Below are 72,089 nucleotides of genomic sequence, written 5' to 3'. Positions count from 1 at the left end.
CTAAAGTGGGAGAGACAGACACCCGCTAGCCACCTTATGCAACTAGTGCATGTCAGTCGGTGGAACCAGTCTCACGTAAGAGTATGTGTAAGGTCAGTCCGGGTCGCTTCATCCCACGATGCCGCCGAATCAAGATAAGACTAGTAACGGCAAGTAAATTGACAATATCGATGCCCACAACTGCTTTGTGTTCTACTCGTTCATAGAAACTACGCATAGACCTAGCTCATGATGCCACTTTTGGGGATCATAGCAGAAATTTAAAATTTTCTACGCATCACCAAGATCAATCTATGGAGTAATCTAGCAACGAGGGGAAGGAGAGTGCATCTACATACCCTTGTAGATCGCTAAGCAGAAGCGTTCATGTGAACGGGGTTGATGGAGTCGTACTCGTCATGATCCAAATCACCGATGATCCTAGTGCCGAACGGACGGCACCTCCGCGTTCAACACACGTACAGCCCGGTGACGTCTCCTACACCTTGATCCAGCAAGGGGAGAAGGAGAGGTTGGGGAAGACTCCGTCCAGCAGTAGCACAACGGCGTGGTGGTGGTGGAGGAGCGCGGGACTCCAGAAGGGCTTCGCCAAGCACTACGAGAGACGAGGAGGGAGAGCGGTAGGGCTGCGCCAACAGGGGAGGAACTTCATGTGTTGGGCTGCCCCTTTGCCTCCACTATATATGGGGGAGAGGGAGGGCTGCGCCCCCACCTAGGGTTTCCTCCCTAGGGGTGGCGGCAGCCCTAGATCCCATCTAGGGTGGCGGCCACAAGGGGGAGAGGGGGAGGCGCACCTGAGGTGGGCCTTAGGGCCCATCTGCCCTAGGGTTTGCCCCCCTTCCCCTCTTGGAGGCGCCTTGGGCCTTGGTGGGAGGCGCCCCAGCCCACCTAGGGGCTGGTCCCTTCTCACTATTGGCCCATGTAGGCCTCCGGGGCTGGTGGCCCCACCTGGTGGACCCCCGGACCCCTCCGGTGGTCCCGGTACACTACCGGTGATGCCCGGAACACTTCCGGTGGCCAAAACCATACTTCCTATATATTAATCTTTACCTCCGGACCATTCCGGAACTCCTCGTGACGTCTGGGATCTCATCCGGGACTCCGAACAACATTCGGTAACCGCGTACATACTTTCCCTATAACCCTAGCGTCATCGAACCTTAAGTGTGTAGACCCTACGGGTTCGGGAGTCATGCAGACATGGCCGAGACAACTCTCCGGTCAATAACCAACAGCGGGATCTGGATACCCATGTTGGCTCCCACATTCTCCACGATGATCTCATTGGATGAACCACGATGTCAAGGATTTAATCAATCCCGTATGCAATTCCCTTTGTCTAGCGGTACGATACTTGCCCGAGATTCGATCGTCAGTATCCCGATACCTTGTTCAATCTTGTTACCGGCAAGTCTCTTTACTCGTTCCGTAACACATCATCCCGTGATCAACTCCTTGATCACATTGTGCACATTATGATGATGTCCTGCCGAGTGGGACCAGAGATACCTCTCCGTTTACACGGAGTGACAAATCCCAGTCTCGATTCGTGCCAACCCAACAGACACTTTCGGAGATACCTGTAGTGTGCCTTTATAGCCACCCAGTTACGTTGTGACGTTTGGCACACCCAAAGCACTCCTACGGTATCCGGGAGTTGCACAATCTCATGGTCTAAGGAAATGATACTTGACATTAGAAAAGCTTTAGCATACGAACTACACGATCTTGTGCTAGGCTTAGGATTGGGTCTTGTCCATCACATCATTCTCCTAATGATGTGATCCCGTTATCAATGACATCCAATGCCCATGGTCAGGAAACCGTAACCATCTATTGATCAACAAGCTAGTCAACTAGAGGCTTACTAGGGACATGGTGTTGTCTATGTATCCACACATGTATCTGAGTTTCCTATCAATACTATTCTAGCATGGATAATAAACGATTATCATGAACAAGGAAATATAATAATAACCAATTTATTATTGCCTCGAGGGCATATTTCCAACACGCCGGAGCTCCTCTGCTCCGCTAGAAACATCGCCGCTCGCCAGCGCCATCACCATCTTCCCTATGCGTGCGTGGAGAAGATGGCCATGGCCCTGGTTTGAGTCAAGGAGAGCTGAGCCCCACTTATTGTAGTAATAGAGGGCCAGCCGAGTTGGTCTGCGCCTGTGCGCACCACAGGCGAGACCCTGGTTCGAATCCCCCAGGGCGCATAACCCGCCCCCATTTTTTCTTGTATTCGCCTCTGACACTATGACATGAGGCCCCCACCTGTCATACTCACTTACCTAGAGGCCCAACATATCAACCTCTCCTTCCCCTTTTCCCTTTTCTTTTATTTTCAATCTCAGGGAATATGCCATTACTAGCAGATGGAATCTTTCCATTTCGGTCCATGTCCAAATCTAGACATTCCTAATCGCGCATGTTTACTTTTTTGTCATTTTCCATTTCTCGCAGTATTTTACCTATAGCATTCATGAGCATTTTCATACAGCAGCATATGCATATTATATATGTTTTTAGGCTAGAAAAATCCAATGAATCCATTGGTGGCATCCATTTCATCATCTGAGCAAGTTTGCACACATGTCATTTTACATCTTGTTGCGGTTTTTTCAGTTATGTGTATATTTATGCCATTATGCTATGGAGTAGATTTGCACATCAACATGCTCTTTGGCATGCCTACTTCATGCTAGATTTTATTGCATGCCATGAAGTGCACTGTGATTAGTGCCACAAGCTTGTAAACATGGTAACCTGAATCTGTTCCTGCCATGCCATGACATTCTAGCAAGACTGGGTCAGTTTATATCACTTGCCATGTTTGCATTGATGCTATCATCACTTATGTGGATCTTTGGAACAAGTTCAGTACGGGAGTTTTGTTAAGTGCATTTAGCACTAGCATGCCATGCTCAAGTTTGACATGATAGGCTCATATAATATGTAGTTTACTAGCTCTAACCTTTGCAGCCCGATGTTGTTTTCTGCCATGTCCAGTATTTTCTCTAAGTCTGTAAAACTGTTGTCATTTGCATTTTTGCCTTGCTGTTTTAGTGATGTTCTAGCAGTTCATGTTTTTTAGTGCTCTACCTGTACTTCACTGCCATGCCTTTAGTTATCATGTTGGAGTGTTGTAGAATATTTTTATGTTACATCTCAAGTGCCATGTTGTTGTTAATCTCAGCTTTGCATTGTTATTGTTTTGCTCACCGTTTGAGTTGTGTGCATCTGTTCCTCGTGATCTTTATATCGATTTCAACCCGAATCTCCCAATCTATCCAGCGGCATGCTTGGTTTTCCAAGTTAGTTCCATGTTCATGTTTCCCCTTCCGGAGTACCCATATGCATTGCACATCATATCTTGCATTCCATGCCATATCTTGCATCATGTTGCTTGCGCATTGCACCGTGATTGATTGTTGTTCCGTTGCTTGTGTTCTTGCTTTGGGTAGAGCCGGGAGACGAGTTTGTGTTCGAGGACCCTGTCGAGTATGGGCATGAGGAGCAAGGATTTGATACCTCTGAAAACATTGCAGGCAAGATGATCATTCCCCCGATATCATTTCTATCTTTGCTTGCTAGTTGTTCGTTCTATCGTTTATGTCGCGCTACCTACCACTTGTTATATAGCCTCCCAAATTGCCATGACAAGCCTCTAACCCACCTTCCTAGCAAACCGTTGTTTGGCTATGTTACTGCTTTTGCCCAACCCTTCTTATAGCATTGTTAGTTGCACGTGCAGTGCAGGTTGTTCCATGTTGGAACATGGTTATGTTGGGATATCACAATATCTCTTATATTTAGTTAATGCACCTACATACTTGGTAAAGGGTGGAAGGCTTGGCCTTTTGCTCAGTGTTTTGTTCCACTCTTGTCGCCTTAGATTCCGTCATACCGGGGTTATGTTCCTTGAATTCTGCGTTCCTAACACGATCGGGGTTTATGGGCCCCCCTTGTTGTTGGGGAACGTAGTAATTTCAAAATTTCCTACGCACACGCAAGATCATGGTGATGCATAGCAACGAGAGGGGAGAGTGTGATCTACGTACCCTTGTAGACCGATAGCGGAAGCGTTGTGACAACGCGTTTGATGTAGTCGTACGTCTTAACGATCCGACCGATCCAAGCACCGTTACTCTGGCACCTCCGAGTTCTTGGCACACGTTCAGCTCGATGACGATCCCCGGACTCCGATCCAGCAAAGTGTCGGGGAAGAGTTCCGTCAGCACGACGGCGTGGTGACGATCTTGATGTACTACTGCAGCAGGGCTTCGCCTAAACTCCGCTACAATATTATCGAGGAATATGGTGGAAGGGGGCACCGCACACGGCTAAGGATATGATCACGTGGATCAACTTGTGTGTAGAGGTGCCCCCCTGCCCCCGTATATAAAGGAGCAAGGGAGGAGGAGGCCGGCCCTAGGAGGGGGCGCGCCAAGTGTGGAGTCCTACTAGGACTCCCTAGTCCTAGTAGGATTCCACCTCCCATATGGAATAGGAAAAAAGGAAGGGAAAAGGAGAAGGAAGGAAGGGGGCGCCCCCCTTTCCTAGTCCAATTCGGACCAGACAAGGGGAGGGGTGCGGCCATCCTTGAGGCCCTTTTTCTTCTTTCCCGTATGGCCCAATAAGGCCCAATACGTATTCCCGTAACTCTCCAGTACTCTGAAAAATACCCGAATCACTCGGAACCTTTCCGATGTCTGAATATAGTCGTCCAATATATCGATCTTTACGTCTCGACCATTTCGAGACTCCTCGTCATGTCCCTGATCTCATCCAGGACTCCGAACTCCTTCGGTAAATCAAAACTCATAAACTCATAATATAACTATCATTGAAACCTTAAGCGTGCGGACCCTACGGGTTCGAGAACAATGTAGACATGACCGAGACACGTCTCCAGTCAATAACCAATAGCGGAACCTGGATGCTCATATTGGCTCCCACATATTCTACAAAGATTTTTATCGGTCAGACCGCATAACAACATACGTTGTTCCCTTTGTCATCGGTATGTTACTTGCCCGAGATTCGATCGTCGGTATCTTAATACCTAGTTCAATCTCGTTACCGGCAAGTCTCTCTACTCGTTCCGTTATACATCATCTCACAACTAACTCATTAGTTGCAATGCTTGCAAGGCTTATGTGATGTGCATTACCGAGAGGGCCCAGAGATACCTCTCCGACAATCGGAGTGACAAATCCTAATCTCGAAATACGCCAACCCAACATGTACCTTTGGAGACACCTGTAGAGCTCCTTTATAATCACCCAGTTACGTTGTGACGTTTGGTAGCACACAAAGTGTTCCTCCGGCAAACGGGAGTTGCATAATCTCATAGTCATAGGAACATGTATAAGTCATGAAGAAAGCAATAGCAACATACTAAACGATCGGGTGCTAAGCTAGTGGAATGGGTCATGTCAATCACATCATTCTCCTAATGATGTGATCCCGTTAATCAAATAACAACTCTTTTGTTTATGTTAGGAAACATAACCATCTTCGATTAACGAGCTAGTCAAGTAGAGGCATACTAGTGACACTCTGTTTCTCTATGTATTCACACATGTATTATGTTTCCGGTTAATACAATTCTAGCATGAATAATAAACATTTATCATGATATAAGGAAATAAATAATAACTTTATTATTGCCTCTAGGGCATATTTCCTTCACTTGTCTCTTCGCCTAAAGTAAAGCTTTCCCGAGGAGATCCAACATTGGTTTTACCATTTGCCTAATAACAACTAAAATTTTCATAGGGAGTAATTACACCCGAGGATTCTTAATCAACCCCTGGGACAGTGCTCCTCATGAGTGTTGGTACACCTACCTAGTAGTCGGCGGTGCCGCCTCGGGGCAACTCGAGGTCTTTTGGCTATCGTCCACTTAGCATAGACGGATGAGTCCGTAGATAGATAGCGCGCGGCTCTGGACATGGGTCTGACTCACCGGGAGATCTCCTTGGGATAGTTTTCCTTTCTTCAAAGAGCTTGTGCACCGGGATTCCGAGAATACTCGGGGTGTCCCGCGATGGAGGATTGTCTCCGCGGATCATGAGCTTGTCATGGGCTAAGTTGGGACACCCCTGCAGGGTTTAAACTTTCGAGAGCCATGCCCGCGGTTATGTCACATATGGGAGTTTTTAATATCTGGTTGTACTGAACTTGAAACAAACTCTTTAAAATACACCAACCGCGTGTGTAACCGTGATAGTCTCTTTTCGACGAGGTTCAGGAAGAGAACATGGTGGGGTTATGATTGAACGTAAGTAGTTCATGATCACTTCTTGATCATTACTAGATTGCGACCGTCCGCGTAGCTTCTCACCTTGTTCTTGTATGCGTAAGCTAGCCACCATATAATGCTTAGTGCTTGTTGCAACTCCACCACATATCCATACCTTACCTTCAAGCTTTGATAGTGTTGCTACCGAGGATGTTGAGATTGCTGAGTCCCTGTGGCTCACAGAATACTACAAACACAGTTGCAGGTACCGATGATTCTGATGTAGGTGATGCCACTGAGGTCAAGTGGGAGTTCGACGAAGATCGTGGCCGTTACTATGTTTCCTTCCCGGACGATCAGTAGTGGTGCCTAGTAGGGTCGATCGGGACATAGCTTGGGTGGTTGTATTTTATTCGTTTGATCTTGTTTGTACCCGAACTATGTGTTCATCTTGAATTATTGTATTATCTTGATGCTATTTGTGTGACATTGTGGCGATTGTAAGCCAAATCTCGTATTCTATCTATTCAGTACATGAGATGTGCAAAGATACAACCACTCTTGCGACCATACCAATATGCGCTTATGCCCCAAGTCGTGCCTCGACACTTGTGGAGTATAGTCGCATATTGGGTGTTACAAGTTGATAATCAGAGCCATCCCGACTTAGGAGCCCCTACTTGATCGAACCGCTGACATTGTTGAGTCTAGAGCAAAACTATTTTGCGTATTAGGATTATATATATCGGAGAGTAGGATTCTTTTTACTCCTTATCCCCTTTGTCGCTCTGGTGAGGACTCCTAAAGTAGATGTTTGACTTCCCTCTCCTCATTTTCACTAAAAAAATAGGATCACGCGGGTATCTTGAGATCGTTCTGATATTATTGTGACGAGAACATTGTTCTTGGTGCCTCCTAACATTTAGGGGTTGTGGCAGTGTCCCGGGGAGTTGAGCTCCGAGGTGTTGTCGTCATAGTTTTATCGTTACAGTTCCGGTATACCTGAGCTCACCGACATCGAAAATCTCTTCTATGCATGTTAGGGGTGAGATAACCTCGACGCCACCCAGTACTGGGGAGGGAGTTCAGGAGTATTGCCACAGCTAGTATAGCGGATTCTTTTCGAAGGTCTAAGGTACAAGTATTCCAGAGGTTTCTTGGTTATGTGTTGATGGATGGATACATTGGAGCGTAGGGCTTGTTAGTTGTCTGATATATTGTGCCTCCCTGTATCCCCAACACCAGATTGCATAACCAGAAAGTTTTGGGAGTTAATAGGTGGGAATTCAAGTAGCCCTTAGTTATCCTTCCGACAGATAATTGGTATGATATTGGGGGATCTTTACCATTTATTTGTTCCAGTCGTACCTTGTTGGTTTATTCATCAACCTTCTATCTAAGTGGCTTCTCATCATAATGTTCGTATCATATTAACATTGGAATGAATTTGTTCAACCACTCTGTTCGGATGCTTATTGTGAAGACTTCTTTGCTCATGTCTATCCGTTGATTCAACTTGTTTATCATTTCTATGGTGGTTCTAATGGATGTCACCTTCTTCAGGATGGCTCCCCCAACGTGTCTGCATTCGGAACGTATTGATGGAGAGCAGTTGAACCCTCTGCCACCTCCTCCACCTCCGGAGGCATGGCAAGCTATGACGTCGGCCACCAACGCCAATACCCAGATGCTTCTGCAGCTCTTGCAAGAGCGCAACCAAGGCCAAGGCAACCAAGGAAACCAGGGCCAAGGGCAATTCAACAATCAGCCTCAGTTTGCCACACTCAATCAGTTTCTCGGAAATCAGTCAAAGACGTTCGGCGCTTGTGTTGAGTCCATGGACGCTGATGATTGGCTCATGGACATCAACAATGTCAGGCCTGAGGACTACGTCAAGTTCGCTTCTTTTCAGCTCAAGAACCAAGCAGCAGATTGGTATCAGCAATAAAAAGACTCTAGAGGGGGTCGAGTGATTACCTGGACTGACTTCTGCCGGGATTTCCGAGCTCATCTTATTCCAACAAGTGTTGTTGAGAGGATGCGTGAGAAATTTTGCAATCTGAAGGAAGGAAGCATGTTTGTGTATCAATACAACATCCAGTTTCAGAATCTTGCTCGCTGTGTAAGGGAAGACGTTCCTGATGAAAAGAGCATGATCTACTACTTCAGGGGTGGCCTCAGAGAGGACCTTCAGCTAGCTCTTGTTCTTATTGATCCTACTCAGTTCGATCAGTTCTATAACATGGCTCTCAGGCAAGAAGCTGCCCAGCTCAAGTGTGAGGCTTCAAAGAAGAGGCTCAGGGATGCAGTCCACTCGTCTTCTTCCTCTCAAGTGGCCTCAAAGCAACAGATGTTCTGGCTCCCTCCACCTCCTCCGTTTCGTCAGCCCTACCAGCAGAAGCAGTCAGGTGGTTGTGGATCTTCCCACCCACCCAACCCAAGCCATCAGAACAAGTCTCAGCCTCAGGCTCCGAGGACGGGTGGTCCTCCTCCTCCACCTTTCCGTCCACTTTCAGAGGTCACTTGTCACAAGTGTGGTATGAAGGGTTCATATTCCAACAAGTGCTTCAACCAAAGGCGCCTTCCGACTGCATCTCCGATCAGGTCAGCAAGCAATGCAGTTGTCAAGCACAATCAAAAGTATGCAAAGGTGAACATGTTGAATGCAGCTCAAGAGGAGGCATCTACTGATGTGATCATGGGTAACCTCTCAGTTAACTCTTTTCCGGCAAAAGTATTGTTTGATTCAGGTGCATCGCATTCTTTCATATCAAGACCTTTTTATGAGATGCATGACTTGATGCCTGAGTTATTAGCCAAGCCTTTATCCATTGTCTCTTCGGGAAAGATCATGAATTCTCGCTTGATAGTTCCTAATGTCAGCATCAAGATGGGCAATTATGCATTTCCGGTTTCCCCAATTGTTCTTGGCAAATCCTACATTGATCTCATTCTTGGCATGGATTGGCTTTTGAAGCACAAGACTTTTCTTGATTGTGCTACCAAGGAGATTAAATTGATACACCCTTCTGAAGATGTGATCATCTTTGCCACTCGTGATGACACCATTCGGTTGTTCTCTCTCAATGAGAAAGGCGAGATCAATGCTATTTCTCAGATTCCAGTTGTCTGTGAGTATCAAGATGTCTTTCCTGAAGAGCTTCCGGGTATGCCTCCTCATCGGCCAGTCGAGTTCGTTATTTACCTTGAGCCTGGTACAGAACCCGTTTGCAAGCGCCCCTACAAGCATGGGCCAGACGAGCTAAAAGAATTAAAGAAACAGCTCTATGAACAAGAACATCTAGGTTTGATCAAACCAAGTTCATCTCCTTGGGGATGTGGTGTTCTCTTTGTCCAGAAGAAGGACGACATGGAATGACTTTGCGTCGATTACCGCCCATTCAATAAGAAGACGATCAAGAATAAATACCCACTTCCCAATATCAACGAGTTATTAGAGCAAATCAGAGGTGCAAAGGTGTTTTCCAAGCTTGACCTCTGTATGGGGTATCACCAGATTCACATTCGTGAAGAAGATATCCCAAAGATAGCTTTCAGAACGAGCTTTGGTTCTTATGAATATACTATCATGTCTTTCGGGCTTGCAAATGCCCCTCCAACTTTCTCTCACATGATGAACTTCATCTTCAACCCCTACACCAATGAATTCATCCTGGTGTATCTTGATGATATCCTGGTGTTCTCCAAGAATAAAAAAGATCATGCTAAACATTTGCAATTGGTGCTCGACAAGCTCAGAGAGTATCAATTCTACGCAAAGTTCTCCAAATGTGAGTTTTGGCTTGATGAAGTTCTTTATCTTGGCCACATCATATCTACCAAGGGCATTGTTGTCAATCCGTAAAAGGTTTCTACAATTGTCAACCGGGAGCCTCCTCAGAACATCAAGCAGCTCCGCGATTTCCTTGGGCTTGCAAGTTATTGCAGAAGATTTGTTGAGAACTTCTCAAAGATTGCTAAGCCTCTCTCCAACCTCCTCCATAAGCATGTCAAATATTCCTGGACTCCTGAGTGTGACGTTGCCTTCAATACCCTCAAAGAGAAACTCATCACAGCTCCAGTCCTTACTCCTCCTGATGAGTCCAAGCCCTACCAAGTATTTTGTGATGCTTCGTTGCAAGGTCTCGGTGCTGTGCTGATGCAAGAGAAGAAAGTTGTCGCCTATAATTCTCGTCAGTTGAAGCCCCACTCACGATCTTGAGTTGGCGGCAATTGTACATGCATTAATCACATGGAGACATCTCTTGTTGGGTAGGCAAGTGGACATTTTCATCGATCACAAGAGCCTCAAATATATCTTCACTCAGCCCAACCTTAACCTCCGGCAAACTCGTTGGGTCAAAATGATCCAAGAGTACAATCCAAGTATTGAATGTGATTGCAGATGCGTTGAGCAAAAAGGCAATTGCAGCAGCCTAATTCTCAAGCCTTTTCAACCCGATCTTTGTGAAGCATTCCGCAAGCTCAACCTCCAAGTTGTTCCTGAAGGTTTTCTTGCGAACCTTCAAGTCACTCCAACTTTGGAAGACCAAATCTGTGAGGCAAAACTCCTTGACTCCATGGCGAAGAAGGTTAAACATGGTGTTGCCAAGGGCTTACCCAAATACAAGTGCTATCACATTGATGACAGAGACACTTTGTTCTTGGAGGACTGGATTATGGTTCCAAAAGGTGATCTCGGGAAGTTCATAATGAATGAAGCGCACAATTCTCTCCTCTCCATCCATCCAGGCAGTTCTAAGATGTATCACGACCTCAAGCAGTCGTTCTGGTGGACACGAATGAAGCGAGAGATTGCTCAATCATGAATGAATGTGATGTCTGTCGAAGGATGCAGGCAGAACATCAATGATCAGCTGGTCTCCTCCAACCTCTTGCTATCCAGAATAGAAGTTTGATCATAGAGAGATGGACTTTGTCACTGGCTTTCCCAAGTCCAAGCGAGGGAATGATGATATCTTCGTTGTCATTGACAAGCTTACAATAGTGGCTCATTTCCTTCCAGTCAAGGAATCTATCACGACAGCTAAGTTGGTAGAGCTATGCACCTCCAGAATTGTCTCGTTGCACGGGATTCCTCAATTGATCTCCTCGGACCACGGAAGCATTTTCACTTCCAAGTTCTGGGACTCCTTCCAGAAGGCTATGGGCACCAACATTCATTTTAGCACGGCTTTTCATCCTCAAACAAGTGGCAAAGTCGAGAGAGTCAATCAAATCCTCGAAGACATGCTCGGAGCTTGTGTCATCTCTTTCGGTATGAAGTGGGAAGATTGCCTCCCATATGCCGAGTTCTCCTACCACAACAGCTACCAAGCAAGTCTGGGTAAGGCCCCATTCGAAATTCTTTATGGCAGAAAGTGTCGTACTCCTCTCTATTGGCCCTAGACTGGTGAACGCCAACTCCTTGGAAATGACTTGATCACAGAAGCTGAAGAAATGTGCAAAGTCATCCGTGAAAATCTTAAAGCCGCACAATCACACCAGAAGAGGTACTATGATAGCAAGCATCGTGACTTGGCTTTCGAGATTGGAGACCATGTCTATCTCTGTGTCTCTCCCATGAAAGGCACTCGACGCTTCAGTATCAAAGGGAAGCTTGCCCAGAGATATGTGGGTCCTTTCAAAATTGTTGAGAAAAGAGGTGACCTTGCTTATCAACATGAGCTCCCGTCCAACTTCTCAAATGTGCATGACGTGTTTCAAGTGTCACAACTTCGCAAGTGCTTCAAGACGCCCGAGCACACTATCAACTTTGAAGAAATTGACCTCCAAGAAGACTTGTCTTATCATGAGAATCCCGTTGCCATTCTTGAAGAGACCAAGCGCAAAACAGCAACAAGTCGATAAAGTTCCTCAAAGTTAAGTGGTCTCACCATTCCGACCGAGAAGCTACTTGGGAGTGTGAGGATCACCTCCGTTCCGAATATGCGGAGTTCTTTCAGTCCTAGATCTCGGGACAAGATCCTTTTTTGGTGGAGGAGAGTTGTAACGCTCCAGATGTAAACCTTCCCTTTTGGGTAATATATCCACTTGATCTTATTCCAATTCCATTTGGGCTCCATCTTTTGGCCTCTTTTTTTTATGTGTTGTTTATTTATTGCACTTGCATTGCTTAACTTGTCATCTTGCATTTGCTCATTCATGTTGTTATCATGTGGTGCATCATGTTCCTTGCCATGTTGTTGTGCATTGTCATAGTCATGCATGTTGTATTGTTGCATGCCCATGTGTGTCTCTTGCACCATCACTTCTCCTTCCTTCCCTTTCCCCCATTTTTGCAAGTGCCATCTTTTCCCTGCTCCATTAATATTCAAAACTTCCTCAAAAATCAGTCATCATGTCCTAAACCTCTCTGCCAAATCTCATGCATTTTGGAGTTGTGTTGGTTAGGTTAAAAAATGATCCAAGTTTGAATTATATTCAAACTTGTCTTATTTTTCTACCTCTAAAAATGCCCAACTCAATTTTATCAAATAGTGGGTAATTCCAGGAGCTTGAGGATATTTTTTATTCTCAAACTCCTCTTCCTCTCTCCTGAGCTTTTCTCTTTGTTTTCTGGTTGAAGAAAATTAAGAAGGGAAAAGAGTGGCAGCAGCAGACCACAACCACCTGGGCCTCCCAGCAGCAGCCACCCAGGCGCAGCCCAGCAGCCCCTCCCCGCAGCAGCACATGAGCGCCCATGTTCATCTCGTTCCTCCTGTACGGAGGGACATCCACACACGCCACGTCGACCTCCATAGTGATTTGACGGACGGAGAGCCCCCTAGGCCCCTATATAACATGCCCAGGTGCCCTAGTCCTCCTCCTCCCTCTATTCCGCCCCTCTCCTTCGCTTTCCACCGCTAGGTGAGACCTCTCCACACCATAGCCGTCGCCATGGCCGAGAGGAACCCGAGCTCTTCTCCGGCGTGATCTAGCCCTCAGCCACTATCTTCTTCCTCGGCAGCGACAATAGCATCACCGTCGTCTTCCTCGACATCGCCCGTGTCCACACGGATCCCGGAGCTCCTTCCACGATGTCCCTCGTCGTGTTCGTACGCCACTTCCCGGACAACGCCGTTTGCGCCTTTCCTCGTCGTCTCTATCACTTCCCCAACCAAATCGGCGACGCCTATAGCTCACATTGATGATCTACGCCCCCGCCTTCTCTCTTGTCTCTCCGCATCTGTACAGATGTCACAGCCACCATGGCAGCGAGCGAAAGATCGAGCCTTGCCCTCTGCATGCACGCGCATGTCCATCTACTTACCCACAGGCCATGCGCACGCTTGCCTTGCACCGCCGCGCACACGCACGCTCTCCGCGTGCCCGGCTTTGCCTCGCGCCGCCTTGCTTGCTTCCCTGCTCGCCACAGACGCCATGGCCCTGAGCAGAGCTATGCTCGTGCTCGAATGCCCTGTCCTCTGTTGCACATGTGCGACCACGCACGTTCTCCCCTTTAAATCTTGCGCGCCCACCGGAGCTCCTTTGCTCCGCTAGACGCGCTCCGCTCGCCAGCGCCGTCACCATCTTCCATGTGCGTGCATGGAGAAGATGGCCATGGCCCTGGTTTGAGTCAAGTAGAGCCGAGCCCCACTTCTTGCAATAACAGAGGTCCGGCCGAGTTGGTCTGCGCCCGTGCGCACCACCGGCGAGACCCTGGTTCGACTCCCCCCAGGGGGCATAAACCCCCTCTCTTTTTTCGCATCTAACCCTATCACATGAGGCCCCCACCTATCATACTCACTTACCTGGAGGCCCAACATGTCAACCTCTCCTTCCCCTTTTCCTTTTTCTTTTATTTTCAATCTCAGGGAATATGCCGTTTCTGGCAGATGAAATCTTTCCATTTCGGGCCATGTCCAAATTTGGACATTCCTAATCGGGCATGTTTCCTTTTTTGTCATTTTCCATTTCTCATAGTATTTTACTTATAGCATTCATGAGCATTTTCATACAGCAACGTATGCATATTATATATGTTTTTGGGCTAGAAAAATCCAATGCATCCATTAGTGGCATCCATTTCATCATCTGAGCAAGTTTTCACACATGTCATTTTACATCATGATGTGGTTTTGTCATTTATGTGTATATTTATGCCATTATGCTATGGAGTAGTTTTGCACATAAACATGCTCTTCATCATGCCTACTTCATGCTAGATTTTATTGCATGCCATGAAGTGCATTGTGATGAGTGCCACAAGCTTGGAAACATGCTATCATGAATTTTCCCTACCATGCCATGAAATTCTACTAAGAGTGGGTTAGTTTATATCACTTGCCATGTTTGCATTGATGCTATCATCATTTCTGTGGATCTTTGGAACAAGTTCTGTAAGGGATTTTTGTTAAGTGCATTTAGCACTAGCATGCCATGCTCAAGTTTGCCATGATGGGCTCCTGTAATATGTAGTTTACTAGCTCTAAACTTTGCAACCTGGTGTTGTTTTCTGCCATGTCCAGTATTTTCTCCAAGTCTGTAAAACTGTTGTCATTTGCATTTTTTCGATGTTGTTTTAGTGATGTTCTATGGTTTCTAACAGTAGCTCAGTGTTCATGTTTTTTAGTGTTGTACCTATACTTCACTGCCATGCCTTTAGTTATCATGTTGGAGTGTTGTAGCATATTTTTATGTTGCATCTCAAGTGCCAGGTTGCTGTTAATCTCAGCTTTGCATTGTTATTGTTTTGCTCATCGTTTGAGTTGTGTGCATCCGTTCCTCGTGATCTTTATATCAATTTCAACCGGAATCTCCCAATCTATCCAGTGGCATGCTTGCTTTGCCAAGTTAGTGCCATGTTCATCTTTCCCCTTCCGGAGTACCCATATGCATTGCACATCATATCTTTCATTCCATGCCATGTCTTGCATCATGTTGCTTGCGCATTGCACCGTGATTGATTGTTGTTCCATTGCTTGTGTTCTTTCTTTGGCTAGATCCGGGAGACAAGTTCGTGTTCGAGGACCCTGTCAAGTACGGGCACGAGGGGCAAGGATTCGATACCTCTGAAAACATTGCAGGCAAGATGATCATTCCCCCGATATCACTTCTATCTTTGCTTGCTAGTTGTTCGTTCTATCACTATGTCGCGCTACCTACCACTTGTTATATAGCCTTCCAAATTGCCATGTCAAGCCTCTAACCCACCTTCCTAGCAAACCGTTGTTTGCCTATGTTACCGCTTTTGCTCAGCCCCTCTTATAGCATTGTTAGCTGCACGTGCAGTGCAGGTTGTTCCATGTTGGAACATGGTTATGTTGGATATCATAATATCCCTTATATTTAATTAGTGCACCTATATACTTGGTAAAGGGCGGAAGGCTTGGCCTTTTGCTCAGCATTTTGTTCCACTCTTACCGCCTTAGTTTTCGTCATACCGGTGTTATGTTCCTTGAATTGTGCGTTCCTAACACGATCGGGGTTTATGGGCCCCCCTTGTTTCTTTGCCTAAAGTAAAGCTTTCCGAGGAGATCCAACATTGGTTTTACCATTTGCCTAATAACAACTAAAATTTACAGAGGGAGTAATTAACCCGAGGATTCTTAATCAACCCCCGGGCCAATGCTCCTCATGAGTGTTGGTTGATACGTCCATTTTGCATCATGCTTTTATATCGATATTTATTGCATTATGGGATGTTATTACACACTATGTCACAATACTTATGCCTATTCTCTCTTATTTTACAGGGTTTACATAAAGAGGGAGAATGCCGGCAGCTGGGATTCTGGGCTAGAAAAGGAGCAAATATTAGAGACCTATTCTGCACAGCTCCAAAAGTCCCGAAACTTCACGGAGGACGTTTTCAGAATATATAAAAAATACTGAGCGCAAGAAGTTCACCAGTGGGCCACACCCTGCCCACGAGGATGGGGGGCGCGCCCTACCACCCTGGGCGCGCCCCTACCTCGTAGGCCCCCTGGTGGTCCTCCGATGGCCATCTTCTACTATATGGAGTCTTTCGATGAGAAAAAATCATAAGCCATCTCCTCGGACGAAACTCCGCCGCCACAAGGCGGAACCTTAGTGGATCCAATCTAGGGCTCCGGCAGAGCTGTTCTACCGGGGAAACTTCCCTCTGGGCGGGGGAAATCATCGCCATCGTCATCACCAACGCTCCTCTCATCGGGAGAGGGCAATCTTCATCAACGTCTTCACCAGCACCATCTCCTCTCAAAACCCTAGTTCATCTCTTGCATACAATTCTTGTCTCCATGTCCGGGATTGGTACTAGTAAGTTGCTAGTAGTGTTAATTACTCCTTGTACTTGATGCTAGTTGGTTTAATTGGTGGAAGATCATATGTTCAGATCCTATATGCATATTAATACCCCTCTAATTATGAACATGATTATGCTTTGTGAGTAGTTATGTTTGTTCCTGAGGACATGGGAGAAGTCTTGCTATTAGTAGTCATGTGAATTTGGTATTCGTTCCATATTTTGATGAAATGTATGTTGTCTCTCCTCTAGTGGTGTTATGTGAACGTCGACTACATGACACTTCACCATTATTTGGGCCTAGAGGAAGGCATTGGGAACTAATAAGTAGATGATGGGTTGCTAGAGTGACAGAAGCTTAAACCCTAGTTTATGCGTTGCTTCGTAGGGGCTGATTTGGATCCATATGTTTCATGCTATGGTTAGGTTTACCTTAATACTTTTTTTGTAGTTGCGGACGCTTGCAATAGAGGTTAATAATAAGTGGGATGCTTGTCCAAGTAAGGACAGTACCCAAGCACCGGTCCACCCACATACCAAATTATCAAAGTACCGAACGTGAATCATATGAATGTGATGAAAACTAGCTTGACGATATTCCCATGTGTCCTCGGGAGCACTTTTCTCTATATAAGAGTTTGTCCAGGCTTATCCTTTGCTACAAAAAGGATTGGGCCACCTTGCTGCACTTTATTTACTTTTGTTACTTGTTGCTCGTTACAAATTATCCTATCACAAAACTATCCATTACGTATAATTTCAGTGCTTGCAGAGAATACCTTGCTGAAAACCGCTTATCATTTCCTTCTGCTCCTCATTGGGTTCGACACTCTTACTTATCGAAAGGACTACGATAGATCCCCTATACTTGTGGGTCATCAAGACTCTTTTGTGGCGCCATTGCCGGGGAGTGAAGCGCCTTTGGTATGTGGAATTTGGTAAGGAAAAATTTATATAGTGTGCTGAAATTTACTGTCACTTGTTACTATGGAAAGTAATCCTCTGAGGGGCTTGTTCGGGGTATCTTCACCCCGACCAGTAGAGCAAAGAGTTTCTCCTCAACCTACTGAAAATGAAAATGTCTGCTTTGAAATTCCTTCGGGTATGATAGAAAAACTGCTAGCTAATCCTTTTGCAGGAGATGGAACAAAGCATCCTGATGAGCACCTAATATATGTGGATGAAGTTTGTGGATTATTTAAGCTTGTAGGTGTACCCGGAGATGTTGTTAAGAAGAAGGTCTTCCCTTTATCTTTGAAGGAATATGCATTGACATGGTATAGGCTATGTGATGATATGGTGTCATGGAACTACAAACGATTGAAATTGGAATTTCATCAGAAGTTTTATCATATGCATCTTCTTCATCATGATCGCAATTATATATATAACTTTTGGCCTTGTGAAGGAGAAAGCATCGCTCAAGCTTGGGGGAGGCTTAAATCAATGTTTATATTCATGCCCCAATCATGAGCTCTCAAGAGAGATGATTATTCAAAATTTATATGCTCGGCTTTCTGATAACAATCACACCATGCTCGAGACTTCTTGTGTTGGCTCTTTTATGATGAAGACTATTGAATTCAAATAGGATTTATTGGAAAGAATTAAACGCAACTCTGAAGATTGGGACCTCGACGAAGGTAAGGAGTCAGGTATGACACCTAAGTTTGATTGTGTTAAATCTTTTATGGATACCGATGTTTTCCGTAAATTTAGCACTAAATATGGACTTGACTCTAAGATAGTAGCTTCTTTCTGTGAATCTTTTGCTACCTATGTTGATCTCCCCAAGGAGAAGTGGTTTAAATATCATCCTCCCATAGAAGTAAAAGTAGATGCACCTATTAAAGTTGAAGAAAAGACTATCACTTATAATGATCCTATTGTTCCTACTTCTTATGTTGAGAAACCACCTTTCCCTGTTAGGATAAAGGATCATGTTAAAGCTTCAACTGTGGTTCGTAAAAGCAATATTAGAACATATACACCTCCTGAGCAAGTTAAAGTTGAACCTAATATTGCTATTGTTAAAGATCTCTTGTCTGATAATATTGATGGGCATGTTATTCATTTCCTTGATGAGACTACTAGAATTGCTAAACCTTGTGCAAAAGATAAAAATAGACCTGTGGTAGGCATGCCTGTTATTTCTGTTAAAATAGGAGATCATTGTTATCATGGCTTATGTGATATGGGTGCTAGTGCTAGTGCAATACCTTACGCGTTATATAAATAAATTATGCATGATATTGCACCTGCTGAGATAGAAGATATTGATGTCACAATTAAACTTGTCGATAGAGATACTATTTCACCAATGGGAATTGTTGGAGATGTTGAAGTCTTGTGTGGGAAAACTAAATATCCTGCTGATTTTCTTGTTCTTGGTTCCCCACAAGATAGCTTTTGTCCCATTATATTTGGTAGACCCTTCTTAAACACTGTTAATGCTAAGATAGATTGCAAAAAGGATGTTGTTACTATCAGTTTAGATGATATGTCTCATGAATTTAATTTCTCTAAATTTAGTAGACAACACCGTGAAGAAGAATTACCTAGTAAGGATGAAATTATTGGTCTTGCTTCTATTTCCGTACCTCCTAGTGATCCTTTAGAACAATATTTGCTAGACCATGAAAATGATATGTTTATGAATGAAAGAAGGGAAATAGATGAAGTATTCTTTAAACAAGAACCTATTCTAAAACACAATTTGCCTGTTGAAATCCTAGGGGATCCTCCTCCACCCAAGGGTGATCCCGTGTTTGAGCTTAAACCGTTGCCTGATACTCTTAAATATGCTTATCTTGGTGAGAAAAACATATATCCTATTACTATTGGTGCTAACCTTTCAGAGCATGAGGAAGAGAGATTATTGAAAACTCTGAAGAAGCACCGTGCTGCTATTGGGTATACTCTTGATGATCTTAAGGGCATTAGTCCCACTCTATGTCAACATAAAATAAATTTGGAAGAAGATGCTAAACCAGTTTGTGATCATCAACGACGGCTGAATCCTAAAATGAAAGAAGTGGTAAGAAAGGAAATACTAAATCTCCTTGAGGCAGGTATAATCTATCTCATTACTGATAGTTAGTGGGAAAGTCCTGTCCATTGTGTCCCTAAGAAGGGAGGTATTACTGTCGTTCCTAAAGATGAATTGATTCCTCAAAGAATTATTACAGGTTATAGGATGGCAATTGATTTCCGCAAATTAAATAAGGCCACTAAAAAGGATCATTACCCCTTACCTTTTATCGATCAAATGCTAGAAAGATTATCCAAACATACACATTTTTGCTTTCTAGATGGTTATTCTGGTTTCTCTCAAATACATGTGTCAGCCAAGGATCAATCAAAGACTACTTTTACTTGCCCTTTTGGTACTTTTGCTTATAGACGTATGCCTTTTGGTTTATGTAATGCACCTGCTACCTTTCAAAGATGCATGATGGCTATATTCTCTGACTTTTGTGAAAAGATTTGTGAGGTTTTCATGGACGATTTCTCCGTCTATGGATCTTCTTTTGATGATTGCTTGAGCAACCTTGATCGAGTTTTGCAGAGATGTGAAGAAACTAATCTTGTCTTGAATTGGGAAAAGTGCCACTTTATGGTTAATGAAGGTATTGTCTTGGGGCATAAAGTTTCTGAAAGAGGTATTGAAGTTGATAAAGCCAAGGTTGTTGCTATTGAAAAGATGCCATGCCCCAAGGACATCAAAGGTATAATAAGTTTCCTTGGTCACGCTGGATTTTATAGGAGGTTCAATAAGGACTTCTCAAAAATTTCTCGGCCTCTAACTAATTTATTACTAAAAGATATACCATTTGTATTTGATGATGATTGTGTAGAAGCATTTGAAATACTTAAGAAAGCATTGATCTCTGCACCTATTGTTCAGCCACCTGATTGGAATTTACCCTTTGAAATTATGTGTGATGCTAGTGATTATGCTATAGGTGTTGTTCTAGGGCAAAGAGTTGATAAGAAATTAAACGCTATTCAATATGCTAGTAAAACCGTAGACAATGCTCAAATAAATTATGCTACTACTGAAAAAGAATTCTTAGAAGTTGTATTTTGCTTGTGATAAGTTCAGACCTTATATTGTTGATTCTAAAGTAACTATTCACACTGATCATGCTGCTATTAAATATCTGATGGAAAAGAAAGATGCTAAACCTAGACTTATTAGATGGGTTCTCTTGCTACAAGAATTTGACTTACATATTGTTGATAGAAAGGGAGCTGAGAACCCCGTTGCAGACAACTTGTCTAGGTTAGAAAATGTGCTTGATGACCCACTACCTATTGATGATAGCTTTCCTGATGAGCAATTAAATGTCATAAATGCTTCTCATACTGCTCCATGGTATGCTGATTATGCTAATTACATTGTTGCCAAATTCATACCACCTAGTTTCACATACCAGCAAAAGAAAAAGTTCTTCTATGATTTGAGGCATTACTTTTGGGATGACCCACATCTTTATAAAGAAGGAGTAGATGGTGTTATTAGACGTTGTGTACCTGAGCATGAACAGGAACAGATCCTACGTAAGTGTCACTTCGAAGCTTATGGAGGACACCATGCTAGAGATAGAACTGCACATAAAGTATTGCAATCTGGTTTTTATTGGCCTACTCTCTTCAAGGATGCCCGTAAGTTTGTCTTATCTTGTGATGAATGTCAAAGAATTGGTAATATTAGTAGACGTCAAGAAATGCCTATGAACTATTCACTCGTTATTGAACCATTTGATGTTTGGGGCTTTGACTATATGGGACCTTTTCCTTCCTCTAATGGTTATACACATATTTTAGTTGATGTTGATTACGTTACTAAGTGGGTAGAAGCTATTCCAACTAGTAGTGTTGATCATAACACTTCTATTAAAATGCTTGAAGAAGTTATTTTTCTGAGATTTGGAGTCCCTAGATATCTAATGACTGATGGTGGTTCACATTTTATTCATGGTGCTTTCCGTAAAATGCTTGCTAAGTATGATGTTAGTCATAGAACTGCATCCCCTTATCACCCTCAGTCTAGTGGTCAAGTAGAATTGAGTAATAGAGAGCTCAAATTAATTTTGCAAAAGACTGTCAATAGGTCTAGAAAGAATTGGTCCAAGAAACTTGATGATGCATTATGGTCCTATAGAACTGGATATAAAAATCCTATGGGTATGTCTCCGTATAAAATGGTTTATGGAAAACATGTCACTTACCTCTCGAACTGGAACACAAGGCATATTGGGATATTAAAGAGCTCAATTATGATTTTAAACTTGCGGGTGAGAAGAGGTTATTTGATATTATCTCACTCGATGAATGGAGAACCCAAGCCTACAAAAATGCCAAGTTGTTTAAATAAAAAGTTAAAAGATGGCATGATAAAAGGATAGAAACCCGTGAGTTTAATGTAGGTGATTATGTATTGCTATACAACTCTCGTTTAAGATTTTTTGCAGGAAAACTTCTCTCTAAATGGGAAAGTCCTTACGTTATCGAGGAGGTCTATCATTCCAGCGCCATAAAAATCAACAACTTTGAAGGCACAAATCCGAAGGTGGTGAACGGTCAAAGAATCAAACATTATATCTCAGGTAACCCCATAAATGTTGAAACCAATGTTATTGAAACCGTAACCCCGGAGGAATACATAAGGGACACTTTCCGGAACGTCTCAGACTCCGAAAAGGAATAGGTATGTGGCACGATAAGTAAACCGACTCCAAAACAGTTTTTAAGGCAATATTTCTCCGTTTTGGAATATTTAGAAAAATAGAAAAATAAGAAGCAGCCGGGAAGGACACGAGGCCTCCACGAGGGTGGAGGGCGCTCCTTACCCTCCTGGGTGCCCCCTACCTCGTGGGCACCTCGTGCGCTTTCCGGACTCCGTTTTCTTGCACAATACGTATTTTGGTCGGTAAAAATTCATTACATAATCTCCCGGGGGTTTTGACTCCCGTATCACGCAAATATCTCTTGTCTTTGTTCCGAGCTGTTTTCTGTCAGGGTTGTCAAGGCCAGGCATTATGTCGTCTCCCTCCTCCCCCAACCATGAGGGCAACGATGGTTGGCTAATGAAGATAGAGCTGAAGAGAGAAGAACCCATGGAGATCAACAAGGATGAATGGATCAAGAAGGCCATGGAGGACCAAGTTCCAGCAACAAAAGACATCCTTCAACTTGATCACAATCTTCTTACCCCAACTGAGATCGAAGCTTTCAAGATGATTGAGTTAGCTCATATACAAAATAAGTATCTTACTGAAAGGATCGAGAAGAGGTGTCTAGAGGGGGGGTGATTAGACACTAATTGCCAAAAGTTGCAGTTTTTAATATTCTTAAGTTTAAGTGGAGTTTAAGAACAAGTTTAACAAACACAATACATATCAGGCAAGCATGCAATGAGTATATGAGCAGCGGAAAGTAAAGCATGCAACTTGCAAGAATGTAAGGAGAAGGGTTTGGAGTATTCAAACACAATTGGAGACACGGAGGTTTTTGTCGTGGTTCCGATAGGTGGTTCTATCGTACATCCACGTTGATGGAGACTTCAACCCACGGAGGGTAACGGTTGCGCGAGTCCACAGAGGGCTCCACCCATGAAGGGTCCACGAAGGAGCAACCTTGTCTATTCCATCACGGCCGTCGCCCACGAAGGACTTGCCTCACTAGCGGTAGATCTTCACGAAGTAGGCGATCTCCTTGCCCTTACAAACTCCTTGGTTCAACTCCACAATCTTGTTGGAGGCTCCCAAGTGACACCTAGCCAATCTAGGAGACACCACTCTCCAAGAAGTAACAAATGGTGTGTTGATGATGAACTCCTTGCTCTTGTGCTTCAAATGATAGTCTCCCCAACACTCAACTCTCTCTCACATGATTTGGATTTGGTGGAAAGAAGATTTGAGTGGAAATAAACTTGGGAAGGCTAGAGATCAAGATTCATATGGTTGGAATGGAATATCTTGACCTCAACACAAGTGTAGGTGGTTCTCTCTCAGAAAATGTGTATTGGAAGTATAGGTATGTTCTGATGGCTCTCTCCATGAATGAAGGGAGGGTGGAGGGGAATATATAGCCTCCACACAAAATCTAACCTTTACACTCAATTTACCAATCTCGGTGAGACCGAAGGGAAAAACTCGGTCGGGCCGATTTAGTAAACCTAGTGACCGTTAGGGTTTTCGGTGGGACCGACTAGTTCAACTCGGTGGAACCGATGTGCTAGGGTTAGGGTAAAACCAAAACTCGGTTTGACCGATTACTCAAACTCGGTGGGACCGATTTGGGTAATAAGCGAAACAGAGAATTGGCCAAGCCAACTCGGTGGGGCCGATTGCATATCTCGGTGGGACCGAAAATATTGCAACAGGTAACTGAGAGTTTGCAAGCCCATCTCGGTGAGACCGAGATCCCATCGGTGAGACCGAACTGATTAGGGTTTCTGGCAGTGGCTATGTTAACTGAACTCGGTGGCTCCGGATAGAAAGAATCGGTGGGGCCGAGTTTGACTTTTGGTTTAGGTCATATGTGGATATGGGAAGGTAGTTGAGGGTTTTGGAGCATATCACTAAGCACTTTGAGCAAGCAAGCCATTAAGCAACACCTCATCCCCTCTTGATAGTATTGGATTTTCCTATAGACTCAATGTGATCTTGGATCACTAAAATATAAAATGTAGAGTCTTGATCTTGAAGCTTGAGCCAATCCTTTGTCCTTAGCATCTTGAAGGGGTTCCACATCCTCTAGTCCATGTCACTCCATTGTTGAACTTATCTGAAACATACTAGGTAAAAGTGTTAGTCCAACAAGAGATATGTTGACATTAATTACCAAAACCACCCAGGGAGCACTTGTGCTTTCAATCTCCCCCTTTTTGGTAATTGATGACAACATACATCAAAGCTTTAGATAAAGATATAGAGAATATCAAGTAAAGCTTTGGAAAGACATGTAACATGCATAGGCTCCCCCTACATGTATGCAATCATGTGAATATTGAATATAGGAGCATGTGAATGCGTAAACATGACAGAGTAAGTAATGTGTTACATGTATCTTGGCTATATGCATCAGAGCAAATGATGTGAATGTGAGAAATGTACCTTCATGCTCATGAGTCCTTCTTGCAAACAGTATGTACATCAGCAAGAACTTCTCATTCACATGACTGTGATGCGTATACTTACTTTGTGGTCTTGAGTTGGCTTAGGATGGGATGAACCTACGCAAACAAGGTTAAATAACACAGATACACCTACTGACCAGAGCAAACAAGAGAAATCACAAGAGAACCAAGACTGGGATGACATGTAGAGTGAGTACTAAGTACCACATTGGATATAGACATGCCCCCAAAGGTAAAGATATGCAATAAAATCAGAGATTTCCTTCCCTTAGATGTCTTGCTCCCCCTGAATCTGCATGGGATATTGGGAGAAGATAGGGAACAGAAAATCAGAGCAACAAAAAAGAAACAACAGAGCTTGAGCTAAAGCAAGCAACCAAACATGTCTTTCCCCTCTTAAAGACATGTGACATCTCTCCTCTTGAACACCAAGCATCTGGGGTCTTTGATGATATTACTTTCTCCTAGTTGAGAAACTCTCTCCCCCTGAGTACTCTCTCTTTCTCCCCCTATAGGAAGGATTAAGCTTTGATGTGATCTCTCTCTCCCCCTTTGACATCAATTTCCAAGAAGGGCTCTTCTGGACATGTGATACAAATGGGTTGGTCCTTGAGTCACAGAGCAAAGCAACATGTCTAATATGATGCTGGCAGAGGACAAGAATCATTGAGTGGAGCTGGAGCAAACAGAAATCAGGAATAAGTGGCAAGTTGGTTTTCCTGTGATAAAATCGGTGACTACGAGTTGTGTGCTGCAGTTGCACCGAAGGATTTCGGTTGGGCCGAAGAGAACAAACCGGTGTGACCGAGTTCATCAGAGTGAAACCACTTGTCACCTCAGCTCACTAGACAAGTAAGATCTCACAAGGATATGCAAGGAATTAACTGAAAGATTTGCAATGAATTGGATGCAGGAAATGCAGAACAAAAAGGAAAGAAAAGAAACTAAAAGTTCTAGATGAAGTTTTTTTTTGAAATGGGAAACAAATATGCAAATGCAAAAGCACAGAGAAACACTAGAGAACTTCATCTAGAAATGGTCGGTGACAAAGTCACCTATGTTAGAGTATATTGACTTAGGAGTCAAGTGAGAGCACTTGATCATAGGTCATACTCATCGTTTAAGCTCAAAATGGGGTTACCATTTTTCGTTTAAGCATCATTATGTATTCACATCTTGTCGAGTTGCTTTGGCTCATGACTTGGAGTAAAGCTTCTCTAAGATGGAATAACATACCTTGGGTGGTGGTGTTGATCTTGCTCATGTGGTTGAACTTGTGCGGGTTGCTCAAGGTTGATGTAGTTCATCAAGGGTTGGGAGCACCACTTGGAGTTTGAGTTCATCTACCTACATGGGTTAGCTTTGCAAGGAAGAGCACTTGTGTATCCAAAATGACAATCATGAGACTCAACATGGAATTTGCCAAAGGATATGTTTGAATGGTTTCGTGCTTCCTTGTCTTCAACCACCATTGTGTAGAGACTTGGTGATGTAGAGATTGCGCAAGATGTGAGTGAATTGCAATCTCATAGATTTAGATTCAACCAAGTACCTACACGGGTTAGATAACATGCAAGGTACAAATATATCCAAGACATATGAATAGCATCATAAGAGAAATATCGAGGATTAGTCATAGGCTCATGCCCCGCATGTATCAAATGGAGTTCCTACTCCAAGTTTGAAGCATCAATGATGTTCAATTCACCTCTCAATCTGAAAAACACTTTCTCATCAAGTGGTTTAGTGAATATATCCGCCAATTGCTTATCGATGCGAACATGCTTAAGGTTAATGTCCCCTTTTTCAACATGATCTCGAATGAAATGATGACGAACTTCAATATGCTTAGTTCGAGAATGTTGCACGGGATTGTGAGCAATCTTAATAGCACTTTCATTGTCACATAGCAATGGAACATGTTTCACATATATCCCATAATCTTTAAGAGTTTGGTCATCCAAAGTAATTGAGCGCAACATGAACCAGCGGCAATGTATTCCGCTTCGGCGGTGGATAAGGATACTGAGTTTTTTTTCTTGGAAGACCAAGACACAAGAGATCTACCAAGGAATTTACAAGTACCAGAAGTGGACTTTCTATCAACCTTGTCTCCGGCATAGTCCGAATCGGAGTAGCCAACAAGATCAAAAGAGGACCTCTTAGGATACCAAATGCCAAAATTTGGTGTATGGATTAGGTATCTCACTATCCTTTTCACAGCCTTAAGATGACATTCTTTAGGAGCAGCTTGATATCGTGGACACATGCACACACTTAGCATAATATCGGGACGAGAGGCACATAGATATAACAATGAACCAATCATAGAGCGATAAACCTTTTGATCAACCGGTTCACCATCTTTTGTCAAATCAAGATGTCCACTAGTAGGCATGGGTGTAGTCATACCTTTGCATTCTTGCATATTGAACTTCTTGAATAAGTCATTGGTGTACTTCATTTTAGAGACAAAGGTACCTTCCTTAGTTTGCTTGATTTGCAAACCGAGAAAGAATTTGAGTTCACTCATCATAGACATCTCAAACTTCTCCGACATTAGCTTTCCAAACTTCTCACTAAAATGAGGGTTAGTTGAACCAAATACGATATCATCAACGTAAATTTGGCACACAAATAGTTCTCCATTAACCCTTTTAGTAAAAATAGTAGAATCAATTTTACCAATTTCAAAGCCTTTTTCAATAAGGAACTTGGTCAAGCATTTATACCATGCTCTAGGAGCTTGTTTAAGACCATAAAGGGCTTTGTGAAGTTTGTAAACATGATTAGGTTTCTTAGGATTGACGAAGCCAGGAGGTTGCTTAACATAAACTTCCTCTTTGATTTTTCCATTTAGAAAAGAACTCTTAATGTCCATTTGGTACAAGGTGATATTATGGTGATTAGCATAAGCAAGTAAGATGCGAATGGACTCAAGTCTAGCAACGGGAGCATATGTCTCACCATAGTCCATACCTTCAACTTGTGTGTAGCCTTGGGCGACGAGACGTGCTTTGTTGAGAACCACTTGTCCATCTTCATCTTGCTTGTTGTGAAACACCCATTTGGTACCAATGATGTTGTGGTTGTTGTCGGGTTTCTCGACTAATGTCCACACTTGATTTCTCTCAAAGTTGTGTAGCTCTTCATGCATAGCATTTATCCAATCCGGATCCTCCAATGCTTCTTCAACCTTCATAGGTTCAATGCTAGAGATGAATGAGTAATGTTCACAAAAGTTAGCTAAACGAGTTTTAGAGCGAGTGATTCTCCCGGTTTGGATATCATTGTAGATTTGCTCGATGGGATGATCTTTTGAAATTCTTGCTCGAACTCGTGAAAGCTTTTGCTTGGGTCGGGGTGGAACATCCTCTTCATCTTGTTCTTCTTCTCGGCCTTCTTCATTGTTGACGTTGTCTTTCTCTTGTCGTGGTGGAGAAGGAGGTTGTTGATGTTCATCTTGGTGCACTTCCTCGTTTTCTTCATCTTGGCGTGTCCCACTTGTGGATGCTTCCATATCAACTCTTGGTTCACCTTGTCGTGAGGTAGAAGCTTGCACTTGGACGGACGAGGTACTCTCCTTCACTTCCGTTGGACGAATCTTGCCAATGGACAAGTCTTGAATTGCTTCCGAAGGGTCTTTATCTCCTACATCAATTGGCAATTGCTCTACTTGCGAGCCGTTAGATTCATCAAACTTCACATCTACCGTCTCTTCAACCTTTCGGGTGAAATTGTTGTAGACACAGTAAGTGTGAGAGTTTGAGCCATAGCCAAGTAGGAAACCTTCATGAGATTTAGGAGCAAATTTAGAATGACGATGCTTATCAAGAATGTAGCACTTTGAGCCGAATACTCGAAAGTATCCAACTTGTGGTTTGTTACCGGTGAGGAGCTCGTATGCCGTCTTGCTGAGTAGCTTGTGAAGATACATGCGATTTATTGCATGACAAGCTGTCTCAACCGCTTCCACCCAAAAGTGCTTTGGTGTTTTGTACTCATCAAGCATCGTTCTTGCCATCTCGATAAGAGTCCGGTTCTTCCTTTCAACAACTCCATTTTGTTGAGGTGTGTACGTAGCCGAGAACTCGTGTGAAATTCCTTCTTCGTCAAGAAAGGTGTGCACATTTGTGTTCTTGAACTCCGTTCCATTGTCGCTCTGAACCTTCTTGATCTTCACGTCAAACTGATTTTGGGCCTTCCTAGCGAAGTTTTTGAAGATCTTTTGGACCTTCGATTTGTCATCAAGAAAGAACACCCACTTAAATCTTGAAAAATCATCAACTATGACTAGACCAAATGAGTTACCACCGAGACTCTTGTAGGCATTTGGACCAAAGAGATCCATGTGAAGTAGCTCGAGTGGTCTTCTTGTGGTCATGATGTTCTTCGCGCGGTGACTTCCTCCAACTTGTTTCCTTGCTTGACAAGCACTACAAAGTCTATCCTTGTCAAATATGACATCTTTTATTCCAAGGATATGATCACCTTTAATAAGTTTATCAAGATTTCGCATACCAACATGACCTAGTCTTCTATGCCACAATGAGCCTTTAGAAGATTTGGCAATTAAGAAAGTTTTAGGTTGAGCCTTTTTAGTGAAATCAACAATGTAAAGATCTCCTCTACGTATACCGGTAAAGACCATTTTATGATTATCTCTACGAAACACTTGGCAGTCTACTTCAGTAAATAGGACATTGAAACCGAAATCAGCAAGTCTAGATATTGAAAGTAAGTTGTAGCCAAGAGATTCAACGAGCATGACATTTTGTATGGAGCTATCATGTGAGATGGCCACCTTACCAAGGCCAACCACCTTACCCTTTGAATTATCACCAAAAGTGACATACTTTCGAGGGTCGTCATTTTCAGCAAGCTCACGGAACATGTCTTTATCTCCGGTCATATGATCAGTACATCCACTATCAAGGACCCAATACATTCCTCTAGCCATGTAGCCCGAAGATTTGCCATAAGACCAAAGTGTCTCATCGCATCATCGAGATCATAGTCACCATCATCATCATCATCATCATCATCATCATCCGAGTATTCATGTTCAACATCATTTTGTGATTGATCAATTCCTAGAGAGGGCAATTCATTAGATAAATGATCATTTCTATAGTTATCTTTATGAATTCTAATAGCTCTGGAAATGATATTGCTAATGATTCCAACATCTCCTTTGGCACTCGTAAGATCAGTAAGCTCAAATAAGCAGTCACCAAATTTTGGGATCATTGGAACTCATCTTAATCAAAGCAATAGACTTATGGAGGATTTCATCTAGATCTTTCAAGGAGTAATTAGGAAAGAGTTCCTCAAGGAATTTCCATATGGTGTAGGCACACTTAAGAGTCGGCAAACATCCAATCAAGTTTCTAGGCAAGCCTCTAGTGATAAGATTAACAGTTCTAAGATTGCGAATCATGTCAATATTTTCATCTAGGGTAGGGTGCAAAGGATCAACATGAGGTGCACAAGGGCTAGTAATGTACTTGTTCAAATGATATTCATTGAAAATCTCAAGCATTTCATTTTCCACTCATGAAAATACTCTCCATCAAGAATAGGCACTCTATGTCTAAGACTCCCCAAAGTAGACACATCCATCTTCCTCCAATGGTGTTTAAACCTAGGCAATGGAAACCAATGCTCTGATACCAATTGAAAGGATCGAGAAGAGGTGTCTAGAGGGGGGTGATTAGACACTAATTGCCAAAAGTTGCAGTTTTTAATATTCTTAAGTTTAAGTGGAGTTTAAGAACAAGTTTAACAAACACAATACATATCAAGCAAGCATGCAATGAGTATATGAGCAACGGAAAGTAAAGCATGCAACTTGCAAGAATGTAAGGAGAAGGGTTTGGAGTATTCAAACGCAATTGGAGACACGGAGGTTTTTGTCGTGGTTCCGATAGGTGGTGCTATCGTACATCCACGTTGATGGAGACTTCAACCCACGAAGGGTAACGGTTCCGCGAGTCCACGGAGGGCTCCACCCACGAAGGGTCCACGAAGAAGCAACCTTGTCTATTCCATCACGGTCGTCGCCCACAAAGGACTTGCCTCACTAGCGGTAGATCTTCAAGAAGTAGGCGATCTCCTTGCCCTTACAAACTCCTTGGTTCAACTCCACAATCTTGTTGGAGGCTCCCAAGTGACACCTAGCCAATCTAGGAGACGCCACTCTCCAAGAAGTAACAAATGGTGTGTTGATGATGAACTCCTTGCTCTTGTGCTTCAAATGATAGTCTCCCCAACACTCAACTCTCTCTCACAGGATTTGGATTTGGTGGAAAGAAGATTTGAGTGGAAAGCAACTTGGGAAGGCTAGAGATCAAGATTCATATGGTTGGAATGGAATATCTTGACCTCAACACAAGTGTAGGTGGTTCTCTCTCAGAAAATGTGTATTGGAAGTGTAGGTATGTTCTGATGGCTCTCTCCACGAATGAAGAGAGGGTGGAGGGGTATATATAGCCTCCACACAAATCTAACCGTTACACTCAATTTACCAATCTCGGTGAGACCGAAGGGAAAAACTCGGTCGGACCGATTTAGTAAACCTAGTGACCGTTAGGGTTTTCGGTGGGACCGACTAGTTCAACTCAGTGGAACCGATGTGCTAAACCAAAACTCGGTTTGACCAATTACTCAAACTCGATGGGACCGATTTGGGTAATAAGCGAAACAGAGAGTTGGCCGAGCAAACTCGGTGGGGCCGATTGCATATCTCGGTGGGACCGAAAATATTGCAACAGGTAACAGAGAGTTTGCAAGCCCATCTCGGTGAGACCGAGATCCCATCGGTGAGACTGAACTGATTAGGGTTTCTGGCAGTGGCTATGTTAACTGAACTCGGTGGCTCGGATAGAAAGAATCGATGGGGCCGAGTTTGACTTTTGGTTTAGGTCATATGTGGATGTGGGAAGGTAGTTGAGGGTTTTGGAGCATATCACTAAGCACTTTGAGCAAGCAAGCCATTAAGCAACACCTCATCCCCTCTTGATAGTATTGGCTTTTCCTATAGACTCAATGTGATCTTGGATCACTAAAATATAAAATGTAGAGTCTTGATCTTGAAGCTTGAGCCAATCCTTTGTCCTTAGCATCTTGAAGGGGTTCCACATCCTCTAGTCCATGCCACTCCATTGTTGAACTTATCTGAAACATACTAGGTAAAAGTGTTAGTCCAACAAGAGATATGTTGACATTAATTACCAAAACCACCCAGGGAGCACTTGTGCTTTCACTTACACGTGAAAATATTTTGTTGAAGGAGCATACCATCGTACTCAAAGGCATTATCCGCAAGTTAGAAGACCTCCTACGCTCGATGTGCGACTATCCATCATCAACAACTCCACCTTCTTCACCAACAAAGAAGAATTAAGCATCTGGTATGGGCACTCCCCTTGGCAACTGCCAAGCTTGGGGGAGTGCCCTGGTATCGTATCACCATCACCTTTATCTTTACCGTTTTTCTTAGTTTGGTCCTTTTGGTAATATCTTGATCTAGTAGAATAAAGTTTATGGAATGATCTAGTTTTGAGTTTTGCTTTATGATCCCTCTATGTAATCGAGTCCATGAGCTATATATAATAAAGATTAGTGTTGAGTCAAGGGCTTGATTATTTTGCCATGATCCTAAGTGAATAAAAGAAAAGGGAAATAAATAAAAAAGGAAACAAAGAGATCACATGGATCATATGGAGAGTAATGAGCTCACATAGAAAAAGTATGATGAATAAAAGTTGTTGAGAGTTGACAAACATAGTTTTGGTCATCGCTGCAATTAATAGGAAGTAATAAAGAAAGGGAGGTCTTCACATATAAATATACTATCTTGGACATCTTTTATGATTGTGAGCACTCATTAATATATGACATGCTAAAGAGTTGACGTTGGACAAGGAAGACAACGTAATGGGTTATGTTTTCTTACATATGAGATAAATTATATTGTCATGGATCATCCAACATGGTTGAGCTTGCCTTTCCCCCTCATGCTAGCCAAATTCATCGCACCAAGTAGAGATACTACTTGTGCTTCCAAATACCCTTAAACCAGTTTTGCCATGAGAGTCCACCATACCTACCTATGGATTGAGTAAGATCCTCCAAGTAAGTTGTCATCGGTGCAAGCAATAAAAATTGCTCTCTAAATATGTATGACTTATTAGTGTGGGAGAAAATAAAATTTATACGATCGTGTGATATGGAAGAAAAAAGCGACAGACTGCATAATAAAGGTCCATATCACAAGTGGCAATATAAAGTGACGTTCTTTCGCATTAAGATTTTGTGCATCCAACCATAAAAGCGCATGAGAACCTCTGCTTCCCTCTGCGAAGGGCCTATCTTTTACTTTTACCTCCTACCTTGCATAAGAGTCATGGTGATCTTCACCCTTCCTTTTTACATTTTATCCTTTGGCAAGCACCGTATGTTGGAAAGATCCTGGTATATATGGCTAACTGGATGTGAGTTTTCATGAACTATTATTGTTGACATTACCCTTGAGGTAAAACGTTGGGAGGCAAAACCATAAGCCCCTATCTTTCTCTGTGTCCGATTAAAACTCCATACCCATAAGTATTGCGTGAGTGCCAACAATTGTGAAAGACTATATGATAGTTGAGTATGTGGACTTGCTGAAAAGCTCTCATATATTGACTCTTTCCTATGTTATGATAAATTGCAATTGCTCCAATGACTGAGATTATAGTTTGTTAGTTTTCAATGAAGTTTATGATTCATGCTCGAAATTGTGATTGAACTATTACTCTAGCATAAGAAATCATATGACAAGAATTATGTAAGTTGTTGTTCTAAGAATGATCATGATGCCTTCATGTCCGTATTTTACTTTTATCGACACCTCTATCTCTAAACATGTGGACATATTTTTCGATTTCGGCTTTCGCTTGAGGACAAGCGAGGTCTAAGCTTGGGGGAGTTGATACGCCCATTTTGCATCATGCTTTTATATCAATATTTATTGCATTATGGGCTGTTATTACACATTATGTCACAATACTTATGCCTATTCTCTCTTATTTTACAGGGTTTACATAAAGAGGGAGAATGCCGGCAACTGGGATTCCGGGCTGGAAAAGGAGCAAATATTAGAGACCTATTCTGCACAGCTCCAAAAGTCCTGAAACTTCACGGAAGACGTTTTCAGAATATATAAAAAATACTGAGCGCAAGAAGTTCACTAGGGGGCCACACCCTGCCCACGAGGGTGGGGGCGTGCCCCCTACCTCGCGGGCCCCCTGGTGGCCCTCCGATGGCCATCTTCTCCTATATGGAGTCTTTCGATGAGAAAAAATCATAAGCCATCTCCTCAGATGAAACTCCGCCGCCACGAGGCGGAACCTTGGCGGATCCAATATAGGGCTCCGGCAGAGCTGTTCTGCCGGGGAAACTACCCTCCGGGAGGGGGAAATCATCGCCATCGTCATCACCAACGCTCCTCTCATCGGGAGAGGGCAATCTTCATCAACATCTTCACCAGCACCCTCTCCTCTCAAAACCCTAGTTCATCTCTTGTATCCAATTCTTGTCTCCAAGTCCGGTACTAGTAGGTTGCTAGTAGTGTTAATTACTCCTTGTAGTTGATGCTACTTGGTTTAATTGGTGGAAGATCATATGTTCAGATCCTATATGCATATTAATACCCCTTTGATTATGAACATGATTATGCTTTGTGAGTAGTTACGTTTGTTCCTGAGGACATGAGAGAAGTCTTGCTATTAGTAGTCATGTGAATTTGGTATTCGTTCGATATTTTGATGAGATGTATGTTGTGTCTCCTCTAGTGGCGTTATGTGAACTTCGACTACATGACACTTCTGTTGGGGAACATAGTAATTTCAAAAAAATTCCTACGCACACGCAAGATCATGGTGATGCATAGCAACGAGAGGGGAGAGTGTGATCTACGTACCCTTGTAGATCGACAACGGAAGCGTTAGCACAACGTGGTTGATGTAGTCATACATCTTCACGGCCCGACCGATCAAGCACCGAAACTACGGCACCTCCGAGTTCTAGCACACGTTCAGCTCGATGACGATCCCCGGACTCCGATCCAGCAAATTGTCGGGGAAGAGTTCCGTCAGCACGACGGCGTGGTGACAATCTTGATGTACTACCGTCGCAGGGCTTCGCCTAAGCACCGCTACAATATTATCGAGGACTATGGTGGAAGGGGGCACCGCACACGGATAAGAATATGATCACGTGGATCAACTTGTCTCTCAAGGGGTGCCCCTTGCCTCTGTATATAAAGGATCAAAGGGGGGGTGCGGCCAGCCAGGAGAGGGCGCGCCAGGAGGAGTCCTACTCCCTCCGGGAGTAGGATTCCCCCCCTTTCCTAGTTGGAATAGGATTCGGGAGGGGGAAAGAGGGGAGAGAGAAGGAAGGGGGGCGCCGGCCCCCTCTCCTTGTCCTATTCGGACTAGGGGGGAGGGGCGCGCGGCCCAGCCCTGGCCACCTCTCCTCTCTTCCACTAAAGCCCACTAAGGCCCATATATCTCCCGGGGGGTTCCGGTAACCTCCCGCTACTCCGGTAAAATCCCGATTTCACCCGGAACACTTCCGATATCCAAATATAGGCTTCCAATATATCAATCCTTATGTCTCGACCATTTCGAGACTCCTCGTCATGTCCGTGATCACATCCGGGACACCGAACAAACTTCGATACATCAAAATGCATAAACTCATAATATAACTGTCATCGAAACCTTAAGCGTGCGGACCCTACGGGTTCGAGAACAATGTAGACCTGACCGAGACACGTCTCCGGTCAATAACCAATAGCGGAACCTGGATGCTCATATTGGCTCCTACATATTCTACGAAGATCTTTTATCGGTCAGACCGCATAACAACATACGTTGTTCCCTTTGTCATCGGTATGTTACTTGCCCGAGATTCGATCGTCGGTATCTCAATACCTAGTTCAATCTCGTTACCGGAAAGTCTCTTTACTCGTTTCGTAATACATCATCTCACAACTAACTCATTAGTTGCAATGCTTGCAAGGCTTATGTGATGTGCATTACCGAGAGGGCCCAGAGATACCTCTCCGACAATCGGAGTGACAAATCCTAATCTCGAAATACGCCAACCCAACATGTACCTTTGGAGACACCTGTAGAGCTCCTTTATAATCACCCAGTTACGTTGTGACGTTTGGTAGCACACAAAGTGTTCCTCCGGCAAACGGGAGTTGCATAATCTCATAGTCATAGGAACATGTATAAGTCTTGAAGAAAGCAATAGCAACATACTAAACGATCGGGTGCTAAGCTAATGGAATGGGTCATGTCAATCACATCATTCTCCTAATGATGTGATCCGTTAATCAAATAACAACTCTTTTGTTTATGGTTAGGAAACATAACCATCTTCGATTAACGAGCTAGTCAAGTAGAGGCATACTAGTGACACTCTGTTTGTCTATGTATTTACACATGTATTATGTTTCCGGTTAATACAATTCTAGCATGAATAATAAACATTTATCATGATATAAGGAAATAAATAATAACTTTATTATTTCCTCTAGGGCATATTTCCTTCAACTTCACCATTATTTGGGCCTAGAGGAAGGCATTGGAATTTGGAAAGTAATAAGTAGATGATGGGTTGCTAGAGTGATAGAAGCTTAAACCCTAGTTTATGCGTTGCTTCGTAAGGGGCTGATTTGGATCCATATGTTTCATGCTATGGTTAGGTTTACCTTAATACTTTTGTTGTAGTTGTGGATGCTTGCAATAGAGGTTAATCATAAGTGGGATGCTTGTCCAAGTAAGGACAGTACCCAAGCACCGGTCCACCCACATACCAAATTATCAAAGTACCGAACGCGAATCATATGAACGTGATGAAAACTAGCTTGACGATATTCCCATGTGTCCTCAGGAGCGCTTTTCTCTATATAAGAGTTTGTCCAGGCTTGTCCTTTGCTACAAAAAGGATTGGGCCACCTTGCTGCACTTTATTTACTTTTTTTACTTGTTGCTCGTTACAAATTATCCTATCACAAAACTATCCGTTACCTATAATTTCAGTGCTTGCAGAGAATACCTTGCTGAAAACCGCTTATCATTTCCTTCTGCTCCTCGTTGGGTTCGACACTCTTACTTATCGAAAGGACTACGACAGATCCCCTATACTTTTGGGTCATCATTGGTCCACCTACCTAGCAGTCGGCAGTGCCGCCTCGGGGAAACTCGAGGTATTTTGGCTATTGTCCACTTAGCATAGACGGATGAGTCCGTAGATAAAGAGCGCACGGCTCTGGACACGTGTCTGACTCACCGGGATATCTCCTTGGGATAGTTTTCCTTTCTTCGAAGAGCTTGTGCACCGGGATTCCGAGAATACTTGGGGTGTCCCGCGATGGAGGATTGTCTCCGCGAATCGTGAGCTTGTCATGGGCTAAGTTGGGACACCCCTGCAAGGTTTAAACTTTCGAGAGCCGTGCCCGCGGTTATGTGGCATATGGGAGTTTTTAATATCCGGTTGTAGTGAACTTGAAACAAACTCTTTAAAATACACCAACCGCGTGTGTAATCGTGATGGTCTCTTTTCGACGAGGTTCGAGAAGAGAACACGGTGGGGTTATGATTGAATGTAAGTTGTTCAGGATCACTTCTTGATCATTACTAGATTACGACCGTTCGCGTAGCTTCTCACCTTGTTCTCGTATGCATAAGCTAGCCACCATACAATGCTTAGTGATAATTGCAACTCCACCACATATCCATACCTTACCTTTAAGCTTTCATAGTCTTGCTACAGAGGGTGTTGTGATTGCTGAGTCCCCGTGGCTCACATAATACTACAAACATAGTTGCAGGTACCGATGAGTCTTATGCAGGTGATGCCACTGAGCTCAAGTGGGAGTTCGACGAAGACCGTGCTCGTTACTATGTTTCCTCCCCGGACGATCAAGTGGTGCCTAGTAGGGTCGATCGGTACATAGCTTGTGTGGTTGTCTTTTATTCATTTGATTTCGTCCATAGCCGGACTATGTGTTCATCTTGAATGATTGTATTATCTTGATGCTATTTGTGTGACATTGTGGCGATTGTAAGCCAAAGCTCTTATTCTATCTATTCAGTACATGAGATGTGCAAAGATACAGCCACTCTTGCGACCATACCAATATGCACTTATGCCCCAAGTCGTGCCTCAACATGTGTGGAGTATAGTCGTATATTGGGTGTTACACCGCCGGCGAATGAGAATTTTATACGTGGAAAATCCTCATTGGTCTAGGCTGTTAACAGGTTATCGGATCCAAACCAGAACCCGATAGCTTAACGGTGATCCGTTTCAGTGGATGCCACGTGTCGTTTACCGTTGACGAAAGCGCTTCCATGACACGCCATTTATCGTCATGGAAGTGAGCACTTCCGTGATGATAATTATGGTATTATCATGGAACACTTCTACGACAGCACATGTATGACTATCTTAATTCTATCATAAAATTGTCATGGATGTACATGCATGACAGAAAACGTGACCTACTGTGACAAGCACATATCAACACGAAATTGTTTTTTTCTAGTGTAGGTTTTGATAAATAGATCTAATAAAAATACAAAATAAAAAAAAAACTACATCACGGTATTTTGGATTTAATATATGATAGGAAATAGACCCGGGGGCCATAGTTTTCACTAGAGGCTTCTCTTGAGAAAATAGCATATGGTGGGTAAAAAAATTATTGTTGGCAATTGATAGAAAAACGAATAATTAAGACGATATCCAAGGCAATGATCATGTATATAGGCATAACGTTCAAGATTAGTAGACCAATTCCTGTCTACATTTAGATACATTATAACTGAGCACTTTTCTAGCCCTCTCACACCATCAGCATTTATATCTATTGGATCATATTTTTTAGCCTTTTCTGGTCGTCCGATTCGCTCTAAATCCCACCTAAATCGCACGTGCAAGCTAAATCGTGCGTACAGGCTGCGCTATCTTTATCGGGCCACTACTCCGGTGGCTATTTTAGGGAGAAAATTGAATATTTACCACTTCAAACATGGGGCTTCGCAAGAATGCCACTCTTAAGATGGGTTTCTCAAAAATGCCATCCAGATCGCGGACCTCTTGATTACCATGCCATCTCCTCCTTTTTCAGTTTTTTGCTTTAATTTTTTCCATTTATCTGCACCTGAAAGGACCAGACTACCCCTAGATGCGTACACGTACCTGATTGCATCGTAAGGCAGTCAAGTTGTTGTGTGGCCTTATGCATCACCGCCCAGCCTAGAAAACGGCCGATAACAAGTCGCGCAGGCGCATATAGCCTACATGGCGCCGCCAACACCACCTGGAAGTAGATGCCATTGATCCGTGCTGCGTATTCCCTGGACGCCACAGACCACGGTGCCGCAACACTGAACCCAATCCTTGTTTGCTTGACCTTTAATTTACAAAACTATACCTTATATATTTGCAACTGCAGTTAGCTATATATATTAGAGCATCTCCAACAGATTTGCCGCGCGTCCATTGTCTGGTTTGGTGCGGCGCGTAGCGCTGGCTTCATCAGCCACGCTAAAATGCAGTGCGCGCGCGCCGCTCTAGTAGCGCGCAAAAATGCAGCGCGCGCGATTTGTCGGTGCATTGCATATGGAATTTTAAACACAAAATGAAGTTGATGAAACATTCAAAATGCAATGAACATGACATAAAATTTCACACAAACAAGTTGATGAAGAAAAGTTCATGCCCACAAGTTCAAAATCATACCCACAAGTTCATCCAACCAAGTTCAAAAGGCAAATCAAGTTCAATACACAAATGAAAGACACATCATTCCTCGTTCTTGTCTTCGTCCTCGTCTTGATCTTCAGAAGACGATTCTTCCGCCTCCGAAGATGAATCTTCCTCCCTCTCCTCATCGCGCACCGCATCACGTGAAGCTCCGACGATGTTGGCAAGATCTTCAACGGCATCTTCATGGGAATGTGTGCGAGGAGGCACATTGAAAGACATTCCGCCCATGACGGCCGGAGGTGCACCCATGCCTCCCATGGTGGCCATAGCGTCGGGGGGTGCTTCAAAGCTAGCCATGCCTCCCATTGCACCGCCCATGGTACCTCCGAAGCCACCCATGCCACCCAGGGCGCAGATGCCACCGCCACCCATGGCGCCGAGGCCATCGCCACCCATTGCGCGAATCATGGCTCTTTTTTGGATCAAGACTTCTTCACGGGCAAGATTGACATACTCCTTTTGCACCTCATTGAGGATAGATGTGTCCAAGAAGAACAAGTGCTTCTCCAATTCCAACAATCTTGTTCACTCCTCATTGCTCACCTTCCTCTCCTCCAAAACCACCTTCCTCTCCTCGGCCGCCAACCTCCTCTCCTCGGCCGCGGCATCTTGGTTCCTTGCCATTTTCCTCACCTCATTGGCTTCTTTTCTTGCCTTCACAATAGCTTCCATAGCATTTTTGAGCTCATCATCTCCTTTCCTCTTCTTCTTTTCGGTTTTATCTTTCTTGCACCCATCCGGTCGCTTTGGCTTCGAGTATGAAACCGAGTTGGGTGTGGGGCTTCTCTTGCCATCATCACTTGATGCATCATCCTCATCATCATCCAACTTAATTGTTTGCTTCCGTTTGTTGCTCAAATGCAAATCATCCAAATCTTCACGCTTCTTCCATTTCTCATCATCCTTCAACACTTCATAGCAATGAGGCAAAGTAAATATCCTTCCTTTCTTGATCTTCCCCTTCTTGGTTTTCCTCTCCTCTTCTTTGAACAAGTTTTGCGTAATGTTATACTACATGAAAACAAAGTAAGTTAGCACCAACAACAAGTATGAGGAACATGTATGATGAACATGTATGAAATGGCACTTACTCTATCGTCCTCATTTGTGCCACTTGGGTTCAACTTGTCAACCGCCTTTTGACAGGCCGCCCACCTTTGACAATCCGAGTTGATAGTCGACCACCGGGATCGAAGTGATCGATCGGACCGGTCAATTCCACTCACGTTGCGAACATCAAAGTGTTCCTTCATCCGAAGCCAATAATCATCTCTACTTTGATCACCTCCAACGGATGGATCCCTCGACACTTGCAACCAAGTATTGCATAGTAAGATGTCATCGGTGTTGGTGTAATTACCCGCTCTTCCTCTCGGTGCGTCGACAATGCCCTCACCCTCCTCGTCCACCTCGAACTCATGGTTTTCGAAATGCATGTCATTGGTTTGAGACCAATGCGAATTGTTGGAGCCAACACCCATCGTTGACATGTATGCATCATCATTGAGACTACAAAGTTTTTTGAACAATGCAAATAACCTAGCTATATGTGAATGCATTCAAAAAATAACAAAAAAATATGAAAAGTTAGAATTTTTTTACCTTGGGGCATTTCGTCGAACATGTTGTGCGCGTCGGCCGCCGGCTCAATGAGTGAGCTCGCCGGCGCTTCGGTAGCCGCCGCGCCCGTTGCACGCCCCGCAAGCTTCTTCCTCCTCGCCTTGGAGGTGCCGGAACCGTCCGCCGCCTTGTTTTTCTTCGCCGATATCTTGCCCTTCTTTGGCCGCGCCGCATTGGGGAGCTTTGAGAAGGAGGGGGCGGCGGCTCGGGCCGGCGCCAGCGCGACGCCACCCGTCGCCGAGGTCATCCGCGGCGGCATGAAGAGGCCGCGCGCGAGGCCGATGGTTGGAGGAGCTCCGGCGGAGGCGAGGCCAATGCCACCCGGGCTAGGGTTTGCGGCGGCGGCGGCGGGGGGGGGGGGGGGGGTGGGGGGGTCGCGGCTATAGGATGGGGTGAGCGGGGTGCCGGCGCGTGCGTCCATAGGGTGCGGGTCACCAGCGCCGGCGCGCGCGGGGCGTTGAAAGCGGACAAGACAGCGTGCAGAGCGAGCGCTCGAGTGTGCCCCGCGCGGAAGCGGGCGCCGCAAATACACCGCGCGAAATAGCGATTCCTGCCGCGCGTCCAACTCCTTATACCGCGCGCGGTTGTTGCACGCCCGCTGAAGCCACTCGCCAGGTTGCGCGTGCTAAACTGGATATATTTACGGCGCGGCGCCTGTTTAGCGCGCCTATTGGAGATGTTCTTATGCATTCAGTCCAACTGCCACACGTCAACCATGTCCATCCTGCCGCGTTGGTGTCGGAGTAAGCGGAGGTTGTGCACCAACTCCCGCCGATCTGCCGCCCATAGCCAACACACATCGACCACCGGCTCCAGCGGACTAGCGCCATTGGTATCGAGAGGGAGCATGAGGTGGAGCTTGTCCTAAGTGGGCAGTCACTCTTTGGCCGGACAATTCAGCTCATCACTGTGCGAGCAGCCACGGCGCATGCAGGGTGGGCGAGAGTGGCAGCAAGTAGGCGAGGGCGAGGTACGGCGGCGAGCAGGCCTGGGCGAGCTGACAGCAGCGAGCTTCAGTGGCACGCGCATGCATGGCCAAGCTATAGCGGCGAGCAATCAACAGCATGGGAGCATTCCATCTGTGACCCAATCGAGTCACACACGAACCAGATGATGTTTGGAGAGAAAAGGGCACTTTGGTCCTTTCATGTGTAGGTAAATGAAAAAACTAAAGGAAAAACTAAAAAGGGAGGAAATGGCATGATAATCAAGAGGTCCACAATCTGGATGGCATTTTTGAGAAACCCATCTTGAAAGTGGCATTTTTGCGAAGCCCAATGTTTAAAGTGGTAAATATCCAATTTTCTCCTATTTTGGACACTCGACATTCAATTGGGCCTACTAGATTAATGGGTCTATGCTGATTCCCGCCGATCGCTAAAAGGCTAAAACAAGGGCAGTCGTGACCCTGGTCTGTTTCGCATTCTCTCACTCCCCAATGGCGATCCTCGACATGCCGCCGCCACGTATCCCGCTCCTCTCCCCGAGCTCTCTCCCGACCCTGATGGACCAGATCTTGCTGAGGTCCACCACCACCGAGGTCCAAATCCATGGCTCCTGCAGTCCTTCAGTGCCATCCAAGAGCTCTCATCCCAATCCATGCCAGATTCCAGCGGTAGGAGTATCAATGATGGCGCAACAAAGGAGAGCAGAGGAGATCGAGGAGGGATGGGCCGTTGTGACGAGATGGTTGGAGGTCAAGCAGCGGCGCTAGAGACAAGGACCCGCGGCACGCAGATCTATCATCTTCGTCACCCGCACCATGTGTTTCGCACAACTCGGCACAGCTGTCGACCTGTGGTGTTGGGGTTGCAGGCTCATGCATCCTCCTCGCCGGTCCCTCACCAATCCTCTTGGCACCACATGTTCCACTGGGAAAGGTTGAACTGGCAGAAGCCAGCGGACTGAGCTCGTCATCGTGGCATCAAACCATACAATGAAGTCACAGTCCGGCCAAATCGTTTGCAAGGTTTACTACCTTTGATTCAATTTCCTGCAAGAGTTTTTGGGCCAACTAGCAGTGAGTTATCCGTCCAAGTCAACATGTCTGTATTGTTTGATTTTTTCCATGCACTATGGCTGCACATGATATTGGCAAATACAGTGGACATCATGGGCTGCAACAATACAATAGAGATCATGCCGAGGCTGAAAAATTTGCTTTTTATAAAAGCAGGACAATTAAAAAAAGTTGTTTATATTCTATCCTTCATTTGTATATAAGTGAAGATTTTTATTAGCTTTTAGTGTTGAAAAGTGTATACATTTATTCCTAATTTGATGCAAATAAACAAACTAATTGGACATTATTTAGCATCCAAGAAGCGGCTCATGGCGTACCAGATCCGAGGTGACACCACCGCCACCTGTAGCTTGTCCTCCTTGGTATGATTCGCCACCCTGTATCCCCCAAAACCTCACAAGTTTGCATGTACTGTCCACTCTGATCAATAATCTTGTTCTTCCTCTCTGCTCCGAGGTTATTTTCTCTTATTATCTGGCAATCTCTGATGTTACTTTTGATTTTTGTAGTATCATTAGTTTCATCCTACTGGAGAACATGGCAATATGCAGGGAGTGAGCATCTAGGAAGAATGACGTGAAAATAAAAGATGCATTTATTTGATGATAAGATTAATACAATGATAATCCCAAATATAGAAACAAAGTGAAGAGGAACAATGTACTGCTCCTATAATGTTCAGGCAAATTTCTAAAAAGAAAACAGTTCAATCCTAAACTATATATTTGGTGAAGCGATTAATATAGACTTGAAATTACAAGTTTAGAATTCGCTTTAGACTTTCTAATTTAGAAGTATTTAAGTTTAAATTCAATAAGAATTCTGAACTGCACACACTGTATAATGTTGTTCAAGGAAGGATTGTTTGCATTTAAGCAGACCACTTTTATGCCACATGGGTTGTAAATATCCTGCCAGCAACATTACTTGTTATTTACCTTGAAGCTAAACAATATGGTGCCTTTGGTTCTTCATGTGTGCCAACTGATTTCTTATATTCTACCTCTGCTTATTTGCATCTATCCTTAATGTTGCTTCGTTTTCATTGAGAGGCTAGACTTCATTTTGGTGCCACTACAACGATGTCTTTTACTACAAAGTGGAAAAAGGGGTCCAAAACTGAATATTGTTATCCCAACACACTTCTTCCTGGCGTGTGCTTTTATCAATAAGATGCATGCTTCTGAAGAGAATGTGAACAACAACCTTTGCTTCTACTAGGTACTTCCATTTATTAACATTCACCTGTTTGTGTTACAACATTTAGTTCCATCTAAGGCCCATCAATTAGTTGAAAGTTTTTGTATATTTGAATTAAGCTTCGGGGAAGAGTAGAAAATCATAATTTTGAAACATGGATCCTCGTATCGGTGACTCTCTTATAGTGCATAGATGAATAGTTACTACTTCGTTGGCACAGTATGATTTTCCGAAATCCCTTTGGCCCAATATTTTCCATGTATTTGTTTCCTCCCCTTATATTAAATCTTAGCCTGAACTTATGTTTTCTTTACTAACCCTATCAGATCATTATTTATTCTAATTTTTGTTCAATTTTCTATATCGTCTGTTCTGATTGCACTAAAACTTTCTTGTGGTATTATGATCCATTTTGTAAGTTTTGAGGTTTATCTGCTCGTGTTTTGCAGGTGAAAATATGCCTTGAAAGGGTACATGCATGGTTTGGAAAGCTAATTAGTTGGCAAAAGTACATGCATAGTTTGGAAAGCCAATAATCTTTAGCAAGGATACATAGACTCATTTCTTCTTTTCTTAGACATTGCTTGATCCGTTCAAGGGTACATGCATGGTTTGGAAAGCTAATTAGTTGGGAAAGGTACATGCATAGTTTGGAAAGCCAATAATCTTCAGCAAGGATACACAGACTCATTACTTTTTTTGTTTTGTAGACATTGCTTGATCCGAATTAGAATAAAAGATCAATTACCGAGGCTGTACTAAACCACATATTTATTACTGGGCAGTAGTAGTAGTCTCTTAATTACCCTTCTAAAATTAAATTTAATGTCTACCTATTATTAGAGAATCAGAAAAGCACAAGCTCTTCAAAAGCTTTCTTGCCAAAAAACAAGGCCTTTCAAAAGCTAATACATGTATATATGATCACATTATATGCATGTTTTTCTTCTTTAATTTTCAAACGCTTATAAATCATCTGCAAAAGTAGTGTAGCTTCTAACTCTATAGGTGTTGAACTAAATACCAATCCAAGTCAGAGTGTAAAGAAAATAATATAGGTTTTGATCTGCCGAGAGGTCATGCAATGCTTCTCTATTTCCATTTCAGGTCGGATTTACCTCCAATACATTGCATGGATTCTTGCACATATTATCTACTTTATTTTTGGAACTTTTAATTACTTGGAAGTTTTGTTCTCTATTAAATAAGTTATTTGTCTTCTAGATTGTACAAACGATTTTCGCTAATATGCTGCACACATCTTCACCATTGACTGTAATATACGTTTGATTTCCTGAAGCATAAGATGAATCATTTATTATATATACATTTGATTTCCTGAAGCATAAGAATAACCATGTATGGTTTTTTTCATGCGGAAATTATTGTGATATCATTTATCAGAGGTGCACACATGCATGATTTTCTTCTACAGAAATTTAGATTTAGAACTTAGATTCGGCAATTATTTGACATGCCATGTTGTGTGTACTATGCCACTCACAAAAAGCATAGGATCCATCAAGCGGCTTTGGCAGAGTTAATCCGTACGTGGATGTTTAGCTGAATCCTGAAGTATAACTTTTACAGTTTTGTGCATATTATTGTTCAGGTTACTGCAATTAGTCCACTGATTGAAGGCTAGATGTTGCTTCTTGATCAACCCTATTAGCTTTTAGATGTTTTTAAGTTATAGGGAGAGCTATTATGTCGATTTATTTTTCGATATTTTCATTTGAATGTAGCCAAAGCTACAATTGGACATATAGATTGTATACATAACTTCTATGGAACAACTTTTGTTAGACTATTGTATCCTTTTTAATATTTTATGATTCAATTATGTTTACCTTTTGTCTCCTTGCATTTATAGAAATTCCTATCATTTTATTGCCAAAATAGACGGGCGCAGCAACGCCCGCCAATCATGATCTAGTTTATTACTAGTACTCCACATATCGATCGCTATCCAGCATGCATCTAGTGTATTAAGATCATGGAAAAACAGAGTAATGCAATAAGAACGATGACATGATGTAGACAAGATAAACTCATGTATGACTAAACCCCATCTTGTTACCCTTAATAGCAACGATACATGCATGTCACGTCTCTTTTTGTCACTGAGATTGAGCACTGCAAGATCAAATCCATCATAAAGCACCTCTTCCTATGGCAAGAAAAATCAATCTAGTTGGCCAAACCAAACCGAAAATTCAGAGAAGAAATACGAGGCTACAACAATCATGCATAAAAGATTTCGCAAAGACTCATATAATATTCGTGGATAGATGTCATCATAAACTCACAATTCATCAGATCCCAACAAACACACCGCAAAAAAGAGTTACATCAAATAGATCTTCAAGAACATCGAGGAGAACATTGTATTGAAGATCAAAAAGAGAGAAGAAGCCAGCTAGCTAGTAATTGCGGACCCATAGATATGTGGTAAACTACTCACGCATCATCAGAGGGGCAAAAAGGATGATGAAGAACCCCTCTGTTATCATTGCCCCCTGTGGCAAAGTGCCAGAAAATGCCTCTAGATTGGATCTCGTGGTTCTGGAACTTGCAGTGGCAGAAAAAGTATTTCCTCTACTCGCCTAGAGTTTTGAGGATTTTAGAGTATTTATAAAGGCGGAAGTAGGTCAAGAAGGCTCCCGTGGGCTCCACTACCCACCAGGGCGTGCTGGAGGCCCCTGGTGCGCCCTGGTGTCTAGTGGTCCCACGGGCCTCCTCCCATGTGCTCCTTTAGCTCCCAGGGTATCTTATGGCCAGAAAAGAATCTCCAAAAAGTTTTGTGGCATTTGAACTTTGTTTGGTATTGATATTCTGCAAAGTAAAAAACAAGCAAAAAATAGCAACTGGCACTGGGTACTATGTCAATAGGTTAGTCTCAAAAAATGATATAAATTTGCTAGTAAATGAATATAAAAATCCAAGATTGATAATATAATAGCATGGAACAATAAAAAATTATAGATACGTTGGGGACATATCAGACACCTCTGCAAATCTTTGCTTCCCTTTGCGAAGGGCCTATCTATTTACTTTTATATTATTTACTTTTATTGTTGAGTCATCACCTTCTAAATTAAAGCACCAGTCTTGAGAGCACTATTGTCATTCTTTTGAACTAAGTATAGTTAATATTGTGTGCATCATGACTGGATCTCTTATACCATGAATTACAATGTTTAGTTGTTGCTTGAACTTTGGGGGTGCTTTGCATTTAGTTCCGCGGTCTTAGAAAGGGCTAGCGAGATACATTGTTATCATATTATATCATGATTGTTTTGACAAATTGTTGGCATTTGAGATATGTTATTATTGCTCGCTAGCTGATTATGCCATTGATATGAGTGAATGTGATTTCTAAGTGTTATCATTTGCATGGTTAGTTCATGATCTTTGTTGAAAACTTAGGTGCTATTCAAGCTTATATACGGATACAAGAACAAAAGAGTTCATAAAAGTTTTTTTATCACTTTGAGTTTGCCAACTGAATTGCTTGAGGACAAGCAATGAGTTAAGCTTGGGGGAGTTGATACGTCTCCGTCGTATCTACTTTTCCAAACACTTTGGCTCTTGTTTTGGACTATAGTTTGCATGATTTGAATGAAACTAACCCGGACTGACGTTGTTTTCAGCAGAACTACCATGGTGTTGTTTTTTGTGTAGAAATAAAATTTCTTGGAATTGGAAGAAACTTTCTGGATATGTTTTATGGATGTAACACCCCGGATGTAACTTTCCCAATTTGTACTCCAACTCTTGCCGTTTCCGGCGTTAAGTTATTTTATTTTCTCGGGTTCAGGTTTTTGTCTCCGTGTGTTGTTATCGTTGTCATTCATCTCATATCATGTCATCATGTGCATTGCATTTGCATACGTGTTCATCTCATGCATTCGAGCATTTTCCCCGTTGTCCGTTTTGCATTCCGGCGCTTCGTTCTCCTCTGGTGGTCATTTCTACCTTTCTTTCATGTGTGGGGATTAAACATTTCTGGATTGGACTGAGACTTGCCAAGCGGCCTTGGTTTACTACCGGTAGACCGCCTGTCAAGTTTCGTATCATTTGGACTTCGTTTGATACTCCAACGGTTAACCGAGGGACCGAAAAGGCCTTGTGTGTGTTGCAGCCCAACACCCTTCCAATTTGGCCCAAAACCCACCAAAACCTTCTCCATCATCTAGATCGTTCGATCACGATCGTGTGGCCGAAAACCGCACCTCATTTGGACTCTCCTAGCTCCTCTTACCTATAAAAAGGCATCCCCTCCCGAAATTCCGGATCAAATCCACCCTAACCTAGCCCCCTTCGTCTCTCCGCGCGCCGAACGTGTCCGGACGCGCCGGACATCGCCGCCGCCCCAACCGGGAGCTGCCACATGGCGCCCCGTGACCACATCCCCGCCGGCCCGCTCGGCCCGGCCGGGGCCCCCGCCGCCCGTTCGGTTCGCCCCGCCGCCTGGGAGCCACCTCCATCGCCGTGCCGCCACCTCCATCGCCGCGCCGCCGCCTGTGTCCGTCTCCGGCGGCCGGACGCTGCGCCCCGCCGCCGCGCACAGGTCGCCGCCCGAGCCCGAGCCCCGGCTCCGTCGCTCGGCCGCGCCCTTCTCCGCCGCCCCGCGGCTAGCTCCGGCCGGATCCGGTGAGATCCGGCCCGGGGACCTCTACTCCGGCGCCCCACCTCTACTCCGGCAAACTTCGGCCAGATCCGCCGCCGCTTTGAAAACCGTGCGAAACCCTAGATCCGGAGGTCGAAATTCTACCGAGTCCCCGATTTTTCCAGTTTCAGGTGCGTATGTTCATCGTGCCATAACTTTGCATCCTTAACTCCGTTTTTGGCATATAGCATATCAAAATGTTCATCTCAGAGAGTACATCATTTCATTCCATTGCATCATTTTCATTTGAGTTCATCTTGATGGCCGAAATGCTGTTAGAAGAGAGCTACTTGAGATAATTGTCAGATCTGCTGCTCCATTTAGACATTTGTCATTTTTGCCATGATTATTGTGTGCATGATATGCCCATGAGCTCTACATATGTTTTGTTAAGAGCTTTGTCATCTTTCCAGAGGTGCAACCCATGTATTTTTGTGATGTGTGTGGTGACTAGCACAAGCTTGCAAAGTGGTGCACTTGGTAATTCTGTTTTCAGGGACTTAGCAATTCCACTAAGTCCTTGACCTGTTTATCTCATATTGCCATATGTTCTTGTTGTTTCCTAGTGATCCGTGCCTCTTTTGAGGATGATCAGTAAGGATGTTTTGTTAATCTTGTAGTGCTCTATCCATCCATGCCTTTGTTTGCAATTATGGAGCACCCTAGCTTGAGTCAATCGAGCTCTACTTTTGCTACTTTGTGAATCTGGGCAGATTGTCAACTTGTTTGCAATTTTGCCGATGATGTTGTAGTTGACCCGTGCATGCTATGCTATTGTTCTTGCCATGTCTAGCTTGAATTTTGTGCATTCTTGATGGGTGTATGCTTAGCTTATCATGAATTGCTCCATAGTGAGTGCATCGAGCTCGTAAACATGCCTACTTGAGATATGTTTCAGCATGTGCCAGTTTTTCACCAAGTCTGAAAACTGATTATGTTTTTGCTATGTTCACATGCTTGCAATTGTATTTTCTGATCCCTTTTGGCTCAAGGTCACTAAGGGACTTTTGTTAAGCTCTTTGAGTAGCTCCATGCCATGCTTTACTTTGCCATGTTCAGGTCCTGTAGCATGTAGTTTTGTTGCTCCGAAGTGTGCTACCTGATCTGAAATTCCAGACAAGTGTTAATTTCACTGTCTGAAATCTGTTTGCCATATGAATTTTTGCCATGCTTGTTTGAACCTGTTAATGGATGAATTGGCCGTAGCTCAGCAGTAGACTTTTGTTAAGCATCATGAATGCATCCCTGCCATGTATTTTGTTGTCATGTTTGAGTGCTGTAGCTTGTTCATCTCATTGCATTTAGATGGCTACTTGCTGTAAATCGCAGACCGGTGTCATACTTGAATTGCTTGCCATTTCCAAACCGTAACTCCGATTCCGGCGTTCTTTATATCGTTTTCAAGCGATTTCATCTCATCTTTCCAGTTGAACACTTGGAATTCCAAGTTGAGGCTAGGTTCATGCATCCCTTGTCAAATCTTGCATATGCATCCCGCATCGCATCCCGCATAGCATATCATCATTGCATCATATTGTTTGATCCTTGCACGTGGTTGATTGTGTCCTTGTTGCTTGTTTGTCTTGTTTGGGTAGAGCCGGGAGACGAGTTCGCTAACGAGGAGCCCGTTGAGTTTGATTTTGAGGATCCAGTCAACTCTGACAACTGTGCAGGCAAGATGATCATACCCTCGAAATCACTACTATCTTTGCTATGCTAGATTGCTCGCTCTTTTGCTATGCCAATGCTACGATGCCTACCACTTGCTTTCAAGCCTCCCAAATTGCCATGTCAAACCTCTAACCCACCATGTCCTAGCAAACCGTTGTTTGGCTATGTTACCGCTTTGCTCAGCCCCTCTTATAGCGTTGCTAGTTGCAGGTGAAGATTGGAGGCCGTTCCTTGTTGGAACATTTATTTACTTGTTGGGATATCATTATATTGCCATGTTATCTTAATGCATCTATATACTTGGTAAAGGGTGGAAGGCTCGGCCTCTCGCCTAGTGTTTTGTTCCACTCTTGCCGCCCTAGTTTCCGTCATATCGGTGTTATGTTCCCGGATTTTGCGTTCCTTACGCGGTTGGGTTATAATGGGAACCCCTTGATAGTTCGCCTTGATTAAAGCTTTTCCAGCAATGCCCAACCTTAGTTTTACCATTTGCCTCCTAGCCTCTTTTTCCCTTGGGTTTCCGGAGCCCGAGGGTCATCTTATTTTAGCCCCCCCGGGCCAGTGCTCCTCTGAGTGTTGGCCCCACCGAGCGATGTCCGGGGCTACCAGGGGCAACTCTGGGCTGGCCTACCCGACGTCTGGCTCATCTGAGTGTGCCCTGAGAACGAGATATGTGCAGCTCCTATCGGGATTTGTTGGCACATTCGGGCGGTGTTGCTGGTCTTGTTTTAACCTGTCGAAGTGTCTTGAAGAACCGAGATACAGAGTCTGATCGGAACGTCTTGGGAGGAGGTCTATTCCTTCGTTGACCGTGAGAGCTTGTCATGGGCTAAGTTGGGACTCCCCTGCAGGGGTTTGAACTTTCGAAAGCCGTGCCCGCGGTTATGGGCAGATGGGCATTTGTTAACGTCCGGTTGTAGATAACTTGAACCTTAACTTAATTAAGATGAATCAACTGAGTGTGTTACCGTGATGGCCTCTTCTCGGCGGAGTCCGGGAAGTGGACACGGTGTTGGAGTAATGTTTGCGCAGGTTGCTCTCTAGTTTCTCGCTCGCGCTTTGCCTCCTCTTCTCGCTCTCTTTTGCGAATAAGTTAGCCACCATATTTTTTGCTAGTCGCTTGCTGCAGCTCCACATATTTACCTTGCCTTACCTATAAGCTTAAATAGTCTTGATCGCGAGGGTGCGAGATTGCTGAGTCCCTGTGGCTCACAGATTACTATTACACCAGATGCAAGGCCTGATGATTCCGCTCCAGGTGACGCGCTCGAGCTCAAGTGGGAGTTCGACGAGGACACTCAACGATACTATGTTTCCTTTCCTGATGATCAGTAGTGGTGCCCAGTTGGGGGTGATCGGGACCGTGTCGCTTGTTGGGTTATCTTTTATTTTGGCGCCGTAGTCGGGCCATGAGTGTTTGGATGATGTAATGTTATTTATCTACTTGATTGACGTGGTGAGTGTAAGCCAACTATGTTATCTCCCCTTTTATTATCATATTACATGGGATGTTGTGAAGATTGCCTAACTTGCGACATATGCCTTCAATGCGATTATGCCTCTAAGTCGTGCCTTGACACGTGGGAGATATAGTCGCATCGAGGGTGTTACAATGGAATACATAAAAAATATTGGAGTGAAGATCCACCAGAGGGGGGCCACCAGTTGCGCACAAGGCAACAGGGTGCGGCCACCCCCAGGCGTGCCCTGATGCCTTGTGCGGCCCATGAGGCTCCGCCAACCCTATCTCAAGTCTATAAATTCCTTTCCCCCGAGAAAATGTAGGAGAAGAAGTTTCATGATGTTTTACGATACGGAGCCGCCGCCACCTCCTGTTCTTCATCGGGAGGGCTGATCTGGAGTTCGTTCGGGGCCCCGGAGGGGGGATTCGTCACCATCATCATCACCAACCCTTGTTCATCGCCAATTTCATGATGCTCACCACCGGGAGTGAGTAATTCCTTCATAGACTTGCTGGACGGTGATGGGGTTGGATTAGATTTATCATGTAATCGAGTCAATTTGTTAGTGCTTGATCCCTAGTATCCACTATGTTCTGAGATTGATGTTGTTATGACTTTGCTATGCTTAATGCTTGTATGCAGGGCCCGGGTGCCATGATTTCATATCTGAACCCTCTATGTTTTCATGAATATAATTGATTTCTTGATCCTATCTGCTATTCATATGCACTTGTTATTGTTCTGATCCGTAGACCCCATAGTGGCAATTGTTTGGGATACTCTCCGGGGATGACTGTAATTCGAGGAGTTCATGTATTAACCATGTGTTAATGTTTTGTTCCGGTTCTCTATTAAAAGGAGGCCTTAATATCCCTTAGTTTCCTTATGGACCCCGTTGTCACGGGCATGCAAGTTCTTCTTATAAGCACTTATGACTATATACAGAATACATGCCTACATTACATTGATGAATTGGAGCTATTGTGTATCGCTCTGGGTTGTGACTGTTATATCATGAATGTCATCCAACACAAATGTTCATCACTGATCCAATGCCTATGCTTTTTGAAAGTGCGTTATATCGACTAGAGGGGGGGTGAATAGGCGATTTTTATGAAAGTCTTCAAAACTTGGGAGTTATGAAGACAAACAGTGAAGATTAAGCCTATTACTATGCAGCGGAAGTTAGATTACACTAGGCCAGCCATGGTCATGTATTCAATAGAGTGAAAGCACAGTGACAAACAACTTCAGTGTAATAAGGATCAGGTAGGAAGAAGTTATGAAGCCAAACAGATCATGCATTCACATTGTGAAGACAAATGATAAAGCAAGCATGCAATGACTTCACAATGAGTAACAGCAAGAACAAGGAAGTGAAGATGAAACCAGTGACTCGTTGAAGACAATGATATGTTGGACCAGTTCCAGTTGCTGTGACAACCGTACGTCTGGTTGGAGCGGCTAGGTATTTAAACCTTAGGACACACAGTCCCGGACACCCAGTCCTGAACACACAGTTCAGGACACCAAGTCCTCACCGTAATCTCCTTGAGCTAAGGTCACTTAGTCCTCGCCCAATCACTCTGGTAAGTCTTCAAGGTAGACTCCCAAACCTTCACAGACTTCGTTCACTGGCAATCCACAATGTCTCTTGGATGCTCTGAACTCGACGCCTAACCGTCTGGAGGATTCACAGTCCTCAAGTGTAATAAGTCTTCAGATCACACAGACAAGAAGACTTAAGTGATGCCCAATTTACTCTGGCTCTGGGTGGTTAGGGCCTTTCTCCTCACTAGAAATTTTCTCTCAAAGGCTTCGAGGTGGGTTGCTCTCAAACGACAAAAGACGTGCACTGAAATCTGAGCAGCCAACCGTTTATGGTTGTGGGGGTGGGCTATTTATAGCCACTTGGCAACCCGACCTGATTTGTCCGAAATGACCCTGGGTCACTAAGGAACTGACACGTGTCTCAACGGTCAGATTTCGAACTCTCATGGCAACTTTACTTGGGCTGCAAGCAAAGCTGACTTGTCCGGCTCTGGACAAGATTCGCTCTCATTGTCTTCACTCGAAGACATAGGTTTTTGATTTAGGCATCACTTCAGTCATTCTGACTGGTTCTCCTGGACCCCACTTAACAGTACGGTGGTTCCTATGACTCAACACAAAATAGAAAGAACTACGAAAGATCTAAGTCTTCGAGCTCCATAGGCTTCATAACGTGTCTTCTTTTGTCATAGTCTTCAATGTGAATATCTTCATATACCACCTTTGTCTTCAATGTCTTCATACATTTTTAGGGGTCATCTCTGGTAGTAAAACCGAATCAATGAGGGACTTCTACCTGTGTTTTCCTGCAATTCTCACAAACACATTAGTCCCTCAACTAGGTTTGTCGTCAATACTCCAAAACCAATTAGGGGTGGCACTAGATGCACTTACAATCTCCCCCTTTTTGGTGATTGATGACAAACTAGTTGAAGTTTTCAACGGGGAATATAAAGTGTGAAGTTTGTAAAGGAATTGTCTTCATAAGTTGCAAGAGCTCCCCCTGAAGATGTGCATATAAGTTAATTTGCTTTTGGAATGCAAATGCACATGGCAGGTTGTACTTATGGAGATCATCTTCAGCTTATGATGACAATCCACTATGCATGTGAAAGTATATGAAGATAATGACATGCATAATGGAAAATGGACGTCTGCAGAATGAGATGAGTGCAGAATTTATCGTCGCACATGCGGAATTTATCTTCGCAAACAGAGTGGTAAACAAGTAGTAGACGACCATCGAGTTTTAGTGTTTACAACTCAAAAGAACCAAATGAAGCAAGAACAAGAGTTGTAAACACGAAGCAAAGTATAACAAAACAAGGCACCCGCCCATATTGACCCGCTTGAAGACTATAAACATCATATGCTTCTCCCCCTTTTGTCAGGAATGACCAAAAAGGTTTGAAGACATAGAGTTTTCTACGCGTTCCCAGGCGCAGCAGGGGCGGTGGAGTTGTTTGGCGGTGCTGAGCTTTGAGGTGCTGAAGCGGGTGGAGGTGAAGTAGCATCATCATCTTCATCAATGATCCTCGCAGTGATGGTGGCAGCAGATGAGGAATACTCAGAGTCTTCAAGTGACGGTGTGTTGCGCATCACAGCCCTCCTAGGAGGTGTGGTGTCAAATTTGAAGCGCTCTGTGAAGCCATCCTCTTCAAGTTCAGCTTCAGTGCAGATCATTGAGAGTCCTTTCCACGTACGACGGCAAGTCTCATGTGTAACGAAGGCATTCTTGGTGGCCAGGTTTCGAAGACGATTGACATCCACCAAGAGGCTCTTCATCTGACGTTTCAGCCAGTCATGATGCCTATCTTGCTTTTGGTGAAGGGCCACAAGAAGCTCTCGGTCAGTGAGGACACGAGCACGCTTCTTGGGTCTTGGAGCATTTGTGCTATCTGTGGCTTCAGTTGATGCTGGTGCACGTGTAGTGCCAGCCATCGGATAGACCCTGGACATGGCTTCAACACCTTCAACATTCTGCGTGAAGCTCTGGTGTTCGGCATTCTGAAGACTTATTGGTTGCTTGGCAGGCTCAGGGTATATTGCTTCAGCAGAGATATCCACATCTGGCAGGAAGATGCGATGGTTTCGGGCTGAGGGCTGATACGAAATGGTAGAGTGCAGTTTGATCAGCCTCATCACCCAAGGGGCATAGATTTTTAGACCAAATAAGTCCGAGCCTGACGCAGCAAGTTGTCGTATGAAAAGATCCTGTGCGTTGAAGCATTTGCCATGCATGATATAGAATATGAGAGTCTTCGTTGCACCCTCAATCTTGGCATGTGAAGAGTGTCCCTTAATGGGCCAGAGAGTCTGCCGGATAATATGATATATGGTCCTGGGCAGGTACTCTAGGTCTTCAACGAAGAACTCAGTTGGATAGGGTGCATCCTGAGGCAATGGCTTCATCATTGAGAGCATCTGCCTCATATTGGGTTCAGGTCTCTGGAAAATACTCTCAATAGCTTCAGAATGTGATTGGCAGCCTTCCTCGAAGAATTCGCCTGGAGTGGGCAGGCCGGTGAGCTCAATGATGTTAAATGCATTGGCTTCATGATGGACATTTTCGGTCATCCACTCCAGGATCCAAGTCCTCGGATCTCTGTTGTAGCCTTTGATGTGGAGAGTGGCATAAAACTGAAGCAGAAGCTCTTCGTTCCAGTGCTCTTCATCAGTTACAAACGGCAGCAAACCCACTTGCCTGAAGCAGTCCAAAGCTTCCTCAAGACATGGCAGACCAGCAATAGCTTCAACCTCAAGGAGCTTGTGAGGGAAGATGCGACCTTGGTTGTATAAGATGCAAGAATAATAGCTGCGCTGTGAATAGCTCCAGAACCTGTCTGATACAATCCTTTCCCTTGAATAGGGGTTCTTGGAGCTATTGAAAAATGTGTTGTCTGTCTTGAAGCTGTTTACATGAAAGGAGCCAGGTGCTGATGCAGGACCTGGGAACCTTGGAAGCCTTGGGACTGGCTTCTGGACATGAGGCCTGTGCTCTATGTGATAGTCAAATTGTGGACCTGCAGCAGACTCAGGAACTGAAGTGTCTGGCTCAGTGGCTTCGCTGTTCGCTGAAGCATTTGGTGGGGCGGGCTCCACATTGGCTTCAGTGTTAGTAGTTTGAGGGACATCTTCAGGCACGTTCTCTTGGGGAACTGCATCTTGATGGAGCGAGGGAGTGGGTTCTGGAGGTGCTTCTTCATTGTCTTCGGCTGATGCAGCCGGAATTTCTGCAGACTGGACTTGAGGCCGTGGACCTTTGCGAAGCCTACGGAACGCAGACGACGCTTGTGGTGTCGGAGTGGGCTGGGCCTCAATGTCTTCTTCTTCCTCCTGAGGGCGATCCGCCCATGACTCATCTTGTGCCATTGGCGTCAGAGGACGACCAATGCTGATGGGTTCGCTTGTTTCAAGCTGAGGAAGGGCTGCATCACCTTGCACATTGTCCTGATGACCAATGTCTTCAGCAGCTAGTGGGTCGGCTGCTGGAATATCTTCAGCGTCAGGTGCCTCTGTGGGAGCAGGCTCATGAACTATCAGTCTTCTTTCTGCATTGGGGTGAATGACAGAAAGGGGTCCGACCATCAAGGGCTCTGTGGGAGCAGCCCTAGATTTCTTGGTCTTGCACTTCTTTTTGCTGGGGGCAGTAGGAGAGGCTTCAGAGCTCTTCCTTTTTCTGGCTTCAGCTTCTGCATCTCTTGTCTTCTTTAGCTCTGAAGCTGTTGACCGGCTCTTTGGCTTCGAGCCAGTCGTGGCGGTTGGGAAGACAATCGGAGTTGCTGCATGTCCTGATGCCTCTGGTTCACTCACAGCAGACTGCTTCTTCTTCTTTGCGGCCATCCTGGGGTCGATGCCTGGACGCCCAAGTGCCTTGCGCTTTTCAGCCTCATTGTAGGCTTGAACACATTTGTCAGCCAATGACTTCATCCTTTCACGCGAGCCTTGAGCTTCAGCACGCTTCTTCAGAAAGTTTTCTTTGAGATCATGCAGCATGATTTTGAAGTTCCTCACTTCCTGCACGCTGAGACTGGCCATGTGCTTCTTGAACTGAGCTTTTTCGTGATCAATTTTCTGCTTCAGCTCAACAATGCGCTGAGCAATGGCCAGTTCTGAAGCAATTGCGCCTTGGAAGGCGACGCTGAGTCCAACAGGCAGCTGCAGATCATTGAAGCTTATGTCTGGTGTGTCAAACCATTCATCGATGAAGCTGTGGATGATGGCGACATCAAAGAGAGGCAGATTGTTGAAGATTTCCGCTTCCTCCTTGCTTTTGATGAGCTGCTCTAGTGCGTCATCGCCCAGATCTTCATCGCTTGATAGATCAATGGCTTCACTGCGCAGAATGGCAGCAGCAGTGAGCTCTTTGCCTGTGTGTTGCTGGGGCTCCTTATCCTTCAGGGGCTTGGAGATGCGGGATACATCTTCAGACTGCACACTGACTTCAGGAGGTGCAGTTTTCAATGGCTTCGCCCTTGAGATTTTTGAGGCAGGGGCCGGCTTCGAAGCTTTTGGTTTCTTTGTCTGCTTTGGCTTCGGCACAGCAGGAGCTTCATCAGACTCAGAATCAGCTGGAGGGTCATTCACAGCAGTCCCTTGGACCAAGATGTGGGTGATCAGGCCCTCAAGATTGGCAAACGGACCGATGATATTGGGTTCCGCGTCACGTGTGCCATCTGCCCTTGGTGAGGAGGGACCAGGATTGAAGTCAAGCCCAAATTTCTTCTTGTTTAGCTTCGCTGACTGTTGAGCAAACTGAAAGTTGCGTTTGAAGAGATTGTCGTCACGACACCAGAGAAGTGACGACGGATGTGCATCATCAGGCTGTGGTCCTCGGACCATGCATGGGTAGAAGCCTTGAGCAATGGCTTCATCTCTGGTCCTGGGTACAAGGTTCTTTTATAAGATATCCCCCCATGGACTCTTGATAGCATTCTTTTCGGCATACTCCTGGGTGACGAAGCGGTATTTGAACCACTGTTCTGCCCAATAGCGTCGAATCCATTGGATTCGGGTTTTGCGCTGCCCATAGCTCTCTTCTGGATCTGTTTTGTACATTTCTGCCAAGTCTTCAGGCAGATCCTTGGAAGTTCCCTCACGTCTCTGTCTGCCCCCCTTTCTTGCTGCTGCAACTGAAGCCATAAACTTTAACTTGAAAGGCTTCAAAGGCTTTCTTTTTCTTGACAAACAGGAACTGGCTTCAGGAGAGTTTATGTGATGCTGTAGGAATTCTGCAAATGAATGCAGACTGTGAGAACCGAAGGATTCTCCCACGGACATGTACCTGTGACAGCATTAAGGTGCGAGGGAAGGGGAAGAGGTCATATGCATTCTCAGAAGGTTTTGAAGATTAATCAGTTTAGAAGACATTGACCTCATTGTGCGAAGACATTCACTTATAGATAAGAAGTTGGTTCCAGAGTTGTACGAACCCATAGATCAGTACAAGTGAGGAATCTAACTACTTTATGAAGCACAAGTGAATATACTAGGCATGTTATGAGATGCAGCGAGAGATCTAACTGGTGTGAAGAGAAACTTCTTATGGTAGAAAGTGACAGAACCATGAGATCAAAAGAGGCTGTAAAAAGAAGTTTTATTTACCACACTGGAACTGCTAGACAAAAGGAAGATGATGCCGAGCAGTTCAGTCCTCCGTGCCCTAACTTGGCGACGGAGAACACCTACGGCGACGGCGGAGAGGACGATGTCCGCGGTCGGCGTGAGGACGGCGTTGGAGAGGTTGCGGCAGCGAAGCGCTTCGTCTCCGGCGTCGTCGAGTGCTAGCGGTGGCTCTAGGGTTCGTGCGAGGATGGAAGAAGGAGATAATGACCGCGGTAAGTGTGAATTTATAGACTCAGAGGCGGCACTGTGCTATTACGCAGGTGCCCCTGGCGGTTCGCATTTGAGGCACGCGTGGCCAGTTAGCGGAAGTTTGGGGTTTGTTCCACGTCCCACGCACGCCTAAATTGTCGGGCGATCGTTCCTGCTTCTTCGGATCTTATGTGGAGGAATGAGCATTAAAAATGGACTTTTATGGTTGTCTCTATGTCTTCAGCTGACAAGGACACAATGAAGACATTCGACAGTTTCAACAGAATGCATATGACTTGGAGAGATAGAGTTTGAGATAGAAAGCATAGAGAGGTTAGGGTCTGATCACATTCACTTAGTTCAAAAGATTCAACTAAGAAGACATAGCTATAAGTGAATGCTGTAGAGGACAGAACACTAGAGCATATATATATATATAATCATCATAGTGAAGATAATCATGAAGACATGTTAAGTTCGAAGCCAAACCAGTGTGAAGAGATTGCAAGGTAACGCCATGAGTTAAACACTTCAAAATGGAACGTTTGGTGGTGGCGTTACCCACCGTATAGGAAGTATTAGACCCAGACACGGCGCACAATTATCGTGGCGCTCCGAAGTCAAATTCCACATTAATGTATTCACACTTAGAATGTATGTCTTCATTGATTGAAGATATACTTTACTTTGTGTGTTGCACATCTAAGTCATCAATATGCATAAGTGTTAGGATGTGTGCCTGATCACAGGACATTTGAGGATTCCAAGATATTTAGCTCACACCGTAACTTGCAAAACCTCTTCTCATCCAAGGGCTTGGTGAAGCTATCTGCCAATTGCTCTTCAGTGCTGACGTGTATGATATCAATGTCTTCCTTCACAACATGATCTCTGAGAAAGTGGTGACGAATTTCAATGTGCTTTGTCTTCGAGTGCTGAACTGGGTTGTTGGCAATCTTGATGGCGCTTTCGTTGTCGCAGTAAAGTGGCACTTGCTTCAGATGAATGCCATAATCCTTGAGTGTTTGCTTCATCCACAGAAGCTGAGCGCAGCAAGATCCAGCAGCAATGTATTCAGATTCAGCAGTGGAGAGAGATACACAGTTCTGCTTCTTTGAAGACCAACATACAAGTGATCGTCCCAGAAAGTGACATGTGCCTGATGTAGACTTGCGATCAACTTTGTCACCAGCATAATCAGCATCCAAAATCCAACCAAATCAAACTCTGAGCCCTTTGGATACCATAATCCTAGAGTTGGGGTGTGAGCCAAATATCGAAGAATTCGCTTCACAGCTAAGTGATGCGACTCCTTTGGTGCCACTTGAAATCGAGCACACATGCAAACACTAAGCATGATATCTGGCCTAGATGCACATAAATAAAGCAAAGACCCAATCATGGAGCGGTATACCTTTTGATCGAACTCTTTACCATTGTCGTCAGGACCTAGATGATGTTTGGCTGGCATTGGTGTTGTGAAGCCTTTGCAGTCTTGCATACCGAACTTCTTCAGGCAATCTTTGAGATACTTCTATTGAGATATGAAGATGCCATTGCGCTGTTGTCGGATTTGAAGACCAAGAAAGAACTTTAGCTCCCCCATCATGGACATCTGATATTGCTCTTGCATCATATATCCAAACTCTTCACTGTACTTCTGATTGGTGCAGCCGAAGATAATGTCATCCACATATATTTGGCACACAAACAGTTCACCATCGTATGTCTTCGTGAAAAGAGTGGGATCCATGGAACCAGGTATGAAGCCTTTGCTCTTCAGAAAGTACTTGAGTGTATCATACCAGGCCCTAGGGGCTTGTTTGAGGCCATACAGTGCCTTGTTGAGCTTGTATACCATATCAGGATGTTTTGGATTTTCAAAGCCAGGTGGTTGTGCAACATACACTTCTTCTTCAATCTTGCCATTGAGAAAGGCACTTTTCACATCCATTTGATATAGAAGTATGTTATGATGATTTGCATAGGCCAGTAGTATGCGTATGGCTTCAAGCCTAGCCACAGGAGCAAATGTTTCATCGAAGTCAATGCCCTCCACTTGAGTATATCCTTGAGCAACGAGACGAGCTTTTTTTCTGACAACTTGACCATGCTCATCTTGCTTGTTGCGGTATATCCATTTGGTGCCTATTATGTTGTGCTTCCGTGGATCAGGACGCTTGACCAGTTCCCATACATTATTCAGCTCAAACTGTTGAAGCTCTTCTTGCATAGCTTGAATCCATTCAGGTTCCATGAAGGCTTCTTCAACTTTCTTGGGTTCTGATATTGAGACGAATGCGAAATGCCCATAGAAGTTTGCTAGCTGAGTTGCCCTTGAACGAGTGAGTGAACCAGGTGCATTGATGCTGTCAAGTATTCTGTCAATCTGCACTTTATTTGCAACACGAGGATGTATAGGACGAAGACTTTGCTCTTGCTGATCTGCGTTGTTGTTTGGAGGAATGTCTTCATGCTGAGCATTGTCTTCATGTTGATCAGGTGCTGAGATGATGAGTTCTTCTTCAGGATGAGCTTCAGAAGGCATAATCTCTCCAGTTCCCATAAGCTTGATTGATTCACTAGCTGGGACTTCATCTAGCACATTTGGCAGTTGCTCTCTTTGTGAACCATTTGTTTCATCAAACCGCACATCCACCGTTTCGACCACTTTGTAATGGAAGAGATTGAAGACTCTGTAGGAGTGTGAATCCTTTCCATATCCAAGCATAAAGCCCTCATGTGCTTTTGGTGCAAACTTTGAGGTGTGGTGTGGGTCCTTGATCCAGCACTTTGCGCCAAATACTCTGAAGTAACTGACATTTGGCTTCTTGCCAGTTAGGAGTTCATAAGATGTCTTGTTCAGAAGCTTGTGAAGATAAACACGATTGATTGTATGGCATGCAGTATCAATGGCTTCAGTCCAGAATTTTCTCGGAGTCTTGTATTCATCTAGCATTGTTCTGGCCATTTCAATGAGTGTTCTGTTCTTGCGTTCGACGACGCCATTCTGCTGTGGTGTGTACGGAGCTGAGAATTCATGTGTGATGCCCAAGGTATTAAGATATGTATCAAGGCTAGTGTTCTTGAATTCAGTGCCATTGTCACTTCTAATGTGCTTTATCTTGGCGCCAAAATTGTTCATAGCTCGATTGGCGAAGCGTCTGAAGACATCCTGTACTTCAGTCTTGTAAAGGATTATGTGTACCCAAGTATATCTAGAGTAATCATCAACAATGACGAAGCCATAGAGGCAAGCAGTAGTAGTAAAAGTTGAGTAGTGAGTGGGACCGAAAAGATCCATGTGGAGCAGTTCGAAGGGTTGTGTAGTAGTCATGATTGTCTTCGAAGGATGTTTTGCCCTTGTCATCTTCCCTGCTTCACAGGCACCGCATAAATGATCTTTCTTGAACTTGACGCCCTCGATGCCTATGACATGCTTCTTCTTCGCAAGGGTGTGGAGGTTCCTCATGCCAGCATGCCCAAGCCTCCGATGCCAAAGCCAGCATTCTGAAGCTTTTGCAAGAAGACATACCGCAAGTTGTGGTCCTGCTGAGAAATCTACCACGTACAAATCACCTTTCCGATACCCTTCAAACACTAGAGATTTGTCAGATTCCATTAGCACCAGGCAACGATATTTTCCAAACATTACAATCATATTCAGATCGCAAAGCATTGAGACAGACATTAAGTTGAAGCCAAGGGATTCAACAAGCATGACTTTATCCATGTGTTGATCCTTTGAGATTGCAACTCTACCTAGACCCAATACCTTACTTTTACCAGTGTCAGCAAATGTGATGTGGCTCTTATCGGATGGACGTAATGTTGAGTCCATAAGAAGGCTTCTTCTGCCAGTCATGTGATTTGTACACCCACTGTCAATAATCCATTCTGAAGACTTTGAAGTCGCTGGTGTCGTACCCTACAGTGCAGTTAGGGGGATAGGCTTCACGAAGAGAATTGTGAAGCATAAACATTTGACGAACCAGTGGGTTATGAAAACTTAGATCCAGATTAGGACTAATAGGGAGAGTAGCATGCGATTCAGGAACGAAGTACATAATGATGCCATTCGGGCATTTTATCTTGCGCCCTACAAGATTTTTAAGGTCCCCAGCAATAGCATCAGAAGATTTTGTTTTTCTGCTGGAGACCTCTCCCTGCAAAAGAGAGTTAAGCTTTCTTAACCACCCACATCTTCAAGGGTGGCTTAGAAGCAATAAGTCTAAGTGCATCATCTGAGAATTTTGGCTTTGAAGCCTTAGCAAACAGTCTAGCAGGTGGACAATAATACTCATAGGAACAAGCAGAATAATTTTTGGTCACATGAACACGGTTCGCTGAACCGCTCTCATATTCATATGCCTGAGTATAGTTTCCCTGCATAACATTTGCGTTAGTGTGACTCAGGTGAGTCCTCTGTTTGTATGAAGCCATTGGACCGTATGGAGCCTTTGGTCTGAGGTTTGTGTTCTTCAAGTGAGGTGTCATGAAGACATTCACAGGAAGATTTTCCAGACACTTTTTCGGAGCCCAGATCTTCTTCATAGGCGGTCCATTCCTGCAGTTAGTACCAATGTACCTGGCAAACACTTCACCATTCTGATTCTTAAACAGTTTATAGTTTGCATCAAAGGATTTATCAATGATAATGGGGTTAGCACAAGTGAAGCCAGATAAGTTGGATGGATCTGCTGAAATTTCCTTTGCAGCAACCCATGTGGTTTTGGGGTACTGCTCAGGTTTCCAGTAAGAGCCATCTGCATTTATTTTTCTCACAAACCCAACACCCTCTTTCCTAGGGTTTCGGTTCAGAATCTGCTTCTTGAGGACATCACATAATGTCTGATGTCCTTTAAGACTTTTGTACATCCCTGTTTCAAGCAATGTCTTCAACCTAGCATTCTCATCAGCAATAGTAGTGGTATCCTCAGCAGAGGGGTTAGTCACCACATCAACAGTTGAAGATATTGCAACAGCAGTAGCAGTGGAACATTCAGCAACAGAATTAGCATTATCACGCTCAATGCATTTAAGACATGGTGGTTCAAATCCTTCCTGAGCGGGACTGATCTGTTCGGAGCAAAGTGACTCATTTTCCTTTTGAAGATCTTCATGAGCCGCTCTCAATTTCTCAAGTTCTTGCTTCCTTTGAAGATAATCATAGGAAAGCCTTTCATGAGTTGTTGAGAGAGTATCATGACGATCTTCAAGTTCCTGATACTTAACGTGAAGGTTTTTTATGTCTTCAATTAAGGATTCAGATCGAGTCATTTCAGCACCCAACAGATCATCGCTTCTTTCTAACAATTTTTGAATATGTTCCATAGCTTTCTGTTGTTCAGTTGCAATTTTAGCAAGTGTTTTGTAGCTAGGTTTTGAATCACATTCAGAGTCATCGTCACTAGATGTTTGATAGCGAGTAGTGCGTGTGTTTACCTTAGCACCGCGTGCCATGAAGCAGTAGGTAGGAGTGGAGTCGTTCTTGTCATTTGCGTCGGTGTCGGTGATGCAGTCATTGTCTTCAGTGTTGAAGATAGACTTGGCGACGTATGCTGTAGCCAGACTCGCAATGCCAGAATCAGACTCCTCCTCAGACTCCACCTCTGCCTCCTCAGATGCGGACTCCTCCTCTGAATCCATCTCCTTTCCAACAAACGCACGTGCCTTGCCAGATGAGCTCTTCTTGTGTGATGAAGACTTTGATGAAGACTTGGAAGAAGACTTTGAGTATTTCTTCTTCTTCTTGTCGTCAGAATCATATTCCTTGCTCTTCTTCTTCCTTCTGTTCTCATTGTCCCACTGTGGACACTCAGAGATGAAGTGTCCGGTTTTCTTACACTTGTGACATGTTTTCTTCTTGTAGTCATGAGCAGAAGCTTCATCATTCCTTGAGCTTGATCGTGAAGATTTTCTGAAGCCTTTCTTCTTGGTGAATTTTTGGAACTTCTTCACTAGCATTGCAAGTTCTCTTCCAATGTCTTCAGGATCATCAGAACTGCAGTCAGATTCTTCTTCAGATGAGGAGACAGCTTTTGCCTTCAAGGCGCGAGTTCGCCCATAGTTTGGACCGTAGATATCTCTTTTCTCAGAAAGCTGAAACTCATGTGTGTTGAGCCTCTCAAGTATGTCAGATGGATCGAGTGTCTTGAAATCAGGACGTTCTTGAATCATCAGGGCCAGGATGTCAAACGAACTATCAAGTGATCTCAGCAGCGTCTTGACGATTTCATGTTTGGTGATTTCAGTGGTACCGAGGGCTTGAAGCTCATTTGTGATGTCAGTGAGTCGGTCAAATGTGTGCTGGACATTCTCATTGTCATTTCGCTTGAAGCGGTTGAAGAGGTTGCCAAGAACACTGATTCTTTGATCTCTCTGGGTTGAGACGCCTTCATTGACCTTGGAGAGCCAGTCCCAGACCAGTTTGGATGTCTTCAAGGCACTCACACGGCCATACTGTCCTTTGGTCAGATGACCACAGATGATGTTCTTGGCAGTAGAGTCCAGTTGAACGAGTTTCTTGACATCAGCAGCAGTGACACCTTCTCCAGCCTTGGGAACGCCGTTCTCGACGACATACCATAGGTCGACGTCAATGGCTTCAAGATGCATGCGCATCTTATTCTTCCAGTAGGGATATTCAGTTCCATCGAAGACGGGGCACGCAGCGGAGACTTTGATTATCCCTGCAGTCGACATAGCTAAAACTCCAGGTGGTTAAACCGAATCACACAGAACAAGGGAGCACCTTGCTCTGATACCAATTGAAAGTGCGTTATATCGACTAGAGGGGGGGGTGAATAGGCGATTTTTATGAAAGTCTTCAAAACTTGGGAGTTATGAAGACAAACAGTGAAGATTAAGCCTATTACTATGCAGCGGAAGTTAGAGTACACTAGGCCAGCCATGGTCATGTATTCAATAGAGTGAAAGCACAGTGACAAACAGCTTCAGTGTAATAAGGATCAGGTAGGAAGAAGTTATGAAGCCAAACAGATCATGCATTCACGTTGTGAAGACAAATGATAAAGCAAGCATGCAATGACTTCACAATGAGTAACAGCAAGAACAAGGAAGTGAAGATGAAACCAGTGACTCGTTGAAGACAATGATATGTTGGACCAGTTCCAGTTGCTGTGACAACTGTACGTCTGGTTGGAGCGGCTAGGTATTTAAACCTTAGGACACACAGTCCCGGACACCCAGTCCTGAACACACAGTTCAGGACACCAAGTCCTCACCGTAATCTCCTTGAGCTAAGGTCACTTAGTCCTCGCCCAATCACTCTGGTAAGTCTTCAAGGTAGACTCCCAAACCTTCACAGACTTCGTTCACTGGCAATCCACAATGTCTCTTGGATGCTCTGAACTCGACGCCTAACCGTCTGGAGGATTCACAGTCCTCAAGTGTAATAAGTCTTCAGATCACACAGACAAGAAGACTTAAGTGATGCCCAATTTACTCTGGCTCTGGGTGGTTAGGGCTTTTCTCCTCACTAGAAATTTTCTCTCAAAGGCTTCGAGGTGGGTTGCTCTCAAACGACAAAAGCCGTGCACTGAAATCTGAGCAGCCAACCGTTTATGGTTGTGGGGGTGGGCTATTTATAGCCACTTGGCAACCCGACCTGATTTGTCCGAAATGACCCTGGGTCACTAAGGAACTGACACGTGTCTCAACAGTCAGATTTCGAACTCTCATGGCAAGTTTACTTGGGCTGCAAGCAAAGCTGACTTGTCCGGCTCTGGACAAGATTCGCTCTCATTGTCTTCACTCGAAGACATAGGTTTTTGATTTAGGCATCACTTCAGTCATTCTGACTGGTTCTCCTGGACCCCACTTAACAGTACGGTGGTTCCTATGACTCAACACAAAATAGAAAGAACTACGAAAGATCTAAGTCTTCGAGCTCCATAGGCTTCATAACGTGTCTTCTTTTGTCATAGTCTTCAATGCGAATATCTTCATATACCACCTTTGTCTTCAATGTCTTCATACATTTTTAGGGGTCATCTCTGGTAGTAAAACCAAATCAATGAGGGACTTCTACCTGTGTTTTCCTGCAATTCTCACAAACACATTAGTCCCTCAACTAGGTTTGTCGTCAATACTCCAAAACCAATTAGGGGTGGCACTAGATGCACTTACACTTTTCATATATTGATCTTTGCTAAGTTACTTTCGTTGCCGCTACTATTACAATCACTAACAAAACTGCTATTGTTACTGTTGCTATTGCTACTGTTACTACTACTATCAAACTATCATACTAATGTACTATTGATCACCTTGCTGCAGATATTTAGTTCTCCAGGTGTGTCAAATTGACAACTCAACTGCTAATACTTACAAATATTCATTGGCTCCCCTTGTGTCGAATCAATTAATTTGAGTGAAATACTACCCTCAAAAACTATTGCGATCCCTATACTTGTGGGTTATCAAGACCTTTTTCTGGCATTGTTGCCAGGGAGCATAGCTTTTGCTGAGTCACTTGGGTATTATATCTGTTGATCACTATGAAGAGTCTGAAAGACACCAGAACCCGTGCCCTCTAAGACGAGGGGAGGTAAGGAACTGCCATCACACTCTGCTCACCACCTTCTATTAATTTTGATATGTCGCAAGTAATTGATGATGTTATTTCTGCTATGAATGATGCTATTGATGATTCTAGTACTTTGCTTAATGAAACTGTGCCACTGGGTGAATTTCTTGATGAACAACTTGCTAAAGCTAAAGAACTTGAAACTATTGAAATTAGTGAATATTTGTGTTGGATGATATTCATCACGTAACAGTCAGAATCTAGAGCAATACAAAATAGCTCCAATTCATTAATTAAATGTAGGCATGTATTCTGTATATAGTCATACGTGATTATAATAAGAACTTGCAGGACATATTTTATCCTACTCTCCCATGGCAATGGGGTCCTAATGGAAATCTAAGGGTAATTAAGGCCCCCTTTGAATAGAGAACAAGAACAAAGCATTAGCACACAACGAATACATGAACTCCTCAAATTACAGTCATCCCCGGAGAGTACCCAATTATAGTCACCTTGGGGTTCGCTGTTCAGAACAATAACAGTTGCATATAACTTGTAGATAGGATCAAGAACTCAAATATATTCATGAAAATATGAAGGGTTCAGATCTGAAATCATGGCACTCGGTCCCTAATTATAGGCATTAAGCATAGCAAAGTCATAGCAACATCAATCTCGAAACATAGTGGATATTAGGGATCAAGCCCTAACAAATTGACTCGATTAGATGATCAATATCATCCACTTTCATCAACCTCCAATATGCCTATGATGGAATTACTCACTCCAAGTGGTGAGCACCATGAGGTTGTCGATGAAGAGGGGTCGATGATGATGACGGCAATGAATTGCCCCCTCCGGAGCCCCGAACAGACTCCAAATTAGGCCTCCCGATGAAGAATAGGAGGCGGCGACGCTCCTTATCGTAAAACACGATGAAACTTCTTCTTCTATTTTTCTCGGGAAGACGGTACTTATGGAGGTGGAATTAGGTCATACGGTGGTCGCTGGACCCCACGAGGCAGTAGGGCGCACCCTGGGCGATAGATGACCCCTGCCTTGTGGGCAGCTGGTGGCCCCCTTTTGGAAGGTGTTTGCTCCAGTATTCTTTATATATTCAATAAGAAATCTCCGCTAAGTTTCATCCAATATCGCGATCTTTTATTTCTGCACAAAAACATGAAGGTAGTTATCCTGAAAACTGCGTTAGTCCAGGTTAGTTTCATTCAAATCATGCAAGTTAGAGTCCAATACAAGAGCAAAAGTGTTCGAAAAAGTAGATATGTTGGAGATGTATCATTAGCATAGAGGGCATGGTCAACACTTATTTTATGTTTCCTTCCTTGGTATTTTTTTTCATTTCAAAATAATCTTGTTCACTAACTCTGAGCAATATTTGAAAAACAAATATGCAGGAGAAACTAATGAACCCGATGTTGAACCATTCAGATCCTTCAAGCGGACATATCTTACTGGAAAGTATGTTGGCTTAAACTTATTGAATGCTTCCTTGGTAAGACCAGTTATCAAATAGATAATCTAGAATTTGATTAGAATAGAATTTCCTTTTTATAACTTTTTCCTTTCTACATAATTGTAGGTAAAAATGGTTGCCTTCAAGGAAAAACAATGGATCTTAATTGGTGCTAACTTCACAACCAAATGCTTTGATCTTATGAGGCTTATTATAGTGGTGATACATTTTTACCAACGATTGGTGCAGTAACTTACAACTTCAAGGATTTGTTTGTTGCTACATACCAAACATGTACTTCAGGGAATATAAGAAACTTTGAAAAGATTTCTACAGTACCCACGGTTAATTTTAGGTGCAATTTCATGCAACTCTTTCTTGTCCTCATATGCCTCACAACAGTTAAACACTCTGTATTTCACCTAGTCTGTTACCATTGTAAATTTCAGCTATGACCCAGGATTTTTTATTATTCAATATATTAGCAGCTACAAAGGTCTTGGAATGGACGGTTTCTCCAATGTAAGTACCTAAAATTTGAAAGGAGGCACCTATTTCTTATGCATTGTATCAAACATAACCAAAGAAGCAACAGCAAAAAAAATCGCAATTATTAATTCTGGATGATCTACAAGCTCTTTGTGAGAAAATTTTGTTTGGGATTGTCACTTGCAAGGACAATGAAATACATCTGTCATTGGTAACTTCAGTCCCCCAGAAACATGTGAGAAATTCTAGTTCTTACACTTGTTTCTATACTATTCATTCCTCCACAGACATGTGGGAAATATTAGTTCTTTCACTTTGTTCTACAAATTAAAAGGTGCAAATAATTTCCTATAATTGCATTTCCACATCTGGGTTTTGGAATATTCGTGTTGATGTATACATGCTACCACAGTTACACCCACAACCCATTCTGTTATACCTATTGTACCAATTACTAGAGCGTGCACACACCATTAAAATTATCAGGTACTTTCGTTTCTTGGTAATATTTCTATTTTTCATGAGAATATGACGCTGCCTAAATTAGATACATTTGTGTTGCTTAAAATTGAAGGGACTAGAATGGATAAGAAGGATGAACATTGGAGCATGATCACGCATGTAGATGATGGTGCATGCTAAGGGAACAAGAATGGAGTTTTTAGTGGAGATTTCCGCACTTTGAAGTCACCCTGATGACATACAAGAAGATGGACAAAATATACAAGATGGCCTCTGATAAATTTTGTCCATAGTTTATTATTGGTGCTACGCCACCTTATTTTTGCTTCAGACCCATGTAATTTTGAAATACTACTTTGTAGGCCATTTTAGAGTCTATATTGTAGGGGAAATGACTCGGGAGGTGTTTTAATCCCACCTTGCCAAGGGTGGACGAAATCCCATCTCCTCTCCCCTATAAATATAGCCCTCAAGGCATCATTTAGACTTGGATTTTAAATAGTTAAAAGTTAGCCATTGCAACAACTTTGTGTACTTTGTTTATGTTCAATGACCAGGCCAAGACCACTTTCAGATCCCCACTTTTATCAATAATTCATCTATATTCGCAATATTCACATTGTTTTATCATATTATTGCTTCTTGCTTGTTCTTTGATTGCATGCAGGGATATACCTTCGTCGTCAGGCTGATCGTGCTTCGGCATCGTAACCTCAGGAGATTGGTTTAGCAATTGCTAGGGTGCAACATCATGCACGTTTATAGTCGGATTGTCCAAGACGTTCTCCATCAAATCGATAGTTATCATCTCATCGAAAGATCGGGACCCTCGCCTCTATCAAGTGGTCCTTTCAAGGCTATTAGTCTGTACTTCATCAATGCATTAGTTCAGGTAACTTCTAGGTCTGCAGTCTTTCTACTAAATAACAACAGAGAGTGAACAATTATGACAAAAATGAGGATGATCTTTTGTGACACAAATGAGAACTATCTTTCCCGACTTACCCTCCTTTTCTTTTATTCTCCATGCTTACATTGCTAATCATTTTTCAACTGTAAGCAAAACTCTACTACCAAGATACAATTTCAACTAGAAGAAAGAGTTCCATTGGAAAATATTTCATGAAGTTTTATCCATGTCAATGAGAAATCTGTTTTTATGTTGTTTCGTGGAGTTTCTCAATGGAATTTTAATGCTCGAGTGGTAGTTTCTTGCTTACTTACATGAACTCCATAGATAGTTTCAGTTGTAAAAAATTATTTTCCTTTTTTTTGCACTACATAGTTCCAGTCTAATTTTTTTCACTGAAGTAGAAGGAGCAACAATAATAGTTTACCAAAAGCTTTTCCTCTACGAAGTGAAGTGAAACAACCTTGGAAATGTCTCCGATCAACCAACGGATCGTTTGTGCGCGTCGACCTTGTATGCAACCATCTGACCAACACTTGATCTTGTCACACAACACCCTGCACACCGCACTTGTCTTTTGCAACATTAACCGTGTTGCAAAATGAACGAGCGCAACACAGTATGGACCTACCAGCGTTGTGCCACGCGTCCCACGGACAACCACATACACAACCTTATCTCCTCAAGGCATCTTCCTTCCTCTTGACACATCCTCTCCCTCCCACAC

General features: G+C 43.8%; 2 protein-coding genes and 1 long non-coding RNA gene across 4 annotated transcripts; 2 read left to right on the top strand and 1 right to left on the bottom strand.

The window, feature by feature from the left end:
• Window positions 1-8,495: 8,495 nt before the first annotated feature.
• Window positions 8,496-9,632, top strand: LOC147984869 (uncharacterized). The gene has a single exon (XM_087541295.1). The coding sequence runs from the start codon at window positions 8,496-8,498 to the stop codon at window positions 9,630-9,632; it is 1,137 nt and encodes a 378-aa protein (XP_087397421.1).
• Window positions 9,633-39,407: 29,775 nt separating this feature from the next.
• On the bottom strand, window positions 39,408-40,987 carry LOC147984868 (uncharacterized). The gene is made up of 2 exons (XM_087539814.1): window positions 40,551-40,987; window positions 39,408-40,470 (listed from the first exon to the last, which is right to left on the bottom strand). Exons 1-2 carry the CDS (start codon window positions 40,947-40,949, stop codon window positions 39,985-39,987), a joined length of 885 nt encoding a protein of 294 aa, XP_087395940.1. The 5' UTR covers window positions 40,950-40,987; the 3' UTR covers window positions 39,408-39,984.
• Window positions 40,988-42,392: 1,405 nt separating this feature from the next.
• LOC125536930 (uncharacterized) lies at window positions 42,393-47,088 on the top strand. Of its 2 annotated transcripts, XR_007295359.2 has the most exons (4): window positions 42,395-43,048; window positions 43,394-43,464; window positions 44,160-44,323; window positions 44,752-47,088. It is a non-coding gene; the product is annotated as an uncharacterized LOC125536930 (long non-coding RNA). The 2 variants fall into 2 exon arrangements; XR_007295358.2 differs by having other exon boundaries at window positions 42,393-43,048; window positions 43,394-44,323; window positions 44,752-47,084.
• Window positions 47,089-72,089: the final 25,001 nt, after the last annotated feature.

This window comes from Triticum urartu, chromosome 2A (assembly GCF_056163025.1).
Source record: "Triticum urartu cultivar PI428250 chromosome 2A, HENAU_Tu73, whole genome shotgun sequence".
Taxonomy (NCBI): domain Eukaryota; kingdom Viridiplantae; phylum Streptophyta; class Magnoliopsida; order Poales; family Poaceae; genus Triticum; species Triticum urartu.
The sequence above is the reverse complement of the archived record's forward strand: the minus strand, read 5'-3'. Positions and strand labels throughout refer to the sequence as shown.

What these genes read in the sequence shown, in the direction of transcription:
- LOC147984869 (XM_087541295.1), top strand. Translation starts at nt 8,496, where the DNA reads ATGGCTCTCAGGCAAGAAGCTGCCCAGCTCAAGTGTGAGGCTTCAAAG.
- LOC147984868 (XM_087539814.1), bottom strand. Translation starts at nt 40,949, where the DNA reads ATGTCAACGATGGGTGTTGGCTCCAACAATTCGCATTGGTCTCAAACC. An exon ending in GCACAAATGAGGACGATAGA is followed by an intron (nt 40,471 to 40,550) that starts GTAAGTGCCATT and finishes GTTTTCATGTAG; the next exon opens with TATAACATTACGCAAAACTT.